Source organism: Pteronotus mesoamericanus, unplaced genomic scaffold, assembly GCF_021234165.1.
Source record: "Pteronotus mesoamericanus isolate MK-2021 breed Mesoamerican mustached bat unplaced genomic scaffold, CSHL_Meso_final contig_100, whole genome shotgun sequence".
In the NCBI taxonomy this organism is placed as follows: Eukaryota; Metazoa; Chordata; class Mammalia; order Chiroptera; family Mormoopidae; genus Pteronotus; species Pteronotus mesoamericanus.
In genome coordinates this window covers 18297485-18369307 of record NW_026554999.1, presented here as the reverse complement: position 1 = coordinate 18369307, position 71823 = coordinate 18297485, and the positions used below count along the sequence as shown (strand labels likewise).

The 71823-nt window shown below is 44.8% G+C and overlaps 1 protein-coding gene across 2 annotated transcripts; it reads right to left on the bottom strand.

Annotated features, from left to right (window-relative positions):
• Positions 1–29907: 29907 nt before the first annotated feature.
• On the bottom strand, positions 29908–51645 carry TBC1D21 (TBC1 domain family member 21). Of its 2 annotated transcripts, XM_054584559.1 has the most exons (11): positions 51586–51645; positions 36251–36358; positions 36009–36112; positions 34694–34788; positions 34125–34235; positions 33897–33997; positions 32839–32935; positions 32394–32494; positions 31256–31372; positions 30313–30396; positions 29908–29940 (listed from the first exon to the last, which is right to left on the bottom strand). In XM_054584559.1, exons 1-11 carry the CDS (start codon positions 51643–51645, stop codon positions 29908–29910), a joined length of 1011 nt encoding a protein of 336 aa, XP_054440534.1. The 2 variants fall into 2 exon arrangements, with proteins under 2 accessions (XP_054440534.1, XP_054440617.1); XM_054584642.1 differs by lacking the exon at positions 36251–36358.
• Positions 51646–71823: the final 20178 nt, after the last annotated feature.

Genomic DNA, 71823 nt, shown 5'->3' with positions numbered 1-71823 from the left:
GGGTTGGGACTCCTCACCCCTGGGATATCCACCCCAAATTTTTATCCACCATATGTGGGTATGGGACCAGCCCATTCTGTGTCTGCTACCCTCCTACCAGTCTGGATGAATGTGGTTTCTTTAATTTCATTAAACTTACAATCAACTCTATTTCTGATGGTTCTGAGTGATGGTTATTTATATTTTAGCTGTAATTTTGATATGGTTGTGTGAAGAGGCAAGCTGTGTCTGTCTACACTGCCATCTTGACTGGAAGTTATTTCTTTTGTTATTAGATTCCACATGTAAGTGAAGTCATGTGGTATTTGACTTTCTTATCCTTATTTCACTTAGCATAATACTCTCTAGGTCCTTCCCTGTTGTTGCAAATGGCAAGACTTTATTCTCTTTTATGGCCAAATAGTATTTTACTGTATATGGGTATGTGTTCCACTTCTTTAATTCATTTATTGATTGACATTAGGTTGTCTCTATATCTTGGCTACTGTAAATAATGCTGCAGTGAAAATAGGGGTGCATATATCTTTTTGAGTTAGTGTTCTGGATTTCTTTGCATAAATACTCAGAAGAGCGATTACTGGGTTAAATGGTAGTTCTATTTTTATTTTTTTGAGGAACGTTCATATTATTTTCCATAGCGGCTGCCCCAATCTGCATTCCCGCGAGCAGTGCAAAAGGGTTTTTTTTCTTTTCTCCACATCCTTGTGAACACTTACTGTTTGTTGATTTATTGGTGTTAACCATCTGAAAGGTGTTTTTTTATGCCAGTTCCATACTGTTTTAATTACTATAGCCTTGTAGTATAGTTTGCTATCAGATAGAGTGACACCTCCAATTTTGTTCTTCTTTCTCAAAATTGCTTTGGCTATTCAGGATCTTTTGTGGTTCCATATAAATTTTAAGATTATTTGTTCTAGTTCTGTGGAAAATGCCATTGGTATTTTGAAAGGGATTGCATTAAATCTATAGATTGCTTTGAGTAGTATGGATATTTTAACAATAGTACTTCTTTCCATCCATGAGCATGGTATATGCTTTCATTTATTTGTATCTTCTCCAAACTCTTTCTTCACTGTCTTATAATTTTTTAAATACAAGTCTTTTACCTCCTTGGTTATATTTATTACTAGGTTTTTATTTATTTACTTTTTATTTTTTAAGTATATTTTATTGGTTATGCTATTTAGTTGTCCCAATTTTTGCCCCCTTTGCCCCCCTCCATCCAGTATCCCCCTCCCCTTCAGCATTCCCCTCCCCCTTAGTTTATGTCCATGGGTCATGCATGTAAGTTCTTTGGTTTCTCTTTTTCCTATGCTATTCTTAACTTCCCCTGTCTCTTTTGTACCTTCCAATACCCTGTACCTTTTCCCCCATCCTCCCCTCCCCCATCCCTGCTGATACCCCTCTGTGTGATCTCCATTTCTATGATTCTGTTTCTCTTCTAGTTGTTTCCTTAGTTTGTTTTTGTTTTTTTAGATTCAGTTGTTGATAGTTGTGAATTTGTTGTCATTTTACTGTTCATGGTTTTGATCTTTTTTTTTAGGTAAGTCCCTCTAACATTTCATATAGTAGAGGCTTGATGCTAACTTCTTTAGCTTTACCTTGTCTTGGAAGCACTTTATCTGCCCTTCCATTCTAAATGATAGCTTTGCTGGATAGAGTAACCTTGGATGAAGGTCCTTGCTTTTAATCACTTTGAATACTTCTTTCCAGCCCCTTCTTGCCTTCAAGGCTTTTTTTGAGATATCAGCTGATAGTCTTATGGGAACTCCTTTGTAGGTAACTCTCTGCTTTTCTGTTGCTGCTTTTAAGATTCTCTTTTTATGTTTAATCTTTGGAATTTTAATTATGGTGTGTCTTGATGTGGCCCTCTTTGGGTCCAACTTGTTTGGGACTCTCTGAGCTTCCTGGACTTGTATGTTTATTTCCTTCACTAAATTGGGAAAGTTTTCTGTCATTATTTTTTTCAGATAAGTTTTAAATTTCTTGCTCTTCCTTTTCTCCTTCTGGCACCCCTATGATTCAGATGTTGAAACATTTGAAGGTGTCCCAGAGGTTCTTAAGTCTGTCTTCATTTCTTTGAATTCTTGTTTCTTCTTTCTGTTCTAGGTGAATGTTTATTTCTTCCTTTTGTTCCAAATCATTGATTTGAATCTCAGGTTCCTTCTCTTCACTGTTGGTTCCCTCTATATTTTTCTTTATTTAACTTTGTATAGCCTTAATTTCTTCCTTTATGTTATGGCTGTACTCAATCATTTCTCTGAGTATCCTGATCACCAGTGTTTTGAACTCTGTGTCTGATAGGTTGGGTATCTACTTGTCGCTTAGTTCTTTTTCTGGAGTTTTGATCTATTTTTTCATTTGGGCCATGTTTCTTTGTCTCCTCAATTTGGCAGCCTCCCTGCATTTCTGTGTATTAGGTAGAGCTGCTTTGACTCCCCGTGTTGGTGCACCTGCTATGTTGCAAGGGGTGGAGCGTTAGGTAATTGCTAGGGTGGGGCAATCTGCTTTCCTGCTTTGTGGCCTGTATGTGAGGGAGGGGTCAGAGAGGGAATGACAGCACTCGCTTGGCTCTTGCCCCATTTCCAGTCCCTTCCCCTGTTCCCCTAAGTGACTGACATCCTTCTAGCTGCTGCCCTGGTGCTGATTTCCAGAGTGGGTGGGTTTGTGTATGTTCTAGGACCCTGTGGGCCCTTTAAACAGACTTTCCTGAGAGACCAGCAGTTTCTCCCACTGCTCCAATTGCCACTGGTTTTTACAGCCAAAGATTATGAGGCTGTGTTTGCCCACCACTGGAATCCTGGGTTGGGTAGTTTGGCCCGGGGCTGGGATCACTCGCTCCCCAGTTGTTCCTCCTGGTTTTTATCTGCTGCATGTGTATGTGGGACCACTGGTTCCACCAGCCACTGCTGCCTCACCACCACCACTTCACCATGCCACACCATGTCCTCTCTGCCCTGGTTGCCTATCTCCGCCTGTCCTACCCATCTGGATGAATGTTCATTCTTTAAATCTTTGGTTGTTGGACTTCCATACCGTACAATTTTCTGGCAGTTCTGTTTTTTTAAACTGTTTGTTATCCTTCTTACGGTTGCGTGAGGATGCAAAGCGTGTCTGCCTATGCCTCCATCTTGGTCAGAAGTCCTTTTTCTTGGGTTTTGTTCTGTTCTTTCATTTTGTCCATTTTTCTTTGTCTCCTCACTTTAGCAGCCTCCTTGTGTTTGTTTCTGTGTATTAGGTAGAGATGCTTTTACTCCCTGTGTTAGTAGCATGGCCTGTGTAGAAAATGCACCTGTAAATTGTGTGTGGCAGAGCCTTGGGTAATTGCCAGGGCAGAGCAGCCCACTTTACCACATGTGACTGTGTGGGAAGGACTCTGAGAGGGGACAGTGCTTCTGCCTGGCTTTTGGCTGTTTGCCTGGCATTCTCCCTGTTTCCAGTCACTTTACCCACTTCTTGGGTGGGACTGGTGCCCTTCCAGCTGCTGCTCTGGTGGTGAATCCTGGAGTGGGTGGATTTGCGCAGGTTCTAAGACTGTGCTGGCCCTTTAAGTGGCAAAAATCTGGCAGTTTATTTTTGGAAGCCCCAACCCCCACAGGGTTTTACAGCCAGAGGTAATGTGGACTCATCTTCCCAGTGCTGGAACCCTGGGTTGTGCAGTCTGGCCTGGGGCTGGGATAGCTCGCTTCTAAGGTATCCCTCCTGTGTGTTCCACCGCTGCTTCTGCCATTTTTTTCATGCCACACTGCCTCTCTGCCTGTCTCTGTGAGTCTTCCCCTTCTACCTGTCTGGATGAATATGTCTTCTTTAAATCCTTCATTGTTAGACTTCCATATAGTTCGATTTTCTGACGGCTCTGGCTGTTATTAGTTTTGAGATCTGGTTGTAATTCTTCTATGGTTGTGCAAGGAGGCAAAGAGTGTCTACCTATGCCTCCATCTTGACTGGAAATCCTCCCTAGGTGTTTTTTAAATAAAATTATAAGTGGAATTGTTTTTTTAATTTCTCTTTCTGACAGTTCTTTATTGGTGTGTAAAAATGCAGCTGTGCCCTGACCAGTGTGGCTCAGTTTGTTAGGCATCATTCTGCAAAACAAAAGGTTGCAAATTCAATTCCTGGTCAGGCACATGCCTAGGTTGCAAGTTTGGTCCCCAGTGGGGCTATGTGCAAGAGGCAACTGATTGATGTTACTCTCACACTGATATTTCTCTCCCTCTCATTCTCCCTCCTTTCCTCCTCTCTAAAAATAAATAAATAAAATCTTTAAAATGTGCAACTGGTTTCTGAATATTAATTTTGTATCTTGCTACTTTACTGAATTCATTTAATTTTTTTGGTGGACTTTTTAGAGTTCCTTCTATATAGTATCATGTCCTCTGCAAATGACAATTTTACTTCTTCCTTTTCAATTTCTATGCCTTATATTTCTTTTATTTGTCTGATTGCTGTGGCTAGAACTTCCAATATTATGTTGAATAAAAGTGGTGAAAGTGGCCTTGACTAGCATGACTCAGTTGGTTGGGCATTGTACCGCAAAGCAAAAAGTCTCAGGCTAGATTCCTGGTCAGGGCACAGGCTTGGGTTGGTTGCAGGCTCAGTCACCAATTGAGGGTGTGTGAGAGGCAACCAACTGATGTTTCTCTCTCACACCAATATTTTTCTCCCTCCCTTCCTGTGCCTCTAAAGAATAAATATAAAATATTTTAAAAAATGGTTTCCTTATTTTAAAAAAGGTTGTGAAAGTGGAAAACTCTGTCTTGTTCCTGATTTTAAGAAAAACCCTTTTAGCTTTTCCTCGTTGAGTATGATGTTAGTTGTGGGTTTGTCATATATGGGCCTTTATTATGTTGAAGCATGTTCCCTCTATTGCCACTTTGCTGAGAGTTTTTATCATAAATGGATACTGGATTTTGTCAGATGCTTTTCTGCATTGGTTGATATAATCATTTGGTTTTATCTTTCATTTTGTTTATGTGGTGTATCATGTTAATTGATTTGCAGATATTGAACCAACCTTGCATTCCAGGAATGATTTCACTTGATCTTTTTGTATGATCTTTTTAATGTATTGTTGAATTCTGTTTGCTAGTATTTTGTTGAGCATTTTTGCATCTATTTCCATCAGGAATAATGGCCTATAATTTTCTTCATTTGTGCGATTAATTTTTAAAGTTTCCTATTTGCATCAATATTTTATGCTTCTGTGATGTACCAAAAATACTTTATTTTTAAGCTTTCAAATTGTTGATTTTTAAATAATCTCAAACTTTATTGTTGTGTGACCTTTGCCTTCACCAAGAATATATGCATTTTCACTTCAAATTTCTCCCATGTTTTATTATTTAATTTCACTTTTTAATTTAACTCTTTATTTTATCTTTATGTGTGAGGAGAGATAAGAACATAACTTTGAAACAAGTTAAGCTGCTATCCCAACATGAATCAAAAAGGAACTCATTATTTCTGAAAGTCCATTTTACCATATACTGAATATTTTTGATTGTCAGGGCTTTCAATTCTGTTCCATTGGCCTGCAGATAATCTTATACTGGTATTGTTCTATTTTAATTATTTCAACAAGTCCCCTACATTAAAAAAATTCTTTGCTGTTGTCATGTAGATGAACTCTAGCATTTTTTTTTCTAAATTAAAGAAAAACAAAACAAAAGCCCTGAGAAGTGTGGCTCCTTTGGTTGGGTGTCACCCACAAAGCAAAAGGTTGCCATTTCCATTTCTGGTCACGGCACATGCATGGGTTGCAGGTTTGGTCCCCAGTTGGTGTATACAAGGCAACCAATCAATGTTTCTCTGCATTTCTTTCTCCCTCCCTAACCCTATTTCTAAAAAAATAAATAATTAATTAATTAAAAAAACTAAAATAAAAGGAAACAAATCCCTCTGAGAATTGAAATTTGACACATTTATAGATTAATGTTGTGCTGACCAACTTTGCAACATTGAATATTTTCATCTAGGAACATGGTGTGTCTTTGTATTATTAAGGTTTTTTTTTTTAAATCCTCACCCAAGGACATTTTTTCCATTGCTTCTAGAGAGAGTAGAAGGGAGAGATGAAGGGAGAGAAACCATTGATTGTTTGCTTCCTGCATGTGACTGAGCTGGGGATCATCTGCATCCTGACCAGGGTTGGAACCCGCAACCTAGGTATGTGCCCTGACCAGAAATTGAACCCACAACCTTTCAGTTACAGGATGATGCTCCAACCAAATGAACCGCATTGTCCAGGACTCTATTTTTAAGGTCTTTTTTATCCTTGTTCTTCAGTGAAGTTTTAATTCGTAGATGAATATATATATTTGGAGCTTTTTTGCATGAAATAGAGCAATGGCAGCTGTGGTGGGCCACCTCTGAGTGGCTCCCAAGGATCCCTGGTAGTCACTACCTAGTGTAAGTCCCTCCCCTGTTGTGTGGGCTGGATCTAGAGACCTGCTTCTCCTGAACAGAAATGTGGCAAAAAGTGATGAGATGTTACTTCTGAGATTAGGCGATAAGAGACTATGACTTCTTTCTTGCTAGAACTCTTCCTCTCTCTGTCCCTCTCACTTGCTGCCATGTTGGGAGCTGCCTTATGGGAAGCCACCAAGACCAGCAGTTAGCAAGCAACTGAAGCCCTCAGCCCAACAACCTGAGGAGTGAAATCCTGTCAACAACCCCATAAGTGAGCCTCCTATTTGGACCTTCAGCTGAGACCACAGTCTTGGCGAACAACTCGATTATACCTTATGAGAGATCCTGAGACAGAGAACCCGGGTAAATCACACCCAGATTCCTGACCACAGAAACTGAGATAAGAAATGTTGTTTTAAACTGATGGGGGAACTGAAGAGTTGGAAAATTTTAGTTTTAGGTAATAGTTAATAAGCTTAGTAGTTAATGAATGTAAAAGGCTATTGTTTCAGAACTGAAGGTATGGCCCACCCTGGTTCCAGGAGACCACAAGCAAGTCAACCTTTGTGCTCCAGAAGAGACCATAAGCAATCAAGGTGGTATCTGAGCCGTTGCGTTCCAGGGAGAGAACATCCTGCCATCCAGGACGCAGATAAAGAAAATCACCTAGGACACAGGACACAGGACACAGGAAAAAAAAATCACTGCTCAATGGATGAAATTGCTGGACTGCATCTTTTATCTGATTAACCTCTTTCTGGAATACCAAGTCACGTATCTACACTTTTTTCCCTTCTATTCCAAATCTCTTAACTACACTTTTTTCTCCATATAAAAGAGGCTGGATTGAAAGGAAGTGTAAGATGGTCTGTTAAGGCACATAACCTGCCATCTCCTCAGATCTGTGGCCATCTGAATAGGGCACCCATAAAGGTTCGATCCCTGTCTCTGCTTATGGGGTCTGTCAGTGACAGGTAACATGAACACAGACTTTTCTGCTTTCAAAACCACTGAAATTTTGGGTTAATTTGCCATATAGCAGTGGATAATTATACATCACCTTTGTAAAAAAAAAATCATGTTTTATAATAGGTTATTAGGAATGGAAAAGATAATTTTCTGTAATCATTTTATATATTCTGATAATTTTATATTTCTTTTCCTAGTTTTTCTAAGAAGCTAGTTATATTCCAAATAATTACAGTTTTGTTCTCCTCTTTTTATATTTTTTTCTGTGTAATTTCCTTAGCTAAGATCTTTAGAACAATGTCAAATAACAAGATAGTAGAAGTCTTTGTCTTGTTCCCATATTTAATGGGGATGCCTCTTGCATTTCACTCTTTTGGTGTTAGATGTGGGTTTGAGAGTTAGTTGTTTTTAATCATGTGAAATTCAGTATACTTACATTTACAGTTCACTAGAGCTTTTTAAAAGAAAATCAGCCATGGTCATTGACATTTACCAAACATTGATTCAGATTGTAAAATGCTCTTTTTCTCCTTTGACCTGTTGCGATGGTTAGCCAGTTTGCTACAGCTATGATATAGTGTCATCCGTGCATTCCAGGAATGTTTACTCATGGTGTGTTCTTTTAATACATTGTTGGGCTTACTTTGGATTTGTTCTGATTTAATTTGTATTAGGACGTAACATCTATATAAATGAGACTAGTGTGTGGCTCATTCATTCATTCTGTCTTTCTTTGTGCCTTTTGTCAGATTTAGGTATCAGTGTTATTCCAGCTTCACAAAAAGAATTGAGAAGTGTGTGAGCCATAGGCCCGGCAAGAAACACTCACCCAAGATGGTTTAAATAAAGAAGCTTTAATGGGGTCTACTAATAGAAGTGCGGGTAAGGTGAAGGGTGATGGTGTGTCATAGGGACCAGCAGTAACCGGGAACCATTCCCATTCCCAGAGCTGCGGGGACAAGGGACGCACCAGTGTGCCTGGAGCCCGGAGAGAGCTGGAACCTTGGAGAAGAGGTCCAGGTGAGAGTTGAGGTTGGGGACCCTGCCACTGCCAGAGAGAGGGCACTAAAATAGGGAGGGAGCAGGAAGAATACACCAACTTTTCCCTCCTCCCAGCCTCCAGTGTCTTCTCAGAATTCCACCAGGGAGCCTGGGGACTGGAGAGTGTGGTCTGTGGGGGCAGCCTCCTGGGGCAGGGGGTAGGCAGGGAAGGATGTGAGACTCTAGCGTCATGTCTAACAGGTTTTTAACATTCACTTGCAGGTCTTTTATCACAACAACTTCCCCATACTGATTTTTTTGTTTACTATGATTTTGCTTGTTTTGATTCTTTCCTGCCTGCTGAGAGTACATCTCTGAGCATTTTTTCCCCATGAAAGGGAGAGCCACTCAGGGCATGTATCCTAAGTTCTGGCATCAGGAAAGTCTTTCTGCTGTCTTTATGCCTGAATGCCCCTGCAAAGTGTTGACATTTTAGGTCAAACTGTGGTCTCTCAGAATTCTGCAGAAGTATGGCTTCCAAAGTGCTTTCCACTGAGCACCCTAAGAAGAGAGCCGCACAGATGGAAAAGGGTTTCATCATCAAATACATTTGGTAAACTATGCTTGCTAATATCACTAATTTAACAATATGTGTGAACACTTTTAAAGCCCTGAAAAAACCTCAGTATAAGATTGTGTCCTTTTTTGTTTTTTGCTTCATTCAGCATTTCGCAAGTTTGTTTTATGACAGAAGCTTTTTTTCCTCCAGCATAAGCACTTCCCAACATTCCATGGAATCTCTCTTCCAATTATATATTTTCAGAAATGCAGATTTTTCCCTTCTGCATGGGAGCTTAGAGAATTATTTCTTTACCCTTAAAATGGACAAAATCATGCATAGTATTTCTAAGTCTCCCTCCCTTCCCTCCCTCCCTCCTTCTCTCCCTCCCTCCCTTCCTTCCTAAGGATTTTGAATGATTTATTTTTAGACAGAGGGGAAGGGAGGGAGAAAGAGAGAGAGAGAAACAACAATGTCTGGTTGCCTCTCACGGGCCCCATACTGGGGACCTGGCCTACAACCCAGGCATATGTCCTGACTAGGAATCAAACCAGGGACCGTTTCGTTCGCAGGCCGGCGCTCAATCCACTGTGCCACACCAGCTAGGGCTAAATATTTATTTCTTTTTTATTTGACTTAGATAAAAAGGAAACTATTAACTTCATAGGCTCAGGGTTATATCAGCTCAGAAGTACTGTGTCCTCTGTTCTTTGAGTCTTGTTTGGTTTCATCGGTTTGGTTCTTAGTTGGGCCTTGATGTCTGCTATGCTCCCTCCCTCAGCTTTTTCCTTTGGGTCCCTTGCATTCTCAGAGATCTCCTTCTGTCCTTCAGATTTACAGTTCAGTTTTCTCTGGTTTCCACTCTGTTCTTTACCATCATAAAGCAGTTTAAAATTTGCAGCTTCATTTTTAGTTTCTTGACAGCCTTTCTTTCTTTTACATGGTTTGCTTTTGATTTCTACCTGCTGCTTAGCCAACAACCCCATTTCATTCTTTCCATCTTGTTTTTCAACTCTCCTTTCTTAGAGTTTACATTTTAATTAAATGAAGTGAGCATAAAGCAGATGTGGTCTGAAAGTTATTTGTGTTGCCGTGATAACTCTTTTTCAAAGGGGTTCTCTTCCTCTTCCCTTTCAGGGACACATTCTTCTCCCTTTATGATACAATCTGTTCAAAGACCCCATGTATTTGCGAATGTATGTGTGAGCATGTGTGTTTTTTGTTACTCTTCTTTAAAAAAAATGAATGTTTTAAACTCTTACTATTTTCCCCAAGTGGATTCTCTTTAGCTCACCTCTACCTGGATGTTTTTCCAATTATTTGGTCATATTTTAGGCTGAAGGACTGGTTAATGCAAACTCAGGTCACCAATTGGCTGTAAACGCAAATTGTCTATGACATATCGCGCCACTCCCCACTCATCTACCGAGTTGACTTGTGAGCCTAGCTGGCTGAAGTGTGTGTGTGTGTGTGTGTGTGTGTTTGCATGTGCATGCATATGTGTGTGTGCTGTTTCTTCTCCACTCAAGTAGAGCCCTCCAGTGCCATGACCAACTCAAGAATCTAGTTGGGGGATCTAGTTGGCAGTTGGCTGGGGGCAGACCCAGTGGGGACACTTGTCTCTGCACCTGGGGCCAGCTATATGCCAGGCCGACTCTCTAGGTAACAGATGTAGCCATGACAAGACTTGTGCCCACCATGTGAAGAAAGGAGAAAGGCAGAGTCAGGGAGCAGCTGATTCAGAGACAGGTTTTCCCCAATTGTGTACTTGGCTTAGTGACCACGTGCACCCCAAGTCCTCCCCATCAGCTCCTTCCACATGCTGCTGATCCACAGCACTGACAGGACCGCCAAATGGCAATTCCTCTGCAAGCGCGTATCCCACCCAATGCCCTCCAAATTTGGGGGCAGTGGCAAACACTGCCAGGGTTTTGTCCACTTGCTTTCCCTGGCACAGTGTTGGTTTCTCAGAAATTGGAGTTGTGAGTCAGCCCTGGGGTCTCCTTCCAATCTGGATCCTGCATATTTCCCACAGACCCCAACACGCCCTTCATTTTGGTCAGATCCACTGGGTTCTGGGAGGGGGAGAGCCCAGGCTACATTACAAGATGTTGGTGATACTTTTCCTCCTGTTCTGCAAAGCAGCTCACCCCCAACACTGAGTACAAAGACATCAGGGACCCTGTGTCCCTCAGTTCAGAGAGCCTACAGCTCCCTTCTGCAGGGCTTGCAGAGGGCTGCACTGGCTCTCCCCTCACAGTGAGCCATAGGGACACGGGATGAGGGAGTGGTGCAGTGCTTGTGGCAGAGGCTACGCCCCCCTCTATGTGGGAGGAAGGGGCTGCTTTTCCTCCCTGAAGCCACAGGGAACTTCTCACAAAGCAAGACAAACATGGTGGGTCTTCTTCACCTGTGGACTCGGCGACAGAACTTGAGCTGCCTGAGTAGGGCAAAGGGAGGTAGGACGTAGGTGGCAGCGGAAGGAGCGCTGCGTGAGGGAGCTGGGCTCAGCTGCGATGCTGGCGCCCACCCGGGATGGCCTCACTCCAGGCTTCAGAGAACGTACAGGCCCTCCAGGGGGACTCAGCTTTTGAACAGAGGACAGTCAGGGTAGCCAGACAAGCAGTGACAAGCCACCCAGGAGAGGACAGTCTCATGAGACTCCGACTGTCTCCATCTCTAGTCCCAGAGATCCACAGAAGAGAGCAGGGGAGGAGGGTCACAGCTCCGGGCAGAGGTGGGGCAGGGGTGGGAGTGACTGAAGGAGGGGAAGAGGAAGAGTCTTTTCTTTAAAGAGATTTTCAGGTTTTTACTTATTTATTTATTTTTAGAGAGAGCGAGGAAGGGAGGGGAGAAAGAGCGGGAGAGAGACATTAAATTGCCTCTCACATGCCTCCAGGCATGTGCCCTGACTGGGAATCAAACCAATGACCTTTTGGTTTGCAGGGCAGCGCTCAGTCCACTGAGCCACACCAGCCAGGGAGAGGCAGAGTCTTAATTATTGACACTAACAGGTGGGAATGCTAGGGGACTTTTCCAGTGCAGACATGATGTCCTGAAGAACGCTGCCACCCAGTTGGGTGAGAGGGGTAGCTGTTAGAAAACAATTTCACGATTACACCCTAACTAATTGAGGCTACAATAAACATGTTACTTTTAAGAAAACATTTCTTAAAAACAAAAGGAAAAAACCCATTTTGGAACTTTTCAGGGATGAGAAATGTACAAAAGTGTGGAATGGGAACATCTGTGAGTGAAGATGAAGAGAGGAGGCAGGGGGCCAAGGAATCAAGGAGCCTGTTCTTGTCCCTTTGCATGTAAGTGACAGAATCCCAGCTCATGTGAATGTCAGCAGAAGGGAGGGCATATTGGGAGGATCCTGGAGCATCTCACAGAATCTAAGTAGAAGTCTTCTAGTAGCTCGGCCAGAGGAGACACAGGCAGGCACGAGTGACATCCCAAACCAGGGGCCTGTGGACCGTGAAAACCTCTTCAAGCCCTCATTTTCCATTCCTGCTGCGGGTCAGCCTCATTCTTTTCTTTCACTGCGGGCTGGTTTGGTCCACAAGACAGAATATATGGCCACAGAGAGCTTCCAAGTGTTGTAACGTGGAGGTTTTGCCACGAGACAGAACTGACAAAGTTCAGTGACTCTCAGTCTAAATATCCCAGGGAAGGGCCTCGCTGTCCACCCCAGGCCAGATGCACACTCTGCACACTCTGCCTGGTCTGAGAGGGCAGCTCCTCAGAGGAGCAGGGAGGAAAAATCCCAGGAGAAAGAGGGTCAGTGCCCGTCAGGCAGTTTCGACCCTTGTTCCTGACAGGAATCTGACTGACTGACCCTGTGGCCTTCTGCCAAGACAGGACTCTGATGACCCCACCATCCTTCCACCTGCCAGGGTGCCATGCAAGCTTCAGAGGTTCTGATCACACTGTGCCCTTCACCCCTCGTGATGTCCATGGCAAGGGAGACAACAGCAGTAATAATAGCTGCATTTGTTGTACACCTGTTGTGTGCTACGCCCTGGACTGTACCCTGTGCAGATTTTTATTTAATCCTCATAGCAACTGTATTATTTCCACCAGTTCTGAGGAGAAGAATGCAGGGGCTTGGAGAGATTTGACACCCAAGGTCACATGGCTCCTGAGGGGCAGTACTGGCATTCTTCCCAGGCCTGTCTGGCTTCCATGTTCATGTTTTTTACCATCAAGTTCTCTTGCCTCTACCTCTGGCCTTGGCGTTTCCAGCAAAGGTAGAAAGATCTCCCCGGCTCAGGGTATAGTTCTATTGTGTGAACTTACTGGCATCACAGTCAGAGCGTAGGGACCCCCTGGGGCCTGGCTGTGTCACTGTGAGGTCTTCAGAGAGTTGATAGGAACATCTGAGGAGGTGATTCCTCTGTAAGCAGCTACTGGGCTCCGAGGGGACAAAGGGCTGGATCCTCCATCCTGGTGGCTTTGAAGACAGAAGGGGATCTTTGACCCCCCCCTTCATTTCTCTTCCTCCTTTCTGGTTTTCTTTCTTCCCACAGTAGAAGGAGGGGAGGCCCCCCCCCTCCCGGCGCTCAGGTCTTGCTCCACAGGCTCTAGGGAGTCGAATGTGGGCTGTAGGCAGTGCTGTTGGCAGCAGAGGGCGCCAAAACCTCTTCATTCTCCCAGGGCCCTTGCCTGGCCCAGGAGGGCAGAGCAAAGAGGCAGGCAGGCTGGTGGAGACGGGGTGGGGGTGGGGGTGGCGGGGCAGGGGTGGGGTGGGCAGGGGGACTGCATGCTCCCTGCCTGTTCATCCTGCCCCAGTTAGCCTCTGGCCCATAACACCTGTGCCCTATGATGTGCACATACCCTCATGTGTGCGTGTGTGTGTGTCTGGTTCCGCAGGAGGCTCGTCAGGTAGCCCCACCGTGTCAAAAAGAAAAGTCAGGGTCAGGGCATAGGGACAGATACTCTGTCCATAACAAACCACTGATTTTACAGTCTCAGTAAAACCATTTTCTGGGCAGGCATTACAATTTTCCCAGTTCTGCTGTGGGACAAGCGAAGAATGTGTGAAAGGAGGGGACAAACAGTTACCCAGCTCTCCCGCTGTGCCATGTCGTGGCCAGAAGCTTCTATCTATTATTCTGGTTGACCATGCCAGTAGTTCTGTGAGCCACGCAGTGTTAGCCCCACTGTGCAGATGAGGACGATGAGGCTCAAGGAGGTCAGGTAACTTGCCTGACATCATACAGCTGGGAAGTACTGAAGCTAAGATTTGCACCCTAGTCCCTCTGATTCCAAAGTCCATTCTGGTTTCATTCCAAGGCCCATGCTGGTTTCACATCTTCTAAACTGGTCCTCTCAAACAATGCAGACCCCAACAAAAATGGGCCGGGGAGCGGCCCGGTGAGGTTCCAGGAGCAGCAGACAGCTCATGGCTGGAACAACACAGCTGAGAAATGAAAGTGGTTGGACAGCTTGTGGCTGGTTGGTAGGTGTCAATGAATAAGATACTATATGAGGGGGACCCAAACCACCCTGCCCCGGAATTTGTTTATAAAAAATTGTGTATTTGTTCTTACGTGTTTAACCTTCAGTCACCTTCAGGGTACTCTCCATTTGCTGCAGTACACCTATGGAGATGTTTTTTCCACTGCTCAAAACAGTTTTTGAACCCATTGATTTTGATGTCTTTTAGTGCTTCTGCTGTTTTTTTTGTTGTTGTTGTTTCACATCTTCCACAGCTGCAAAACGTTTCTCTTTGAGGACTTTTGTCATCCAGGGAAACAAAAAAAGTCGCTCGACATGAGATTGGGTGAATAGGGAGGGTGGGGCATGGGGGTCATGCCATTTTTGGTCAAAAACTGCTGAATGCTCAGTGAGGTGTGGGCAGGTGCGCTCATAAATCACCCATCTTGAAATGCGCAAATGAGTTGAGTCTTCAAAAAAAAATTCACTGAAGCCAAACTCAGTCTCTCACAACAACACCAGTTGGTACACTGACACAGATGGGTTCCTAGAACCCTTGCCTAGTGGGGGAAGCCTATACTACAAGGGTCTACCCTCCAGAAGATAATCCTATTTTAGGAGTCCTCCTCATATTTAGCTGTTTGCTGTGGGCTAGTAGGTGGATATGGAATGAGTATCCAGATTTGGGAGAAGTGAGAGAGAAAGAGAGAGATCGATGGAGAAGATGAGGTGCCCAGCTGCCTGGCCAGGGTCTTTGCCCTCAGAGTTGGGTCTTTGTCACCTGCTTTGCGTGGAACTATGGCTGGTTGGGGTATCTTTACGAAGGGAAGGCCTGACTATATCACCAGGCTGGTGGGGAAGAGAACAAAGCTTGCAGACTACTTATCGTCAAAGCCTGAGTGTGTCCTCTCCACATATATGACATGGGTTCATAAGCCATTCCAGCTTGGGGGTGCTGGGGTTTTGTAGACCAGCAGTTGGCACAGCTCAGGTCCAAGGAACAGACTCTCAGAAAATACACCTTGGGAGGGGGCAGGTGCCAGATCTGTCCTTTGATTTGCTTGACCTCAGTCACCCCTCCTCGTGGGCCAGGACATAAATCTTCCTCCCCATAGGAGGAGATGGAAGCACTTGCTCTGGACGTGCCCTGGCCTTGGTTTGCCCCAGCGACATCCCTCCAGAGAGCAGAGGTGACCCCTGCCTTCCCCTCACATGGAGGCCTGCCCGTAGCAATGCTTGAAATGCTTTTGTGATGTGTCTCTCCAGCCTGTCCCTACCTTCTCCCCACTTAGGTCTCCCACCTACCAATCCCCCCACCCCCCAATTTTCCTACTCAAACCCTTCAAGGTGGGCAACACGAAGGGTCACTAGGCACAAGGACTCAGCTTCTGGAGAAGGCAGCACAGTAAATTTTCTGGGACTCTAAGTCAGAGCAGCCTAGGCTAGCAGAGAGGCCACCAACTCAGCTGGAGACCTGCCTGACCTGTCCTATCCGTGTTGCCTGCAGTTGAGAGCCAGCCACTTTCCTTGCTGGGCCTGGGTGTCCTTGTGTGACATTCAGGCCAGTACCCTTCCCTCCAGACCAAAATGCCTAGAGGGAAGGGCACAAGAACTCCTGGGCAGAGCCAGGGATGGGCTGCAGCTTGTTCATCCAGGCACCATGCTGCCCACTTGACTACCCCCTAGGGGATTTGGCTCTGTCCCCTGAGGGAGGCTCGCAGCTGGGACATGGTGCAAATGCTGTAAACCCACAAACATGCTCAGGGGTCAGCACCTTTGGAAGCCACCGATTGGTGAGGGTGGGGGAGGTGGGTGAAGGCACTCACCCTGGTTTGTCGCAGTTGCCAATTTCCATGATGTAAATACTACCCCCATGGCCGATTTCAAGCAACCAACATGATGCCACTGATTGCAGACTTGGGGGGAAAAAGTGCAAACACAGTTTTTTCCCCACTAGTACAAGCTGACTTCAGTAAGTGTCCAGGCAAGGGGAAGGGTGCGAATTTGGAAGCCTAACCCAAATGTGCTGAATCCAGCCAGGAGAGCCACCAAGCAGACTCTAAATCTGCGTGTCCCTTCCACTGTTGATTAAGAAGGAAGAATAAAAAACTCAAGGGAGTGTTAGAAGGGAATTTCTTTCAGAGACAATCAAATTACTTAGCAATTTAATTGCCTAAATATTTTTTATCTAATTTTAAATTGCTCTTCATGTGAATAATTGGGCAACACATTATTGAATTACTGAGGGATTTAGTGACAAAATTGTAGAAGCAATCACACATTTGCATCTTTGAATCTGGTAGACGAGTGACACCTACAGAGGTATTCCCACTGTGGCTGGTGCCTGTGGGGTGCCTGGTGCCTGGCTCTCAGGCCTCTTGCAGGCTGCCCCCATGTGCAGTGCGCCTGAATGCTGTCAGCTGGGCATGGGCCTGGTCACCTCCTGGGCCCTCTCATGCTGATAACTGTCTTTGCTCATCCCTCCCCAGGTTTCACTTTTGTCACTGAATTCTTTTCATTTTGCCCTTCGCTTTTGCTGTTCCTGCATTTCTCTCTCTTTCTCAAGCTGTCTTTCTCTTTGTTTCTGCCTCTGTTTCTATTTGCCTTGTCTCACTCTGTCTTCTTCCCTCTGTGTTTTTTGTTTGTTTTGTCTGCGTTTGCTTTGTTTCTCCATGTTTTTCTATCTTTCTCTTCTCTTCTTGTATCTCCCTTGCTGTTTCTCTCTTTTCTACACACACACCGCTCTGCTCTTCCAGTTCCTTCTGCTATGGCTTCCACCTCACCCAATTGCACTCTGGTCTCTGGTTCTGGTTCACATCCATCTTGGCACCATGCTGCCCAATTGATACCCCTCTCCCACGCTGATTCTGCCCTGATTCCTGAGGGAAGCTTGGAGCTGGGACCTGTGCTAGCAACCCACAAACACCGTGTGGATTTCATCACACCCAGAGCCACAGGTTGTAGAGGAGAGGGATGAGGACAAAGGCAGTAGGCCCTCTGAAGAGAGCTCAATCCCTTACTTGTAACAGTTGCCAATTTCCATGGTGTAGATATTCTCACTATGGCTGATTTCAAGCTACCAACATGATGTCAGTGAAGGTAGAACTGGGGAGAGATGCAGGTTTCATTCTTTCCAGCCAGTTGTAAACAATGATATAAATGGAGCCACTTTAAAATGAAGCAGATACCTCAAACCTTGGAATGTTAGAACAGGGCAAAACAACCTTTCAGCTGGGTCTAGAGAAATATTGTGTCCAAAAACCTTTGCAAAAATACCCCAGTTATTAGGACTATCTGACTAATGACTACTGGACCAAAGTTCAACAACATTGTTAAGAATTAACATCACTGTGTACGTTTTCTGCACCTGGAAAATGTCTTCCTCCTACTGATGTAATTGCCCCCCTTCCCCTCTCCTAAATACCCATCCCCTCAGCAGAGCACTATTTGGGCTTCTGCTGATTCAGTGCATTTTGAAACAGCCATTCTTACTGATCTCAGATAAACACTTGTTTACCTCTCACTTTGAAAGACTTTTTGTTTTTTAGGTTAACACAGTGCAAGCTGTTCTCTGGGCAAGGGGAAGGGGCTTCCTTCCTACCTGCAGGGCCTGAAGGGATGGGGGCTGCCAGCCGGGCTGGCCGCAGGGGGCCCACAGCAGCTTCCCTAGGGCAACCTCTCACTGGCCTGATGGGGCCTGGCTCTGGGTCGACAGCCTGCTCCACCCTGGCTACTTCTTCCTTGTAGCTGACTTCACAGTATGCTCACTTCAGGCTGGGCAGGAAGCCTGAGGATTGCCCTTCCTAGTCACAAAGGAAGGCTGCCAAGATGAAATGCCTGGTTGAGCATAAAACAGAAAGGTACCAGGGGGCAGCAGGGTGTTCTAGGCGCAGGGCAGGAGCCAGAATGTGTATGGGGGACATAGTTGCTGTTGGTGGTGCTGGTGACCACTAGGCTGCAAAGCGGGAGAGAAGGTACAGAGCGGCAGACTTGGGTGAGGAGGACCTTGGAAACTGAGCGAAGGAGCCTGGTCTCTTCTGCTTGGCAATGATGAGAGGAATGTGATATGTCACCTCAATTTGGTTTCCACAAAAACAGGTGTTTTGACAAGGATTTGGGTGAAGTCATTTGTTCCAGGAGGCAGGTGAGGGAGCAGGGAAGTGAGACAGGATGGAGAGGCAAGTTAATAAAAGGTGTGTTGGTGAGCACGCCACAGCTGTGGGCAACTGCTGGCCCAGTCCCAGTGGGGACCCCCTGATGTACAAAACACACCTCAGAACTGCCCCGCATTTGGCAAGGAATCGGCATTTATCCACCAGCTCTTGTCCCTGGTTGATTGTGGGTTCCTGTGATGTTCATACCTCTCATTCCAGTCTGATCCATGGCGGGGGCCCCAAGTTCAGTCCAGCACCACAGAATGGCCTTATGAAAAGAGACCGAGAAGCTGAGAGCACTGGGAGGGTGGGGAGCAGCGGTGAGGTCGGCTCTGGCCAGAGCCTTTGGACCGGGCAACACCAAGGCTGTTGGTGACTCTGGGGAGGGCAGTGCTGTGGGAGAAAGGGGCAGAAGCCTGGGGAGGCAGAGAGGCCTGACTCCTGGGGGGGGGGGGGGTGAGTGGTGATGCGCAGGGTGTAAATGACCCTGCAAAACACGGAAAATGAGAAAGCTCTTGGAAGGGACCTGGGCTGGGGAAAGGGAAGCTATGAGCAGACTGGGCAGTCGCTCAGAGCCAAGGAGAGCTGTCGGGCGGGCCACTCCTTCACCTGCCACACCTAGGTGGAAGTATAGGCAGGCCCCCGGGAGCGCCCCAGCCAGCGCCCACTCAGACTGAAGTGCCAGGGTACTAGGCTGACACCTTGCACTTCTGCCTTTCTCCCTGGGAGTCAGGGACTGGCTCAGCATGACCCAGTTCTGAGAGCATTTGATTGGCTGGAAGCAGACAAGTCCTCTGCTCTACAGGGGCGCAGGCCCCACGGTGGGCATCAAAGAGGGTGAGAAAATGAGACATCCTCCTCATCTAGGGAAGTTGCAGACAGATGCATATGCAGCAGGCTGGAGGTGGGCACCAGTGGAGGCACCAGGGAGCGTCGTGGGGGCCAGAGAGCAGGATGTTGTTTCGTGTGGGCCGGAGTAGCCAACCCTTTCAAAATGAACATTTAGGGGTAGAGAAAGAGGCCACAGACGTTCCTGGATTTCAAAGACTTCTTGGTCTGCTTAAGCCTTCTTGATAGCTGGATATCACACAACCTAGATCCTCCCATAGCCAGATCCCTCCCTCTGTTCTTTGATGGAATCAGACTGCTCTTGATGGGGAGTGCCAAAAAGAGGATGCTCGGAAGGAGATGAGCACTGTCACCCAGGCCTCCAGCTTAAGGGATAAGGCTACTTTCTTTGGTTTAGTTCCTTGGTGTGGTAAACTGAAAAGTGCCCCCCTGCACCCCTCCCTCGCTAAAAAATGCCCATATTCTAATCTCCAGAACCCAGGATGTTATCTTATGTGGCAAAAGGGACTTTGCATATGTGATTAGGGATTTTGAGATCGAGAGATTATCTTGGATTATTCGGGTGAGCCCTAAATGTAGCCACAGGGCCCTTATAAGAGAGGATATAGTGATGCAAGAAAGGGGCCATGAGCCAAGGGATGCAGGAGGCCCCCAGAGGCTAGAAAAGGTGAGGAAACAGATGGTCCCTGAGAGCGTCCCTAAGGAACCAGCCCTGCTGATGCCTTGATTTCAGCCCACTACTGGCTGAGACTGCTTCCAGACTTCTGGCCTCCAGAACTAGAAGACAATAAACGAGAGCAGTTTTAAGCCATGAAGTGTGTGCTGATTTGTTACAGCAGCCGGAGGAAAAGAGTACACCTGTGAAGCACTCAGGGATGGACGTTTACCTGCGGGGATGTGGGTGGGCACTGTCCCTCACCTTTGGGCAGTGAAGGAGGCAGAAGGGGCAGAGGAGCAGCTGCACTGCCGTGGAGGCACAGATGACTCCGCATGACCCCGTAGAGCTGCCCCAAGGGAGACAAGAGATCCTGGCCCACAACCTGCACTGAATCATCGGGCGGAGCTGCCCTGGGCAGCGCAGGTGGACTTGTCGGGGAGCCCTCAGCACCCTGTGCTCACTATGGTTGTGTGGGGGGCTGGGGCACAGCTCGGCCTCCCCCACATCTGTGGAGGGCACAGCTTTCTTCTTTTGGTCTGCAGGCCCGGTACTTTGATAACTCTCTAACATCCTAGACTTCCTCATCTATTGTGGACCTTTTACAGTATGTCCACATCTCTTCCTGAGCAAGAAATTGGGGTCTTAGTCCGTTTCTGTAACTGTCACTAAGCACTTCCCGTGCAATGCTGTCTTTAATCTGGGAAGATTCCTAGTTACCTCCATTCTAAGATGAGCACATTGATACTCAGAAAGGTGAAATGAATGCCCAAGTTCAGGGCCAGGACCCTCCCTAGGTCTGCCTGGTGCCTCTTCACTGCCCTGGGACTCAGCTTCTCATTACCCACCATTTTGTTATTAGCCATTCCATCTTGAGGTCACTTAAACTCCTTTAGCTTTTTTTTTTTCCTTAAATGGGACTCTACTCTCTGTCCTGCCTCTCTCCTAGAGTTGTATTCACTTGGCTCCAAGGAGATAAGATGTAGCAGGCTTTGTACCTGGCTATATCGTGGGATCCCTCGTAGCTCTGGGTCCCTGATCTGGGGAAGCTGGGGAAGGTCTCATTGTGCTTTTCAGCTGTGACTTGCCACCTTTGCACAGTTTTCCCTCCATACTGGGAATCACATAGGATTGCTCTATGCAGTCCTGTGGTTTATGTGCTGGCTCTCAGCCACAGGAGAGGTAGGGGTGAAATCAGCTTATACTGGGCACGTTTTGGCACAAGGCACCACCTGCCAAGGAGCCGCATCTTTCCAGCGGTGCAGCCTTCTGACATTCTCACAAAAGCTGTGCACAGGTCTGTAATGGCTGGGAATATGTTGGCTTTGCAGGAATCCAGGGCTCACAGCTTCACTCTCAGACCCTGGAGTCCAGAGCGTAGGAGGACCGAGGAGCAAAACCCCACCCAACCGACAGTCTCAGTAGCTGCTGGAATCCCTCAGTGGGAGCTGCCAGACCCTCCCAGACTCACAGAGGGAGCCCGGAAACCTTAGGCCTTTGGCCCACCCTTTCTCTGCAGACCTCAGCACAGAAGCCCCAACCTGGGCTGAGTTCCCTAGAGCCAACCACAGAAGGTCACAAGTGCTCTTCATTCTTGTTCACATGTATAATCACCCCAGAGTGGGTTTCTTTCTTACTCAGCCACTCCTTTCTTGTCCTTTCTGTAGGGCTCCAGTTAACATGCCTCCAACTCAGACTTCATTGCACTCCTCCCCTGGCTCAGAAACTTCCATGGTCCCACCTTGCCCAGATGGGCATTTAGCGTACATCACACACATGCACACACCCCGTGCGCACACATGCACACATGTATCACGCACATGCACGCACATACACACTTCTCCAAGACCAACAGCTCTTCCTTTCTCTTTCTCCCCTAATTTTCCTTTGGCTCCCTGTCATCTCCTGTCTTAGATTCCACCTCCAGACCTTTGCCGAGACTGTTGCCTTCCTGGACCTCTTTCCTTACTCTCTCCTGTACACTCTGCACTGTTAACTTCCCGTAGGCGTTGCGCAAAGTCCCTCCCCTGACACAGGGTGGAGGGCCATCCCCAGCCTGAGGACAGGGAGCTCTGTGAGTGCGGCCTGGTGCCTTGAGTGCCCTGAGGACTGGTTTGGAAAGGCCCGAGGTATTCCGTGGGGCGGGCAGCAGCGGGCAGCCTCCTGTGGCATGGGAGCGCCCTGGCAGGACTCCATGGCCCGTCTAGCTACGAGCAGGTTCCAGGAAGCTCCCTGGGCTCCCCTCTGGAGGAGAACTAAAGGGTGAAAAACTGAAGCTCACCAGACTCCTCAGCCACTGCTGCCGCAGGATCCTTGGACACCACCAGGCTGTGAGCCAGACAGTCACCATAAATTTACTGGGGCCCAGAGGTAACAAGGGTGAATGACTGTCTCACATGTGCTGTCCCATACGGGAGCCACTAGCTGCATGAAGTTACTGAGCACTTGAAATATGGCTTGTCTCAACTAAGATATCCTGAAAGTATAAAAAACAGACTGGATTTTAAAGACTTAGTACCAAAAAAGATCTGAAAATCTCACTAATCATCTTTATTCTGATTACATGTTGAAACAATATTATGGATATATTGATAAAGTCAATCTTTTCACCTGTTTCTTTTTACTTTTTACATGTGGTTATTAAAATATTTAAAAATACATTTGTGACACACAGTATATTTCTATTGGCTAGCGAAAACAGGTGGCCTCGACTGCCAGCCCCACCGGAGCCCAGACCGCACTGCCCCAACGCTGTCCCTGTGGCAGGCGGGCCCTGCTCGGGTAGTTGCTGCTCCGCGCCCACATGCGTGCGAGCAAGCCTCTGCTGATGGGAACGGCAGCATCCTGCTGTGTGAGCATGTGGCGTGTGCAGGTGAAGACCTGTGGGCCCAGGGAGGAGGTGACAGATCCGAGAGTTGACTCTGCCCGTGTCCCGCTCTCTTCAGGTCACCGTGGGTAAACACGGGCCATCGCCACTCGCAGTGAATCACGCTGGTATGTGTCGGGGAGGGAGTCCAAGCAAAGAAAGAGGGTGTGGAATTGTCCCAAGATGCTTCCAGAGGGACCCTGATACCTCCTGCCTCCTAAGCTAATGGCCCGTTCCTAGCAAATCTGCAGCCGGATTGGAAGGACCTTTGAGACCCACAAAGAACAGATTCCATCCCTCTGCACTTTTTCCAGCCTCCCAAAGCAGCTTTGGACAGCAATATGGGCTTCCTCCTCTCTTACCCCTCCTCCCCCAGCCAGAGCACAGGGGATGCAAATTGCCTCTCACAACCGGGGGCAGGTTGTCTCCTCCGTGGAGCAGCCTGGCCTTCCGTGGAGTCCTGGCCCGTGGAGGAGGCGCGCCCTCTGCAGGACATTATGTGCAAGTGTAGGTTCTGCTAGCAGGAGCAGGTGGCTCACTCTAGAGGCTCTGCCTTGCGGCTGTGGGAAGCCACAGGTCTTGGAGAGGCTGTCTCCTCTGTGGCTACTGCTGCTTAGGTTAAAGAATAAATGATATTGGTGCACCTGACTCCTGTAGTGTCTGCCTGACAGCTATCAGTTCTCTGAGTTGAAGGTTGCTGAGCAAAACACATTATAGACATCCACACAACAAACTGTATGGCAGATATTTTTGTTCCTAACTTATAGATGAGAAAGCAGAGCCTCAAAGAGGTCAAGCACATTGTCCAGGGTCACACAGCTATCACCGGCGTCTGACTCCAGAGCCTGTGGACTAAACCAGTTCACTCTGTAGCGTGCTTAGAGTGTGGCTTCCCTGGAGGGGACTTGAGCTATGAGGACAGTGTTGGGCAGACAGCTGCCTGACCTTCACTGTAGTGACCAAGATGAGGTGAGGGTGACAGAAAAGTGGAGAGGACCTGGGCCATGGGCGAGGGGGGAGTAACAGCAGTCCATTGCCAAGTTCTCTCTTTTTTATTTTTTTGTCTTTTTATTTAATCTTCATTGTATTTTTTCCATTACCATTTAATCTCCTTTTACCCCACTCCCCACCAGCAACCACCACACTGTTGTCCATGTCGATGCATCCTTTCTCCTTTTTGTTCAAGCTGAGTTCTCTTGAGAAGACATTTGTCAATGTCTTTCAAGCCCCATTTACCAGGTGTCTCTGCTTTCTGACACTCATCCCTTCCCCCGCACTCCCCCCAGGCAGCTTCGTCCCACTGCACGTGCGCAGCTGGTCATCCACGGGGACCTCTGTGGATAAGGGTCCTGCGGCCCCAGAAGGAGAGACAAACTCACCCAGTCACTGGGCTTTCATACTGCCTCCTCTTTCACAGCGGGAAAAACGGAGGCCCCGTGGCTCTGATTTCTCCAACCTCAGATCACCTCACTGGTCACTTGCAGACCTCAGGCCTGCCACCTTCACTCAGTGAAGCTGGGGTGTGTAGCTGAGACATTGCTGAGGAGAAGCCAGAAGCTGTCTCTGAGCTTCCTTTTCGTCTATGATTGGGGGCCTCATCCTCCTTCTCCCCGTCACAGCAGACCTTGTGTCTCCTCTTCAGATTCCTTCCCCTTTTCTCCCTGCTTTTATTATGATAGTCCTCTAACATCCTCCCCTAATGAGCTTAAGAATTTGAGATCCCATCTTTACCAGCTCGCCCCCATTGTCTTTACTTCCTTGTCACTTCTCCATCACCCTCGCCTCTTACCGGTCACCACCATGACTTTCATACCCCTACATCTCTGCCACTGCCCATTCTCTTCCTTCTTCTAACTCCCACCTCCTCACCTCCTTGTCATTCCTTCCACCATGACTGTCGTTAGCAGTACCTCCGTCATCTCCACTTCATCCATGGCATCACATCCAATGTCACCTCCACCGTGACTGCCACCACCGCCACCGCTACCATGACCTCCATTTTCCTTACCTTCTTCACCACCATGCTACCATCTCCCCCGAGTCCACTTTCACCCCTGTGGTCACCGCCGTTACCAGGGACTTTCCTACTCTCACCTCCACCTCCGCCTTATTCTCAGCTCTTTCCACCCCTGTGACTTCCACATCCTCCTCCCCAGAGCTCAGTGCCTGCCATTGAACCTGGGACTTGGGCAAGGAGCCGAGTCAGAGAACATTCCCTTGCTGGACAGACATGCCTCCTAGGTTTCTCAGAGACCATCAGCAAGCCAGGTGTCAGAAAAACCCCTCCTCTTGACCTTTCCTCAAGATACGTTTGACAGGGGACAGCTCAGTCCTCCTTATTAGCCATGCCTATACCTAAAATGACAGCTGCTGTCTGATTGAGGATCGAGGCCATTAATCCAGGGCTGCCCTTGTTTGCATAATGATTGCATATATTTGCATGCTATTTGCTCCCAGCTTCTGAGTGCTGCACTGTGGATGTTCAGGTGCCATTTGCATGTCACTTCAGGTGCGGGCCTGGCCTTTGAGACTTGAGCACTTATTAATTCCCTCAAGACATTCTTTTTTGTGCTGGTTCAGAAAAGAGCTTGGAACGTTTAGTTCTAGAGTCATTCAGATAAAAACTCAAGGTGGGGAGGTCCAGTTAAGAGCCAGTGGGGAGAGAGCAGCCTGAAGCTTTGGTATGGTCCAGGGTGGAACCAGCGGTGGGAGGTTGGTTGCAATGATGAGCTCTAATCCTCAGTATCCGTTCAGAATAGTGCTCTGCACAGCCCCTTCTGTCCTCTCCAGCCCATAGTCCTTTTGCTGTGTGACCCTGGGCAAGACCTGCCCATCCTGAACCACTAATCCCCCTCCATCAGGTGCCTGCTTTGGGTGCAAAGGTTCTCATCCCTGACTGCACGTTGGAATCACCTGGGGAGGCTTTTTTCCTTTTTCTTTTTTAAAGACTTTATTTATTTTTAGAGAGAGAGGAAAGGAGAGAGAAAGAGAGGAAGAGAAACATTAGTGTATGGTTGCTTCTCATGCGCCCCCCTACTGAGGACCTGGCACTCAATCCACTAAGCCACACTGGCCAGGATACCTGGGGAACTTTTAAAAGTACCAGTGCCCTGCCCTGACCAATGTGGCTCAGTTAGTTGGGCCTCCTCCTGCAAAGCGAAAGGTCACTGGTTCCATTCCCAGTCAGGGAACATACCTTGGTTGCAGGTTTGGTTGCCCACTGGGGCACGTGTGAGAGGCAACCGATGGATGTTTCTTTCTCTCTCTTTCTCCCTCCCTTCTCCTCTCTCTAAAAAATATAAATAAGTAAAATCTTAAAAAATAGTTAAAAATAAAAGTGCCAGTACCCTGGCCCACCCAGAGATTATTTCATTGGTGGGCCTTGGGCCTAGGTTATTTTCTAAAAGCTCTGAGGTGATTCTAATGTGCATCTGAGATTAAAAAGCTACTGCTGTGGCTCTGTCCTCCCACCCTGATGCCACCTCCCTCATCTTCTCAGCCCGGTAGGTTCACCGAGCCCCAGGGGCTGGCAGGATAGTTTGGACACTAGTGCTTTTGGTGAGGTCTGAGAAAGAAATCCTTTCTTCTCTTGGGCCTTGTGGCTGATGGCCCACGTGTGGAGGCACAGCACTTGCCATTAATGGGGAGTTTCCCTGTCTCTGCCTTGATCTCACGCCGTCCCACCCCCCTGCCTGGCTGCCTGAGGATGAGTGCAGGGCCTGCCGCCTTTGTCCCTCTCTGAGTCTAGAATGTAGACTCTGGGGCCCGGAGGTCTTTGATCTTTATTCGTGCCACCTCTGTGAAGCTGTTAGTGGATAGAAGGTCACTACCCTGGGCCCAGGAACAAAGAGTGAGCCTGGTGTCATTCAAGGTGGCCAGAGAAGAGGGAATAAGTGACCTCCAGGGAAGAGGCTTGGAACAAGAGTGAAAGTGGGGTGAGGTCATGGAAGGGATACCGCCTACCCGAGCTTTTATATCAGGCTCAGGACCAAGATTTGGAAAGCTTGGATAAGGCCTGGGTGCTTACCCTGGGTGCATTTTCTTTACTTCTACTCTCACATCCATGATGACTCATTTAAAAATATTATATTGGAAGTGTATTAGGTACTTGTTTTTCCAGAATGAATTTATCACTGTTTTCATCTCCACCGTGACTGCCATCACCACCAACACCATCATCAATATCAATTGATGTTGATACAGAGATGGCCAGTGTGGACACTCAGTACGTTTTTGATGACTGAACAAAGCACCTGCACCATCTTCATTGCCAATATTGCCAGAATCGATACCACATCTCTGCCCCTGGCACTACCCCTGCCATCACCTTCATCGCTACCTCCACTGTCAGCACGCACATCACACCTCTGCCGCAACCCTGTGGCACCACTGACCACACCGCCCGCGGACACCATCATCACTGCCGCCCCAGTTGCTTCTAAAACCATCACATCGCATCTCACCTCTGCCGCCAGCCCTACCATGTCATCGACACTAACGTCACCGATAACCCCTGACCTCACTGATGTCCCCAGTGTCACCACCAAAACTTCCATTGCCATCTCTGCTGCCAGCGCTACGCCATTGCTGCCGTCCCTATTATTATTGCTGCCACCACCAGCACCGCCATTGACATTGCTGCTATTGTCCTCCTCGATGTCGCTACCACAGTCATCCACTGCCGTCCTTATTGACATCACAGCACCTCCCGTCCACCATCGTCATCACCGCTGCCACCACCAATGTCACTGCCACCACCACCAATTGCTATCTTCTTTCCTGGAGCCACGTTTCTGTCCTTCGGAGCACACGTGCTTCAAGGGGATTACCTGGTCCCTGCTCAACTCTAAGTGTCATGGGAACAGGGACCGTGTCTCTTTTCCCCACTGGTGAGTTCTCAGTGCCTGGAGGGCAGGCAGTTCACAGTAAGGACTCAATCATGTGCGCTGAATTAACACGTTACTTATACCAACATAGCCCCTACATTAAAGGGAACTTAGGCTCTAGGATTTCAGTGCTCCCATAATTCTATCTCTTGACTGGACCTAGAGACATAGCACTGGGTAGTTCAAGTAATAAACAAACAAGGAGAAGCCTGTGCTGGCTCTGTAATGTGCTCAGCAGCACGGTGGGCAGGTTGTGACCTACAGTCCTTGGCTAAGAGTGCTGCAGATGAGCTCAGAGAAGTCTGGCTCTTCTAAGATCGTTATGTTCATCACTACATCACCTGGAATTTATCTGAATCTGGATCATTTCTGTGTCAAGACTAATCTAGTTCATTTACAGACCAACAGAGGTTTTCAAATGTGCTTCTAGTAGGACATAGGTTCCTTGGAGCTACCATAGGGGATGATGTGAGGTTTGAGGAGGCATCTGATGCGGATCCCAGAGAAGAAGGCTCTAGGATCTCCACCCCAGCTTCAACCACTGGGCTTCTGGGAAAGATTGTGTTACAATTGGGCACCAGTGACTTTAGTTCACAGGCCAAAGCTCAGTCCACTTAGCCACACAAGCCACCGGGTGCACCAGTGATTTTAAAAACAGGTTTGAAAACCATTGACCTAGTAGGCAAGTGCTTGCCCTTTTTAGTTTTGGAAGAGATGTTCAGCACTGTGTGTATGTCCCAACCAAAAACCACAGGCCAACTAATGCCACCAAGCCAAAAGAAGCACTAGAAAATGGATATCTTTGTTTTTGGAGCACTGTATTCCATGTAGGAATCCTTATTTAAGTCAACTGTCTTGGAAACATCAACCTAAGTGGAAGTGTAGTACATGAATCTGTCCAGTGAATGCTGGCTCTTTAGCCAGGCAGAAAAAACCCAGGTTGGGGGACAGGCCCTACTCTTCAGCAGAGGCACAACATCCAAAAGACTCAGAGCCAGTCATGGATGGGAGATTTTCACCTGACGGGAACGAGACCAGACATAACTGACGACATTGTGCCTTTTGAGTGATGGTCACTCAGTGACCTCTGGTCACAGTGACAGGATGGGAATAGAAGGGTTGGGGCTGTTGGCTGAAAAGTGGGAGGGATGATTATGCCTCAGCCCCCAAGGGCCAGGGTTCACAACAAAACCAACAGGTCCCTCCTGCTTATCTATCAGCCCCTCTGTGTGTGTGTGTGTGTGTGTGTGTGTGTGTGTGTGTGTGTATGGACCGGTGCACACACTTGCTGAACAGGTGTCGGGGCACTGGCCAGCCCAGCCCCTTCTGGCCAATCTTTGTGTCTGCCCTCAGGTACGCCTCAGAGCATGGACAGGCTGGGCAGGGGCTCGGGGCTGCCGCCTAGCCTGGGAAGAGCGCTGGCCTGAGCCTCCGCCCCAGGGAGAGACTGAACTGCCCTAACCAGGGAAAGGATGGCATTCTCTGGACAGACTGAGCAAGGCTGAAAAAGATAGCTCAGTTTGAGATGACATGTGCAGCCTGAGCAATGAAGGGGCAATAGTGAGGGAGGCTTTGAAACCAGGAGTGGAATTACCTGCTACCCAGAGATGTGGGCTGTAGCCTTCCTCAGGCTGCGGGGCACGCTCTGGAGAAAAAACTTAATGTGTGATGGCTGTGTTGGGGGTAAAGGGAGGAACAGGTGTACCAACCCCTGGGGTCAGACCCTCTCTCAGGACTGAGTCTAGTGGATTGAGCAAGCCTGTCAGACCATTCAATTCTGTCTTCCACAAGAGCTGGGAAGGCTGCCAGGGTAGGTTATACCCTTAACTATTTGCTTCGTGGTGCAGAAGCACCACTGCCTTGGAACCCTCAGTGACAGAACAGATGCGCACACCCTCTTCCCAGCATTTATTCCTCTCCCCCACCGGACCTTTCTTCTTATTGGACAATCCTGTCTCTGCCTTCAGTGCCCCTGGGACACACTGCCGCCACAAACTATGACTCCAGAAGGCTGTTTGTATTGCAGCTGTATTCGTTATGCCCTCACCCTAATGCCCCAGTGGGCTTGATCCTGACCTCACAGCTGAAGCACCACCTTTGTCTTGTCAACCGAGGGCATCTGTCCATTGTGAATGTCCTCAGAGAAAGAAATCCTTTAATGGCTGAGGAACCTGGGAAGATGAGGGCCCGGCTGGTTAAGGGAGACAGACATTTGTCCGCTGCTCTCATTCCTCAGTTCATCCAGCCAGTGACATTCTTCCGAGTCCATGGGTGTTCAGCTCTGTGCCCAGACCCACTGGGATGGACACAGGGAATGGCGGATGAGGGCTGAGTGTTCAGGAAGTGCAGTCTGCTTGAGGAGGTGTGAGTTACATGTGCAAATAGCAGAGAGACCACAGAGAGAGCCCCTGTGGGGTGGTGGCAGAGAATGTGGCACACTTGTCTCTGAAGCTGGACAAGCCTGCCATGTGCTGGGCTTGGGAGATCAGGGAAGTCTTCTTGGAATGGGAAGAGGAGAAGGACAAATAATTGGGGCAACTTACATCCTTCTGAATGAGCTCCGCATAAACCAAGCAGGCGGAGGAGATCAGCTCGTCAGCATCAAGGTCAATCAGGTTGTTGCAGGCCTGTTGCAGGCAGAAGGCAGAGGAGGCAGGGCACAGGCTGAGCAAACAGAACCATGGCTCAAGGCTGTCGCGGGGATCCTTGGTCTTTTCCCAACCCCCTGGTACAGTGCCTGAAATGCCCACACTGGAATTTTATATTTTGGGGAGATGGTAAGTTTTTTCTTTTTTTAAGAGGATTATTTTATTCTCATTTGAGGACATGGTCATTGATTTTTAGAGAGAAGGGAAGGGGGGAGACAGAAACACCAATGTGAGAGAGAAACATTGATCAATTGCCTCCCATATGTACCCTGTCTGGGGACCAGGAATGGAACTGGCGACTTCCAATGTATGGGATGCTGCTGCAACCAGCTGAACTACACAGCCAAGGTGGTAACTAGTTTTTATGCTGGGCTCTAAGGGAGTTCTGGGGTTCCACTGAGGGTCTCAGGGGCTTCCAATGAGGACTTGTTTTTATAATTGTGGTGTCACCTGAGACGTTTTTGAATAATGGCTTCAACTGCTGTTTAGAAATTTTTGAAAACTTTAGGTCTTTTGCCAGAGGAGGACACTAGGGCCAAGGGATTAGCTGTGAGACAGTCAAGCCTGGTGGTTAAGAATCATTCAAGGCCTCAGTTTCCTCATATGCTAATAGCTGTGAAGATGGTGATGGTCATTGCTGGCTTGAGTCAGGCTTGTTTTGAAGCTTAAATGAGCTCATCTACAAAGTACTCTGCATGGTGCTCATGCTTCCTGCCCAGGGGCAACGATGGTCCCAAAGTCCAGGAACCCACAAGCCTGGGGCCTTCAGCTGGGATGTTGTGGGGGGTTGTGATCCCCAGGAGCCATGGGACTGGGGTTGGCCAAAGGGTGCTCTCACCAGGAGGATGTCATCGCCGGCCATGCCCTCCCGCAGGACCTGCTCACGCACCATCTGCAGCAAGCTGTAGGCCACTAGCACCTGGAAGTTTCTGCAGGGCTTCCCAGTCAGTAGAACCTGCATGGTGGGTGAGTCTTGGCGTGCGCCTTGTGGCCTGAGGCTGCAATGCCCTTAAAATGGCGAGGTACCCACCAACCATGTGCCCTGGGTCAGACATTCCTGGGCTTCGCTGCTGACTCGCTCAATCACTCACTCAGGCAAGAGCTCATAGCTATGTCTGGGATTCTAGGCATTGTGCTAGCTACTGGGGGAGTCAGGGGAAAAGCCTTCAGGAATTCATTAGACAGAGGGAAGAGGAAGAGGGAGAATGAGAGAGGTGAAAGAGAGAAGGAGGGAGGGAAGAAGGAGAGTGGGGAGAGGGAGGAGGAGGGGAGAGGGAGGGAAGGAGAGGTCAGAGAACAACCAGGTAACCATGCATAACATCTGAGTGGAGCTTCAGCAAAGCAACCATTGATGTCAACAATATAGGGGAGTCACCAAAGTCCTGGGGGTCATCGTGGACTTGGGCATGGAGACCCACAGGTCAGGAGGGAGGGGTAAGGCTGGAGTGACTCATAGGGCTGAACATTCCAGGCTGAATGCTGGGCTGGGTCCTACATGCAGTGGAGGTCCCTGGACAGGGCAGAGATGAGTGGTGGGTGTGTTCATAGGGAGGTTCATCTGCTGATGGCCCTGGGAGCTGGGGTCAAAGGACTGCAGGGGCAACCTGTCTGTGGGAGCCCCACCTTCTCCAGGAGTGAGGGCTCAGCAGAGCACCCAGGTGGAGGGGAAGGCCAAGGACAGGGGAGCTGAGGAAATGAAACAGAGTGAGGACACTGGGTGTGGGGCAGGGAAGCTGAACTACAGGCCAAGTGTCCATGGCCCAGGCCACAAGGCCCCTTCCTCTGCCCTGATGGCCCTGAGAAGACGAGGATGGTGGGACTGCAAGAACAGATGGGTGACTGGTGCTCCAGCTCCTCCATCAAGGCAGGCTCGCTGGTCTGAGTCACACTGAGCATCTGGACTCCAACCAAAGGGCTCTCCTGCTGCCTGCCCAAGGGCTAGGACCTATCCCTTCGGTCCCCAGCAGAGCACCTACCTCCCAAAGCCTCCAGACATCGTCGAAGGACTTGAAAGCACGCTGGAAGCAGAGGCAGAACCAGGGGAAGAGGGACTGCACAGCCCCCGCGCCCTTTCCTTCTATGGGGAAAGAATCAGGGTGCCAGCCCCAAGGCCATGGTCAGGGAAAACAGGGGACAACACATACAACAAAGCAAAAGCAGATGGACAAACAGCAGAGCACACAGACACACTTGAGCAATACAGAATGCCCAGCTATCACGTTTCCAGCTGCCCTTGGAGATGGTTTGTGGTGGTTTGTGGCACAGACTCCAACCCCAGGGTCTGGAGAGAAGACCAAATGACCCTGCTCCCTCCCCTGTGATTGGACACAGTGTGCTTCCTGGGGTGGGGTCTGGGTCCTGGTCCCCTCCCATGTCTGTCCTGGGCAGAAGTGTGTATGGTGGCAGGAGGTGTCCACTCACTTAGGTGCTCAGCAAACACAGGGTCCAGGAAGTTGATCAGGTTGTTGAGCATGTCTAGGTTCTTGCCCACCCCGATGTTGATGACACAGCTGTGCTCCTGCAAAAGATGGGTGGGAGCAGGGGAAACTGAATCTTCTGGGCTTCTAGGCACCAGAAAAGCCAGCTGCTTTGCCAGCTCCCCAGTCCTGGAGACCCTCTGTGTGTCTAGCTCCAGGCTGGGACCATGTGTCCGTGTAAGTTTGGGTGTCTGTGTATGTGTGCGCACCCACGCACACATCATGTCTGTATCTGTTGTGATGTGTATGCAAGTGCATTCACTTGTATATATGTGCGCACCTGTGTGTGCCTGTGATGGGGATGCTGAGGTGTTTCAGGTATGGCTCACAATGCAGTGAGCCCAGTTATTCCTCCATACACATGTGGGTCAGAATCAGAACAAGGAAAGCACAGTGAGCACACTGTTGCCCAGATGGAGAAAGGGGTGAGGGTGCATTCTGGGAAGCCTCTCACAGATCATGAGGAAAGTCTTTCCAGGGAGGGTGTTCCAGGGAGCAGCAATTTCAAAAGCTTTTGGCCTGGACAGTGTGGTGTGCATCTGGGTGTCCGACTCCGCCCGTGTGCCTGGAGTGCTGGTCATGCGAAGGAGGCAGTGAGAGAGCAGACTGGTGATGGGGGGCTTGAAGGCCTGCCTGAGGTCAGTGGATTTCATTCTGAAGGTGTGGGGAACCATAGAGTATTTGTGGGAGCAGAGCATGTTTTGGGAGAGGAATGCCAGAAGTGGGTGTCATCACTGGGCCTGGTCAGTCACACTCTTTCAAGGTTTGGTAAGAGCTGTACCCAGAGCATCACTCCACCTCCCCCTCAACTCCAGTGCTTGCCACTCCCACCCTAGAACACACCGCACTTGCTCTCCCAGGCTCCTCTGGGACCCAAAGAGCTGTTTCAGGGTAAGAGGAAGTGCTGGGGTTGCCAATGCTGCTTAACCCTAAAGGGTTGTTTAGAGAGCTGGCTGCGGGGTTGGGGGGTAGTTGTTCCTTGAGTTCAGACCCAAATCTCACCATCTTCTGCAGGAAGAACTGGAAAAGCCAGAAGGTCTCATGGTCATGTTCCACCATCAACTGGAATAGCATCACCATCTCGTGGAAGCCTTGTTGGTACTCTGGGGTGGAGAGGGGCCAGTGAGGAAAGGCTGGGTTGGAGGGGTGGAGCCTGCGCTTGGGCAAGGAAAGAATTCCAGAATGGAATTGAGGAGGGGAGCTAAGGGGAATCTTGGCGCTGTGGCGTACCTGCCTGGGTGTTGCAGACATAACTCAAGAGCAGGATCTTCTCCAGTCTCTTCTTGTCAATAAGGATGTTACCCAGGGGGTCTTTGTCATAGAGTTTCTGGACGTCATATGCTAGGTTGGGAGCAAGGGACAGGTGGGTAGCACCAGATCACCTCCAGCAGAAGGTCCATGGATGAGTTTATTTCCCCCAACCAACCCAGAGCATCCTGGGGAGGAAGCTGTAAAGGGAACATCACCTCCCACCCCAGGCTCTATCTCTCACCACACCCTGAGCTGCTTGGGTTTCTTTTCAATTCCAAATCTTTGACCAGGTTGTACCCTCATCCAATTGAAATGCAGCCTAGTTCAAGACCACTAGGATACTGGGTGGTGGCGGGGGAAGTGATGAAGACTAATCAATAGGAATAGCATGCACCCACAGGAACATGATGCTGGGCATTGAGGAACACCCAGGTCCATGTCAAGGCAGCACCCAGGAACTGGAAACCACCTCCACAAGACTGAGGAGGGGTCAAGGATGGCTTCCAGCCATACCCTCTGGGCAGCCCTGCCCACCCTACTCTGCTCACTGATGTTATTCCGAGTCTCTATGAAGTTCCGGTGCAGGTTTTCCAGAAGAGGCTGAATCTTCTCATACATCTGGCATAAGGCCTCGTAGTTCTTCCTATGAGAACAGGACTGAGGCTAAACGAGGCAGCCTCTCCTCCCAGCAAGTCCAGGGTCCCTGTCTGGGCTCTGCCCACTGTCTGGGGTCCTCCTGCCCCGCACCCCACCCCTCTGCCCGTGCCAGCTCCTGAACATCTTCTACTGTGCACCCAGAGATTAACTATGTGGTTCTGCACTTCCACGGCCACACCTGGATCTGGTTTCACAATCTAATAACTGGGGGTCTGCAACTAGGGTCAAGCTTTGGTGACCTCATTTTCCATAAGCCTCAGTTTCCTCATCTGTAGAACAGGATAGCACTAGCACCTCTGCCTCAGAATGACAAGCATTGGATGAAGGGTGTTTTGTGCTCATCAGTACAATGAGCTGGTGGTGCAGTAGGCCGAAAGACCCCCAAAAGATATGTCTATGTCCTAACCTTTATAAAGTGTAAATGTAACCTTACTTGGAAAAAGGGTCTTTGTAGGTAAAATTCAGTTATATCTTAATATAATTAAGTTCTATCTTAATGATGAGATCATTCCTGATTATCTAGTTGGGCCCTAAATCTGATGACAAGTGTCCTTACAAGAGACCCACAGAGGAGAGAGATACAGGGAGAAGAGGAGAAGGCCATGTGACAGTGGAGACAGAGACTGCAGTGATGCAGCCATACACCAAGGACAGGTGGAGCCCCCAGAACCTCCAAGAGGCAAGGAAGAGTTCTCCTGTAGAGCCGTTGGAGAAGGAGCGGCCCTTCCAACTGCTTGGTTTTGGGCTTCTGGCCTCCAGAACTGAGAGAATACACTTCTACTGCGGTCCCGCCCCTGCTTTGTGGTGCCTTGTTAAAGCAGCCTCAGGAAACCAACACAGGTAGGCTCCTGTTGGACTCTCAGGACTCCCCAGCTGGCCCTCAGTTCCCCTACTGCCCTGGGTGTTTCTCTGGCTCACCCTGTGTGTCAATGCTGTGCGCCTCCAGGAGGCTGCACAGGTCCCGGGGAAGGAGGAGACAGGTCTTGGGAGATAAGGAGATTTGCTGGGGTCAAGCCTGTGTTACAGCCTGTGGGTTGGTCAGTGGAGCTGGGTTTGGGGTGGGAAGGCCCCTCCTGTGTGTGGGGATTTGGATGCTCAGAATGAGAAGTGCTTTTGAAGTATGACTGAAACTGCCAGGCTGGGGTGAGCACCACTCTCCTCTGCACAGCTACCCACCCTCTCCTGACAGAATCTGGAATGTTCTACCTCCTTGTGCTGTCCACTGTGAGCCGCTCATCCAGGGAGCTCTGCCAGGAGTAGTAGCCTGTGAGGAACTTCCAGGCTTCCATCCTCACGAAGGGGTGTAAGCCCTGGGGTCCGGTGGGAGGTGATAAGTCATGGATTCTCTCAAGTTGCTTGACAAAAGGGTCCCTCCCAATGTCACCACCCCCTGCCTACCCATGCCCCCTAATTCCAGGGGAAGGCCAATGGTAGCTTGGGGACCATACCCTTTCCAGGATGTCAACACAAATGAAGTCTCGTGACTTGGCCAACTGACCATTCTCATCAAAGAAGCCATCCCACTCTGTCTTGTCAATGGGTGGTTTCCTCTTCACCTGGTGAGGGAAAACAAGCATGTCAGCCCTCTGTGACGGACCATGGCTTTTCTTTTCGGTGTTATTTTTAAACCACGTACTCTGGATTTTGCGATGTGAATCTAAACTCACAGTCTCTGACTCACTTGTGGAAATTTATCCCGAGAAAATTACTGAAAATATACAGAAAAAGGCTGTATGCACAATAATTTTCATTGCATACTACTTAACAAAATGAAAAGTGCAAGTGCTCTAAATGTTAGGCAATGAAGGAATAGTTAGGTTAAGCATGGTTTATATACTCAATGAAGTATTATGAGGTCATATAAAATGATGCTTATGAGGAGTGAATAATAATCTGGAAGAATATAAATGTTAACAGAAAAAAGCAGAAAATAAAATTGCACATTCAGTATCTATTCTCTTTATGTACTATCTTCCATAAAGTTCTGTTATATATTCTAAAACTACACCTCATATACTTGAATACATAGTGAATTAACCGCTATAAAAATTCTGTTAGAAAGACAACTAGAAAATACTAAAAAACTTACCTAAAAACAACAGTGATGATTTCTGAATGATAGGATTGTTATTTTTCCCTTTTTTATTATACTTTCAAACTTCTATAATGATGTATGCTGCTTGGATAATAAAAAAATACATAAAATAAGCACTAATTAAACACACTCATGAGCTTCGTTTTACCTTTCCTGGAAGAGTGGCACTGGTCATCAAGAGGAATGGCCTCTGGTTTCCATAAGGTGAGTGTGTGTGTCTGGTGGGAGGTGAGCACTCTGCATACAAAGTAATTAAAAATGCTCATAAAACAATAACACCAAGTTTGAGTTCTTATTGAAACAACCTCCCATTAATATGCACCTGAATATGCACATTTAATGTGTGACTCAAATTTAAATTTGTAAATGAGTCACCTGAGAATCTGCTTAAAATGCAGACTATGACTCAGAAGGTCTAGGGTGGGCCCATGATGATGCATTTCTAACATGCTCCCAGGTGACTGCTGAGCTGCTAGCCCACTGCCAGCGAGTAGCAAGGTATTAAATGGTACAAGAGTACTGGAAAGGAAAAACAAGAGCCTACAGGCTCAAATTTGGGATAATTTCCACTGACTCCATGTTTGATAGGGATAAATGCGCAATACATATTAAAGTGTATTTTCTAAAACCTTTCATGTTTTAAGAAAACCGTGTTTCACCTTTCATTTTGCAACACGGAACCAACTTCTCTTACATTCCTAATGAATGGTCAACGCAGTCATCTCAAAGAAACACTGGTGGTAAACTGTAGAATCCATGATCCTTCAGAATAGTACAAGTCAAGTCACCAAACAGGACAGCCTCCAAATTTCCCTTGAGTGGCTCTTCCTGAAAGCCCCAGTCGAAATCTCCCTTCCTGTGGTCACCATGGCCCGGCACCTTGAGCTTGCCCTTCCTTCTGCCTTCTGTCTCATGTTCCACAGTGCTTGGAAGATGATGCAGAGAGGGGTTTAGAACTTGTTTCTGCTACTGAGCGCACTAGACCGAGAAGCCCTCCTCAGCCCCCATGCCGGCAGCATCCAGCTCTGGTACCTGTGCTCTTTAGAGCTGCGGCAGTGACCCCCACAGTGATGGTTTATTTGCTCTATTTCCCATTCGTCCTTTGGAAACTTTCCCTTTGGTGATCAGTTCCCCCGGGGCTGGCCTACTCTCTCTTCTCTGCGAATTTTTTATATTCTGAACCAAAATAGAATATATGGGCCCAAGAAGATAGAAAAAAATCTCAGTGTTGGCTTAACCTTGGGAAGCAGGATCTGCCCTGATGCCACGCCCCTCTGGTACAGACACTGTCACCTGAGCCAGTCAGAGCCAGGCTCCTGCCCCTCTGACAGCTGTCATGTTCTCACAACCTGTACTCAGAGACTGCAACTGCACGTGCACTGCAGCAGGGCTGGACAGAGGAGGCCATAGACTAGGGTGGGCTGTGCCCGGGTTCCTAACCATAAAAGGAGCTTTTTTAGTCAGTTAATTTGTATAACAAAGACAGCTGTGTTTTGATGGGGATTGATTGAATCTATAGATTGACGTATGGAGAATTGATAACACTGTTGAGTCTTCTGACCCATGAACACCGAATATTTCTCCATTTATTTAGGTCTTCTTTATGCTTCCCTCAGCAATGTCTTGCAGTTTTCAGTGTATAGGTTATTTATATATTTGGTTAGATTTATCCCCAAATAGTTCTTTTTGGGGGATGCTCTTGTAAAAGTTATTTTAAAAATTTCAACCTTGAATTCTTCATTGCTAGTGTATAGAAATACAATAGATTTTTGTATATTGATCTCGTATCCTGAAATCTTGCTAACTTTACTTACTAGTTTTAGTAGGTTTTTATTTGCTAGGTTCTGTGGGACTTATTATATAGGCCAAGGATACAGCCTCATGGGCCAAATCTGCCTCCAACTTGCTTTTAGATTAAGTTTTACTGACACATAGCCATGCCCACGCATTATCTAAGGCTGCTTTCATGCTGCAATGGCAGAGTTAAGTAGTTGCAACAAAAAACATAAACATTAAAATATTTACTACTTGACATTGAAAAAGTTTGCCAACACTGACATAGATGATCATGTTGTCTGTGAACAAAGGCAGTTTAACTTCTTACTTTCCAGGCTGGGTGCCTTTATTTCTTTTTCTTGCCTTATGCACTGGCTAAAACCTCAACTGCAATGTTTAATAAAAATGGTGAAAGCTGACATTTTTGTTCTGTTCCCAATCTTAGCAAAAAAGCATCAAGCTTTTGTGATCCATTATGATGTTAACTGTAAGCTTTTTGTAGTTGCCCTTTATCAGACTGAGAAAGTTCCCTTCTACCTAGTTTGCTGAGAATATTTTTCAGGAATGTGTTTTATTTTTTCAAAGGATGTTCTGCTTTTATGGAGATGGGATAAATTCCATTTGTTGATCATATATTATTTTTCTTTTATGCCATTGGATACTCTATGCTAAAATTTTATTTAGAATTTTTACATTCATGTTCATGAACAACATTGGCCTATAATTTTCTTGTAATGTCTTGGATTGTAGTGTTAGGGTAATGTTGACCTCATAGAATGAGTAGGATTGCATTTGTGCTTTTCAATTTTTTGAAGAGTTTTTGTAGACTTGTTAATATTTGTTCCTCAGTGTTTGATACCATTCACCAGTAAAGCTATATAGGCCTGAAGTTTTCTTTGTGGGAATTTTTTTTTTCTCTTCTAGATAGTGATTTTATTTTTTTCAGATATATACCCAGAGGAGAGATTGCTGGATAATGTGGTAGTTCTGGTTTTAATTTTCTTAAATTCTATTGTATTGATTATACTATTACAGTTGTTCTGACTTTCTCCCCTTTGCCCCCTCTAACCAGCACCCCGGATTCCCTCAAGCAATCAATCCCCCCACCATTGTTCATGTCCATGGATTTTGCATGTAAGTTAATTGGCTACTCCATTTCCTATACTGTAGTTTACATACCTATGGCTTTTCTGTAACTACCTATTTGTACTTATTAATCCACTCATCTCTTCACACATTCCCCCACACACTGTTCCCATCTGGCAACCATCAAAATGCTCTCTGTATCCATGATTCTGTCTCTCTTCTTGTTTGCATAGTTTGTTTTTTAGATTCAATTGTTGATAGATATGTATTTTTTTGCCATTTTACTGGTCATAGTTTTGATCTTCTTTTTCTTATATAAGTGCCTTTGACATTTCATATAATACTGGCTTGGTGATGATGGATTCCTTTAGTTTTTTCTTGTCTGGGAAGCACTTTACCTGCCCTTCCATTCTAAATGATAGCTTTGCTGGGTAGAGCAATCTTGGCTATAGGTCCTTGCTTTTCATGACTTTGAATATTTCTTGCCAGCCCCTTCTAGCCTACAAAGTTTCTTTTGAGAAATGAGCTGACAGTCTTATGGGAACTCCCCTGTAGGTAACTAACTGCTTTTCTCTTGCTGCTTTTAAGATTCTCCCTTTATCTTTAACCACTGGCATTTTAATTATGATGTGTCTTGGATTGGGCCTCTTTGCACCCATAATAGTTGGGACTCTTTGTGCTTCCTGGACTTGCATGTCTGTTTCCTTCACCAAAGTAGGGAAATTTTCTTTCATTATCTTTTTCAAATAGATTTCCAATTTCTTGCTCTTTCTCTTCTCCTTCTGGCACCCCCATGATGTGAATGGTGGGTCTCTTGAAGTTGTCCCAGAGGCTGCTTATATTATCCTCATTTTTTTTGGATTTTTTTTTCTTCATGTTCTAATTTTTGTTTTTTGCTTCCTTATGGTCTAATTCATTGATCTGATTTTCTACTTCATCCACTCTACTGTTGTTTCGCTGTAAATTGTTCCTTGTTTCAATTAGTGTGTCCTTCATTTCTGACTAGGTCTTTTTATGCTGTTGAGGTCCTCACTAAGTTCCTTGAGCATCTTTATAACCAGTGTTTTGAACTCAGCATCAGATAGATTGCTTATCTCCATTTTGTTTAGCTCTTTTTCTGGAGTTCTGATCTGTTTTTTCATGTGGGCCATGTATCTACGTGTCTTCATATTGGCAGCCTCCCTGTGTTGGTTTCTATGTATTAGTTAGAGCTGCTTTGATTCCCTGTCTTGGCCTAATGTAGTAGGTGTCTTGTAAGGCCCAGTGTCACAAGCTGGGCACTCAAGGTGCATCCTTTGTGTGGGCTGAGTACACTCTCCTCTTGTAGTTGAGCCTTGGTTGCTATTGGCAGATCAATGGGAGGGATTTACCCAGGCCAGTCAGCTGCAAGGACTGGTTGTAACCACTGGCAACCTACCTTCACCATCCATGGATGATCATCTGTGCGGGGACAGGGTGGTGCTCCAATGTGGCCTGTAACTGTCCACTGGATGCACTGGCTCTGGGGTGGTGCAGACCAAGGTCAGCCTCTACTTGAATTTTTCCTGGGGCCACCCTTCCTGAGCTATACAGCAATCTGAGATGGCTGCTACTTGTGCTGGGTTTGGAGATTCCTAGGTGAAGCCAACCTGTGAATCTAGGTTGGCTGCTGCTAGTGCCGGGCCTAGGGCTCACTGAGGCCAGCTGTTGCTTGTTTGAGAGGATTTAGGAAATTGTGAAGCATGAGCCAAACCAGCCATTCATATGGAAAAGCATTTTGGGTGGGTTGGTAATTTGGGTGGGGCGGAGTCACTGGGGATCTCCAAGGCAAATCAAACAGTGTTCGCCAGGTTGATGGAGTCTCAGATAAGTCACCAATTTGCTGGCTCTGTGGGGGGAGAGTTTAGAAAAGGGTCAATGGCCTACGCTTGCCTTGATGTCAGACACTTCAGTTTCTCTGCGTATACCACATGTGCCTTTCAACCTGCTATCCCAGTGCTGGAGCTCAGAGGAAGTGAATTTGAGTAGGTGAGTCCATGCGTGGGTTCTTTAAGAGGAACTGCTTAGCGTTCCAGAAGTTTCTTCCACTGACTCAATCCTTGCTGGTTTTTGCAGCCAGAGTTGTGTGGACTTTTCCTGGTACTGGAACCCTGGGCTGGAGGCCTTGGTGTGGGGCTGGGACTCTTTGCTCCCGAGATATTCCTCCCAAATTTTTATCCACCACGTGTGGGTGAGGGACCAGCTCATTCCCTGTCTGTGCCCTTCCTACCAGTCTGGATGGATGTGTTTTTTTTTTAATTCCATAGTTGACAGACTTCCGTTCAACTCAATTTCTGCTGGTTCTGACTGATGGCTGTTCTATATTTTAGTTGTAATTTTGATGTGGTTGTGCAAAGAGGTGAGCCATGCCTGCCTATGCTGCTGTCTTGACCAGAAGTCTGGGAAAAATTTTTAAAGGTTTTATTTATTTATTTTTAGAGATAAGGGAAGGGAGGCAGAAAGAGTGGGAGAGAAACATCTATTGGTTGTTTTTTGCATACCTTCAACCAGGAACTGGCCAGTAACCCAGGCATATGTCCTGACTGGGGAATCGAACCAGTGACCTTTTGGTTTGTGTGATGATGCTCCAACACACTGAGCTATACCAGTCAGGGCTGTGGGAAGATTTTTAACTGAACAGTCCATTTCTTCACTAGATTTGATATGGAGTCAGAAGAAATTGTTTTAGTTTTGACTTTAAACATTCTATTTTTATAGGAATGAGACATTATCCTAACTCACTATAAAATAAAGGAAAATAATCCAAAACCTCAAGGAATTAATATAATCATAAAGCATAAAAATAATAGAATTCCAAAGTAATTGATTTTTGAAAACAAATCCATGAAATTCTCCTATTACTTCAAACACTTAAAAATAATGATGTTGTGTCAGGCACTGTTCTAAGCACTTTGAATATATCAACTCATTTACTCTTCACAGCCATCTATGAAGTAGGTATGGTTATTACAGTATTTTATAGGTCAGGGAATGGAGACTGTAGGGGGGTTAATTAGCATATCTGAAGTCACATAACAAGTATCAGAGTTGATCTCTGAACCCAGGCCTGTTTGGTGCTGAACCTCAATGCCATGCCATCAGGAAGATCAAAAGGCAAGGATTTTCAGTTTGAATAAAAAGCACATCCACACAAGCTGTTAGCAAAAGACATATGTTAAAATCAAAAGCCTTATAAAGATGGGGGGGAAAGATGAACAAAATATATGAAAAAAGTCAAACAATGTAGGAGTGGAAAAGCAATCAAAGTAATATGTGCAGCACACTATGATAAAAGCTATGACATTAACACAATAAGGCAAGATCATTAGGGACATCACAAGAAGTCATCAGCTGCATGCTCCAAGAATTTGCATTACTGAACCTCTACCTGCAACAATGGTCCAGCTGCCTGCTTTGCCAGTACTGAATTTGCTTATAAAAAGTCACTGCCTTCTCCTTCCAGGAAATTCCTTTTCTCTATGCCCTCCACTTTCTTGTACCTTCTCAAACCCAAGATACCAATAGGCCACCCTCAAGAAATTTGATACATTTGCTAGCAAGCCAAGGACAAACAACAGAGGCTTGTTGACACGCAGAAGGCTAAAGGTGAAAATTGCCTCAAGAAAGTCCCCCCCTCCCCTTCTCCTAGTACATCCACAGCGCCTCTCTGTGCTAGAACTCATTGAGTCTGTATCTAGCATTTTCCAAAATGATAGGGATTGTCAGCTCCATGGCCTCTAAAATCCAACTCCATTCTCCCACATGCCCCCATACCTTGTTCCACCAGCCTGTGAACATCTGCACACATATGGGTACAATGGCCTGGTAACCAGGGAGGGGGAACTATATAGTATTTGAGGTGCTGGATACCTTTCAACAACATGATAGGTGTTTTACTGTCTCCCGGAAAGAACACTGCTAGGTAGAACAATTGTGGTAAGCTCCTACCTTGATGGTATGCACAAGCAGGTTAATATCTCTCCACCAACAAACCTGGGGAAACCTTGGCCATGCTTCCTTAGAGAAAGAGGCTTACAGTGGGAACCCGAAGTGGTTCAGCCTCTCAAATAGCTTCCTGCTGCCAGGGGCTGCAGGTACACAACTTCCCACCCTCCTTCCTCTTCTGCACTGGGTTAAGGATTTACACTAATATTTTTAGTAAAACAGAAAACCCACTGGAAGATAAAAAACAAACATCCTATTAAAGCTTTTGATGCCACATTGCTCTGAATACTCATAATCGCAGAGCTCCCAAGAAAGCCTGGGAAGGGTGATGGACTCTGCTTGAGGTTCTCAACCTCTTTTTCACTTCAGTTTCCCTGAGGAACAAGACACATTCCCAAGAGTAACTGTGATTTACCATGTTGGTGATTCTCACCAGGGTAGAGGGGATGCCCAAGGACAGCAGGCACACTGAAACTGGGAGGGCGGCATAAGTGCACTTGAAAGTTACTTGGGTAATTAGCAAGAACCCAGTAGAGCATACTGATTAAAAGAATGGTTTAAAACAGTCATTCTCAAAGTTAGCAGCATATCAGAATCAGCCGGAGGGTTTGTCAAAATGCTGATTGCTGGGCACTAATCCCAGGGTTTCTGATTCAAAAGATCTGGGGCCCAAGAATCTGCATTTCTTATGAGTTCCCAATTGATGCTGATGTTGCAGGTTTGGGCACCACACTTTGAGAGGCACTGAATTAGAAGGTGGACTCCATAGCCGGCCTGTCTGGGTCTGAATACCAGCTCTGCCACTTAGTAGCTGTGTGACTGCAGGTCTGTTACTTAATCTCTGTGCATTAACATTTTCATTTATAAAATGAAAATAATAGGACTTTGAGATAGTGGAGGAGTGAGTGGAAGGCAGGACCAGTCTGGAATTACTCACTGATCTCCTCCCAGGACCAGTCTGGAATTACAACTAAATTGTGGAGAAATCACCTGGAAAACAACTGAACAATTGTGAGAAAGGAGCCTTAAAAACTCGGACAGACAGAGGAATCAGCTTTGGTACAACCTAACTGGTAAGAAGTGAGGTAGAGGCTCAAGCAGGTGGATGGGTGCCCACGGGTGGCAGTGCCAGAGGGATATTGAAACGGCCAGTTGGATCCCCCTGAGAAGAGCAGGGTCTAAACTATAAGCGGGGATCTCCAGCCCACAGCAACAGAGCCCAACAAGTACACAGAAAACAGCCAGCTGTGAAAAGCAGCAGTGTGCTCTGCCTGAGACAGGTGGCTGGAGATGCAAAGAGCCATTTAAAGGGCCAATGCAAAAATTTGGAGTGGTAGCCACTTTCCCTGGGGTCTGGTGGAGGTGGGGCACAGTGGGCTGGAGCTGCCTGAGGAGAGACTGGAGAAGGAGGCTTGGGGAAAAGAACTGAGAAAGTGGATGGGGGGTCCAGGTGCTGACTCTGCCCCATTCTGCAGCTGCCGTCTTGCTCAGGCAAACCATGCCACTGAGTGGCAACAGTGTGAAAGGACACGATAGCCACACCTGCAGTAGGTTCGGGCCCAGCCCAGTGCAGCGCAGGTCCAGTTGATGAGTACAGAGCTGCAGTCACAGATAGTAGGTCCCTGGCTAAAGGGGATGCAAAGTGGTCTAGAGACGCTTGAGGAAAGTCTGATGACAGAGGTGTTGGAGAGAGAACTGAAAGAGCAACCAGGGGTACCCCGGTGCTGACTCCTCCCCCATATGGCAGCAGCCATATTGCTCAGGCAGACAACTCCCCTGAGTGGCAGCAGTGTGAAAGGACACAATAGCCCCACCCACAGGAGGGACTCTGTTCCACCCTGACTGCTGAGGGCAGAGTGACTAGATTAACAACTGGAAGAGACAGACACAGACAGTAGATTCCTGGAAGCCTCTTAAAGACTGCCTAAGTTCAGACTGGGTCAACAGCAGACATCATCAGAGGCAGTTCCAGAAAGGAAAGAAAAAAAAAAGTGGTCTTCTACCAGAGAAGTTCAAACCACAAAGTCAGGAAGTGAAGACAGTTCAATTTAAGAAGCAGAAGCAAGAAAGAAGAGTCTCACAAATAATGGGAAGACAAAGAAACACCCCTCAATCGAAGGGAAAGGAGGAATCCCCACAAAGAGAACTAAATGAAATATAGGCAAGTAAACTATCAGATTCTGAGGTAAAAACAATGGTTTTGAGGAAGCTCAGTGAGCTCAGTGAGCTCAAAGTGAACTACCAAAAACTACAGGGAAACTATGAGGTACTTATTGCAAACTATATCTCCATGAAAAAAGACAAAGAAACTACCAATAAGAGGCAAGAGGAAATGAAGAATACAATTTCTGAATGGAAGAACACAGTAGAAGGGATCAAAGCAGGCTCGATGAAGCAGAGGATCGAATCAGTGAGTTAAAGGACAAGATAGAAAAAAGATCCCAGATGGAGCAAGAAAATAAAAAAAGACTAAAAAAAAAAAAATGAAGAAGCATTCAGGGAAATACAGAACAACCTGAAATGTAATAACATCCATATAATAGGGATACCAGAAGGAGAAGAAGAGGAGCAAGGGATAGAGAACCTGTTTGAAAAAAGTAATGATGGAAAACTTCCCTACTTGGAGGAGAGAAAAAGTGACACAAGTCCAGGAAGCACAGAGGGTCCCATTCAAGAGGAACCCAATGAGGCCCACTCCAAGACACGTCATCATTAAAATGACAAATATCAAAGACAACGAGAGAACCCTAAAGGCAGCAAGGGAGAAACAGGTAGTGACATACAAGGGAGCCCCGATATGGCTAACAGCTGACTTCTCAGAAGAAACACTACAAGCCAGAAGGGAATGGCAAGAAATATTCCAAGTCATGAAAAGCAAGGGCCTGCAGCCAAGACTACTCTACCCAGAAAAGCTCTCAATTAAAATGGAAGGCAAAATAAGGAGTTTCCCAAACAAAAGAAGGCTAAAAGAATACGCCTCCACCAAACCAGCACTACAAGATATGTTAAAGGGACTGCTTTAAGAAGATGAAGAAAAAGAGTGAGAAAGAGAGGATCACAGGTACAAAGGGAGAAAATGAATAAATACCTATCAATAATAACTTTAAATGTAAATGGATGAAATGCCCCAATCAAAAGACATAGAATAGCTGAATGGATAAGAAAACATGAGACACAAATATGCTGCCTAGAAGAGACCCACCTCAGAACAAAGGACCCACACAGACTAAAGTGAAGGGATGGGAAAAAATGTTCCAAGCAAATGGACAGGGAAAAAAAGCAGGGGTACTTATATGACAAAATAGATTTCCAAACAGAGGCCATAAAAAGAGACCCAGAAGGACACTTTATAATACTCAAAGGAAGAATCCATCAAGAGGACATAAACATTGTTAACATATATGCACCCAACATAGTAGCACCCAAATATATAAGGAAAATCTTGGAGGACTTCAAGAAAGATAGAGACTGTAACACACTGATAGTAGGGGATTTTAACACCTTGATGTTAAAAATGGATAGATCTTTCTAATAAAACATCAACAAGGATACTGGGGAACTGTATGAAGCATTACATCAAATGGATTTAGGTGACATGTATAGTACCTTTCATCCCAAAGAAGCAAAATACACATTCTTTTCAAATGCACATGGAACATTTTCAAAGATAGACCACATGATAGAACACAAAACAAGCCTCAACAAATTCAGAATAATCGAAATAACAAGCATTTTCTCAGACCACAAGGGCTTGACACTAGAAACGAACCTCAAGGAAAAAATTCAGAAAAATTCAAACTTATGGACACTGAAGAGCACAGTATTAAACAATGAATGGGTCAGTAATGAGATCAAAGAAGAAATCAAAAAGTTTCTGGAAACAAGTGAAAATGAACACACAACAGTCCTTACCCTATGGGACATAGCGAAAGCAGTCCTGAGAGGGAAGGTGATAGCAATACAGGCCTACCTAAAAACGATAGAAACATTTCAAGTAAACAAGCTAATGCCACATCTTCAAGAACTGGAGAAACAACAACAAACAGAGCCCAGAGCAAGTAGAAAAAAGGAAATAATCAAGATCAGAGCAGAATTGAATGATATAGAGACTAAAAGGACAATTCAAAGGATCAGCCAATCCAGGACCTGGTTCTTTGAAAAGATTGACAAATCGATAAGCCTTTAGGCAGACTCATCAAGAAAAAAAGGGAGACGACCCAAATAAATAATAACAGAAATGAAAGAGGAGAAATAACAACTGATACCACAGAAATGCAAAGGATTGTAAGAAATTACTATGAACAACTATATGCCAAGAAATTTGAAAACCTCAATAAAATGGACAAATTTCGAGAAAAATATAACCTTCCAACACTGAATGAAGAAGAAGCAGAATGCCTAAACAGACAGAGAAGAGCGGGTCAAATTGAAGCAGTAATCAAAAAACTCCCAGCACACAAAAACCCTCCTTCGGACGGTTTCACAGGAGAATTTTACAAAACATTTAAGGAAGAGCTAACCCCTGTCCTTCTCAGACTATTCCAAGAAATCCAAGAAGAGTGAAGGCTCCCAAACTCTTTTCATGACGCCAACATCATCCTAATCTCAAAACCAGATAAAGACACAACCAAGAAAGAAAACTACAGGCCAATATGCTGATGCTAAAATCCTCAACAAAATATTGGCAAACCGCATCCAGCAATACATTAAAAAGATGATCCACCATGATCAAGTGGTATTCATACCAGGGATGGAAGGATGGTTCAATATTCACAAATCAATAAACATAATACATCAGATAAACAAAAGGAAAGCCAAAACCTCATGATCATATCAACAGATGCAGAAAAAGCATTTGATAAGGTACAGCACCCATTTATGATAAAAACATTTAGCAAAGTGGGAATAAAGGGGGCATACCTCAACATCATAAAGGCCATATATGAAAAACCTACAGCCAAAGTCATTGTCAACAGGCAAAAACTAAAAGCTTTCCCACTAAGATCAGGAACAGGACAAGGATGTTCACTTTCAACACATGTAGTCAACATAGTATTAGAAGCCCTGGCCACAGCGATCAGACAAGAAAAAGAAATAAAAGGCATCTAAATTGGAAAGGAGGAAGTAAAACTATCATTGTTTGCAGATAACATCATAGTACGTGGAAAACCCCAAAAGACTCCTCCAAAAACTACTGGACCTAATGAGTGAATTTGGCAAAAGAGCAGGATACAAAGTCAATATTCAGAAATCGAAGGCATTTTTGTACATTACAAATGAAATATCAGAAACAGAAATCAGGAAAAAAAAATCCCCTTTGCTATAGCAACAAGAAAAATAAAGTACCTAGGAACAAACTTAACCAAGGAAGTAAAAGACCTGTATGCAGAAAACTACACAGCACTGAAGAAAGAAACTAAGGAAGACACTAATAAATGGAAGCATGTACTGTGTTCATGGATTGGAAGAATTAACATCATCAAAATGTCCATACTGCCCAAAGCAATTTATAGATTCAACGCAATCCCTATTAAAATTTCAATGGCGTATTTCACAGACATAGAACTAACATTCCAAAAATTTATATGGAACCATAAATGACCCCGAATAACTGCAGCAATTTTGAGAAAGAAAAACAAAGTAGGAGGGATCACAATACCTGACATCAAACTATATTACAAGGCGATTGTGATCAGAACAATCTGGTACTGGCATAAGAACAGACACACAGATCAATGAAACAGAACAGAGAGCCCGGAAATAAACCCATGCCTCTATGGTCAATTAATATTCGATAATGGGTGCAGAAGCATAAAATGGAGTAAAAATAGTCTCTTCAACAAATGGAGTTGGGAGAGCTGGACAGCTACATGCCAAAGATTGAAATTCGACCACCAACTCACACCATACACAAAGATAAACTCGAGATGGATAAAAGACTTAAATATAAATCTCAACACCATAAAAGTCCTAGAGGAGAACATAGACAGGAAACTCTCAGATATCCCACACAGCAATATTTTCACCGATATGTCCCTTAGAGCAAGGGACATAAAGGAAAAAAATAAACAAATGGGACTTCATCAAAATAAGAAGCTTCTGCATGGCTAAAGAACATCAGCAAAATGAAAAGGGAGCCAATTGTATGGGAAAATATATTTGCCAATGATACCTCAATCAGAGGTTTGATATCCAAAATACATGAAGAACTTACATGACCCCACTCCAGGAAGACAAACAACCCAATTAAAAAAGGGGCAAAGGACCTGAACAGACACTTCTCCAAGGAGGACCTACACAGGGCCCAGAGACCTATGAGAGGATGCTCAGCATCACTAGCCATCAGAGAAATGCAAATTCAAACCACAATGAGATACTATTTCACACTGGCCAGAATGGCCATCATAAACAAATCAACAAGCAATGGGTGCTGGCGAGGCTGTGGAGAAAAGGGAACCCTAGTGCACTGTTGGTGGGAATGCAGACTGTGGAGCCATTGTGGAAAACAGTGTGGAATTTCCTCAAAAAGCTAAAAATGGAACTGCCTTTTTACCCAGCGATTCCACTGCTGGGATTATACCCTAGAAATCCCAAAACACCAATTCAAAAGAACCTATGCACCCCAATGTTCATAGCAGCACAATTTACAATAGCCAAGTGCTGGAAGCAACCTAAGTGCCCATCAGTAAATGAGTGGATCAAAAGACTATGGCACATTTTACACAATGGAATACTATGTGACAGAAAGAAAGAAAGAACTACTACTCTTTGCATGGATGGGACTAGAGAGCATTATGCTAAGTGAAATAAGCCAGGTGGTGAAAAACAAATACCATATGATCTCACCTATAAGTGGAACCTAACCAGCAAAGCACGCAGGCAGCAGAAAATATGACCAGCAACATTGAAAGAAAAGAAGAAACCAATGGGAATGGGAGGGAGGGAGGGAAGGGGTTAGTGGGGAGGGGAAGGGAAAGGGTCAGATCAAGGAACAGGTGTGAAGGACACATGGAGGAAGCCAGGGTGGGGAAGGATTGAGGTGGGGAGGTGGGGATGGATGAAGCAGGAAAGAGTGGTGGCAGATAAATGGAGACAAATGTATGTGAAAAATTAAAAAGAAAAAATAAGTAAATAAATTTAAAAAAATGAAGAACGATAATAGCATCATGCATCTTACTGGGTTATGATTAGAATAAGCGACTATAAATTATAACTTTACTATAGTCATTATACATAATAAATTCTCTATGACAACTTATTTTATTATCATCTTTCTCTTAGTTTAGAGGAATGAGGAGATCCAAATCAAGTCCTGGTAATAATCTGCAATAAAGCAATAACATTTAAAATTCAGGGAGAGAGGTGCCCATTTAGGATTTCTGCTTTTTTATGTATCACTGTCTTAATCGCTATGATTAATGAGACTTGAAATTATAATTAGTTACTATAATATTGAAAAATACACTGTGTGGAAAATTTTTATGACTGAGGGTGATTTCTGATGAATAAATCTTACTAACTCAGCTTGGAACCACCACTAACAAAAGCATTATTGCCGCCTGGCGGCAGCATACCGAAATTGTTGGCAAAAACACCAAGGAAAGTTAATCAGCACCTTCAAGACTGAACTTGCAAAACTAAAGCTCGTTAGTTAGAATGCCACATACAGGGAAAAGGTGACATTAGCTTAGAGAGAAGAGTGAAAGGGGTTCTGTATTTCTCAGCTCGACTGTGGGTGCTGATGGTGATACCGGCCTTGCTCCCCCTTCTAGGCCAGCTCATGGTTCCAGTATTTCTGACCCAGCAGGGGAAATAGCCTAATACAAACCAGAGGCTGGGGAGGGAGGGGCTAGGAACACGCACCAGGATGAAGGAGGCTGACAGCCTGGCAGAGAGGCTGTTTTCGGGAGAGAGGGTGGTCATGGCTCCTGCTGGTTGTCTTTGAAGCAGCCTCTAATCAGAGCTTACTTGGAGCTCTAAGTGATGCTTAATTAGCAGGGAAAATGATCTTCCTTTTGGGGGATGAGTTGCATTCCCAGGGGGAACTGGGCCTCTCCTGACCCCCCACACCTGAACATAGCCAGCCAGCTGTGTGTCACAAGGCCCCTGGAACCCGTATCACAATGACCTTGGAACATGAGGGCACTCAGCTTCAAAGACAAGACACACCCAGGTCCAAGGGGACTAAACCTACCAGTCATCTAGGAAAACTGCAGTAAATACAGAAGCCTGGGGTCAGGACTTGCAGACAAGTGTGCTGGAGTGTGACATGGAGGGCTTCCTGGGCAGACGTGGGCAAGAAGCCTTTCTTCCTATCTCTGGCTCTCCCTCCTCTTGGCTCCCTTCACTTGTTATCCCGCAAGACTAAGACCCAAACCTGAAGAACACCTAGAACTAGAGCTTCTGATCTCTTCGGTGCCGCTTCCAGACATTCAGAATCAGTATGTCTGGGCTAGGGCCTGAGGAACTGTGTTTTGGAAAGCTCCGTGGGTGACTCCTATTCAGAATTTAAATGGTAACTTCAGGGGATAGAGACCAGTTTCATTTATCTTTATATCAGAGGACTTAAGAGAGTGTCTGAATGACTGAATAAATGACTTAACTGAATGGAAAAATAGATGAAGTTCTCAGATCTCACCTCACTTTTCTCTCTGTGTGTATTACAGAGATTTCTACACCTGCCCACCTCTCCTCCTACCCTGAGTTCCTTCACACTGGGGCCAGTGTCTGATTCTTTTGTACTTTCCCATCCTGGTGGCAACCCAGCCACCTGGCACTTGGTAGGTGTTCAATATTTGTTGAATGAACCTAAGGAGTTGGTTCCTCTCGACTCCGACATCACCAGTTCTCCATCCTTTTTTTTTTTTTTTTTTTTTTTTTTTTTTTACTTTTTGGGTAACGTTTTATTATTATTATTTTTAAATTTATTTATTTCTTTTTTATTCTTTTTCACATATGTTTGTCTCCATTTACCTGCCATCACTTTCCACTGCTCCACCTATGCCCACCACTCACCCTCAGTCCTTCCCAACCTTGGCTTCCTCCATATGTCCTTCATATATGTTCCTTGATTGGACCCTTCCTCTTCCCTGCCCTGCTAACCCCTTCCATCCCTCCCTCCCATCCCCATCGATTTCTTCTTTATTTCAATGTTGCTGGTCATATTTACCTTGCCTGCTTGCTTTGCTGATTAGGTTCCACTTATAGATGAGATCATATGGCATTTGTCTTACACGGCCTGGTTTATTTCACTTAGCACAATGCTCTCCTGTTCCATCCATGCTGTCGCAAAGGGTAGTAGCTCTTTCTTTCTTTCTGCTGTGTAGTATTCCATTGTGTAAATGTACCATAGTTTTTTGATCCCCTCATTTACTGATGGGCACTTAGGTTGCTTCCAGCACTTGGCTATTGTCAATTGTGCGGCTATGAACATTGGGGTGCATAGGTTCTTTTGAATTGATGTTTTGGTATTCTTTTTTTAAATTTTTTTTAAAAAATTTATAAATCATCTGTGTTCTGTTACATTTGTCTCAGTGTTTACCCCTTTACCCCCCTCCAGCCCCACCTCCCACTCCCACAGTCAATTCCCACTCTTGTCCATGCCCATGGGTCATTCATACATGTTCTTTGTCTAGTCCCTTCTCCTTCTTTCCACCATTGCCCTCTTTCCCCATCCCCTCTGGTCACTTTCAGTTTGCTCCATGTCTCCGTACCTGTGGTTTATTTTGTTCATTAGTTTATTTTGTTGAATAGAGTCCACTTGTAGGTGAGATCATATGGTAATTGTCTTTCATAAACTGGCTTATTCCACTTAGCTTAATATCCTCCAGTTCCATCCATCTTGTCACAAAAGGTAGGAGTTCCATCTCTCTCTCTTTCTTTCTTCAATGCAGATTGATTTTATTTATTTTTTTAAATGTCAAAGTCAATTATAAAATATTAAAAAAATTTAAAACCATTATAAAGTCTCAGCAATTAAAACAACATGACACCAGCACAGAAACAATCAAGTAGATCAACGAAATATAATGAGAATTCTAGAGACAAATGTATATGTCTGTCTGACAATGTAATATATGATTAAGTTGATACTTCAAATCAATGGGTAAAATAAGGCTTATTCAACAAATAAGGTGCATGGACCACTATTACTTGAAATAAAACAAATATAGAGCCCTATTTCACACATTATACAAGAAATATTCAGGTGAGTTAAAACTCAATATATAGAATCTAAGGAGTTTTAGAAGAAAATAGATCTAATATTTTTCATGACCTGAAGTAAAGTATTCAAACCCAGAAGCTATAAAGTAAATATTGACAATATGACTATATTAAACATTTAACTATATAGTAATATACATATTAAAAAAGGTAAAGGACAAGGAATAGAATAGAAAAGTATTTACAACACATCTAAAACATGGTTAATAGGGTTTTTTTCTTTTTCTGGTGTTTTTTTTGGGGGAAAAGTTCTACAAACCTTTACTCAGTAAATGGATAAAGAATACCAAAAAGTCATTTAAAGAGTTTTTTTAAATAATAGAGATAGGCAAGAAATATACTAAAACAGGTTTAGTTCCAACAAATAGCAAAGGAACAATTAAAATAACATCATTGTCGCAATCAGATTAATGAGTATTACAAATATTGGTAATATCAAGTATTGGCAACTCTGAAAGGAACTGGGTATTCATAGAAACTTTTTCTTCATCTTAAAGCAGTCCCTTTAGCATATTTTGCAGCGCTGGTTGGGTGGAGTTGTATTCTTTCAGCATTCTCTTGTCTGGGAAAGTCCTTATTACGCCTTCCATTTTAATTGAGAGCCTTGCTGGGTAGAGCAGTCTTGGTTGCAGGCCTTTGCTTTTCATGACTTGGAATATTTCTTGCCATTCCCTTCTGGCTTGCAGTGTTTCTGTTGAGAAGTCAGATGCTAGCCGTATCCGGGCTCCCTTATCTGTTACTACCTCTTCCTCTCTTGCTTGCTTTAGGATTCTCTGTCTTTGATATTTGCCATTTTAATGATGACGTGTCTTGGAGTGGGCCTCATTGGGTCCCTCTTGAGTGGGACCCTCTGTGCTTCCTGGACTTGTGTCACTTTTTCTCTCCTCCAAATTAGGGAAGTTTTCCATCATTACTTTTTCAAACAGGTTCTCTATCTCTTCCTCATCCTCTTCTCCTTCCGGTATCCCTATTATATGGATATTATTACGTTTCCAGTTGTCCTGCATTTCCCTCAATGCCTCTTCATTCTTTCTGAGTCCTCTTTCATTTTCTTGCTCTTTCTGGGAGCTTTTTTCTACCTTGTCCTCCAGCTCATGGATTCGGTCCTCAGCTTCATCTAGCCTGCTTTTGATTCCTTCTACTGTGTTCTTCAATTCAGGAGTTGTATTCTTCATTTCCTCTTGTCTCTTACTGATAGTTTCTATGTCCTTTTTCATGCCGATATAGTTTGCAGTAAGTTCCTCGTAGTTTCCCTGCAGTTTTTTGTAATTCTCTCTGAGCTCACTGAGCTCATTGAGTTTCCTTAGAACCGCTGTTTTTACCTCAGTATATGATAGTTTACTTGCCTATATTTCATTTAGTTCTCTTTGTGGGGATTCCTCCTTTCCCTTCTAGCGGGATGTATTTTTTTGTCTTCCCATTATTTGTGAGACTCTTCTTTTTTGCTTCTGATTCTTAAGTTGATCTTTCTTGATTTCCTGACTTTGTGGTGTGAACTTCTATGATTGGAGACCACTGTTTTTACTTTCTGGATCTGCCTCTGATGATGTCAGATGTCGTCCCTGTCAGAACTTAGGCAGTCTGTTTGAGACTTCCAAGTAATCTACTCTCTGTGGTTGTCTCCTTTAGCTGTTAATCTATTCTCTCTGCACTCAGCAGGCTGCCTTAGACAGCACAGGGCAGGGTGGAAACCCACCTGGGTGCTGGGCTATTGGGTCCTCTGATGGTGCTGCCACCCAGGGGGAGTGGTCTCTGCCAGACCAAGATGGCTGCTGCTGCATGGGGAATGAGTCAGCACCGAGATCCTGCCAGCTACTCCCAGTTCTCTCCCCAAAGCCTCCTTCCCCTGTGTCTCCTCAGGCTTCTCTAGCCCACTCTGCCCCTGCCTTTGCCAGAAACCAGGGTAAGTGACTGCAAAGAAAAATTTATGTGTTGGCCCTTTACACAGTTCTTTGCGTCTCCAGCTGCCTGTCTCTGGCAGAGAGCAACGTTGCCGCTTTTCGCAGCTGGCTGTTTTCTGTGTACTTTTTGGACTCTGGTGCTGTGGGCTAGAGATCCCCACTTTTGGTTCAGACCCCACTCTTCGGGGGATCCAACTGGCTGTTTCAATATTCTTCCGGTGCTGCCACCTGTGGGTGCCCCGCCCACCTTCTCGAGGGTCTACCGCACTCCTTACCAGTTAGATTGCGCTAAATCCAATTCTCCTGTGTCCAAGGTTACAAGGCTCTTCTCTTGCTATTGTTTAGTTGTTTGTTCCAGGTGATTCCCCTACAATTTAGTTGTAATTCCAGGTTGGTCCTGGGAGGAGGTCAGTGTGACTTCCACTCACTCCTCCACCATCTTGATTCTCCTCTGGTTTTTCCAGTTCTCCATCTTAAGCATCACTTGCATTTCTACTCAGGTCCCAGCCGTGAAAGCCATCTGGCTCTAAAGCAGCCTTTGTCATTAGGAGATGATAGTAATTAGACCAACCAAATTGTAATCGGGAGCTTAGAGTTGGAATTTGGACTCTGACCTCAAATTTGGAAGTTTCCCCTTCCTGAGCCATGAGTCTCCCAGCCATGAAATAGGAATATGGTCAACGTCTGGTCTTCCCATTTTTATTAACATAATGAATCAGCGTCCATATGGAAGTCTTCAGTGGACACAATTCATTGTCTCCTTTACTGTTATTATCCTGCTCATGGCACTGCGGGAAGCCTTTTAAACCAAAATGCTGTGTTCCCTGCCTCCGTCCATACTCCATCCCAACCCAGGAGAGAATTTCAGCCTCTTCCTCTTAATCTGCTGCCACTAGTTCTTCGTGGAGCAGGAGGGGGTGGCTTTGAGTAGGGAGGAGGTGAAGTAAGGACAGGACTAACTTCCACACAGGGTGCCTTCATTCTAAGGTCCACAAGAAACTTCCAAAGCAAATGTCCCGCACCGGAGGTATAGAGTGGGCGTTACTATTTGGGATCATCTGTGCTGCTGCTCCTCCACATGAACCATGCCAACAACTGAGAGGTCACTGTAATTTTTCCCTAAGAAGCTGAGCATTAGTCAGGAAGCTGGAAAATCAGAATGCCAAATTTTACATGGCTTTTCTAAAATGAACATGATGGACACAGATCATCTACTGAATTTCCTTTCACCTCTGGCTCCTTCTCTGCAAATTTTAGATAATAACCCTGTCCCAAGTTAGTCAGTGCAGTTTGGTCATGTTACAAAAGCCTCATAGCAACTGTGTGGAGGCTTAATATTCAAACAGGACTGCAGGCACTGAGCTGAAGCAAGAGGGTTTCGGATCCCTTTTCTCCTTTTTCTGATTCTTATAAAGCATTTACACACATCAATCTCATTTTCTTCAGGGCTGAATGGTCCTTAACAAGTCCTTTTATTTACAAAATTGCCCTAATTCTTTAGATTGCCCTGTATTATTTTTCTTTTACGCATTTTCCCTTCCCTGGTGGGGGTCCAGAATTCTGCTTTAAATTTCTGTACCTAGGAGTTTTTCAGGGCACAAGAATCCCAGTCCAGGTTAAAAAAACATTACTCTTGGCATTAGAGTGTGGGCCAAGGTTGGAGAGGTCTAGAATTTGCACTAGAGAAGTTCTGGGAGGGAGCAAGCCCCCCAGCCTGTCTTTCAGGACTCTGGCTGTGCCTTGGCAGATGAGGTATGGTGCTGAGGCCAGAGGACTGACCTGGATGGTGCCTGGCGGAGACCCTCTCTTCCTCAGAACTGCAGTGTTCATGCAGTGAGCAAGCTTGTGGGCTTTGGTGCCAGAAAGACCCAGGTTAAAGTCCTGTTCCTGCCACCCACCAACCATGTGACCTTGGTCTCACATGTTGGGAAGAGCAGTCTGGATTTATCGCCTTGTGTGGGAATGCCTTTCTCTGTTTCGGATTCAAGGTGTGCTCCTTTATTCTGCTTAAGTGTGTGTGTCATATGCTGCCTGGCCAATGTCACTGCTGTGTCTGCTCTTGGCAGCAGGGGGAATGGCGTCCTTTACCTGTAATGTGAGTGGGGTGTGTGCAGAATACCACCCTGTATCAGCTGCTTGATGAGACCACTGGCCATGTGGGACCGATGCCCACTGTTGTAGTTTATCCTGCTCTGTCTCTCCTCTGTGTAGTAAAACACTGTGCCTGGGTGAGTCATGTCTTTCTTGGCAACTATGACACCTACTAACCATGCAGTATATTGACGTTCTGGGATGCTGTCCCTGGTAGTAGCCATTGCTGTGCTACTCGTTCTCCGCCATGCAGTGGGGTGCCTGCCTAGAAGGGTGGTAACCAGTGTTGTTTGCTTGATATCTTTCTGAGTCTCAGCATCCTCATATGTGCCCTGGAGTGAGGGGTTGATAATGCCTCATGGAACTGAAGGGTGAGTGAGGCAGTGTGTGTAAAGAGCCCAGCAGGGGCCTGGAGGACAGGGGGCAACCAATGCCTGGGAGAAATTGTGAACCTCAGTGTCACCATCAGTTTACCAAAGCCCAGGATGTATCCACAAAAATCTCCATGAACTAGACATGAATCAGTCAAGATTCTGCCTGCCTCCACAAGGCTTGTAGTAACTTCAGTGCAAAAGCTTCAAGCTCTGTGAGCTAGTTGGCTGCTCTTTCTCTGCATTTGTCCAAGAACCTAGGACCAGGATCACTACCAAAGAAGGTGAGGTTGGTATTAAAAACCGAGTCAACTGCAGTCCCCTTCCTGTTGATGCCATGTGACAAAACTCTGTGACCCTGTTACAGTTATCAGTCAGCCCGCTTCAAAGGATACCTACCCATGACTGTCTAAGCCTGGGGCACTCTAGTTCTAGGTTTAAATCCCATGCATTCTGATTTTATTTCATTGCAAAATGCCAACAATCTTTTGTCCTGAAGCTGTACTTTCTTCTTTGGCTGCAATTGTGGGGAGCCAGGAGAAGGTTAGATTCGGCAGCAGGTTTTCTGCCCTTGACCCCACGGAGCACAGTATTTCTGACAATGCTGGAGATGGCTTCACATCATGTGTTAGCAATGTGACAGGAGCAGAGACATGGGGCTGGGGACAACTTACTTCTGAGCATGAGGTCATTGGAGTTCCCCAGAGCAGTAGCCAGCCCGGCCACACTGAAGTCCCTGGAGCTCATTGGAGTGCCACAGGGTTAGATGCTGCATTTTAGACCATCTCCGTTGTCTTTGTGAGCTCTCATTTACTCCACACTTCCTTCCAGTCAACTAAAGATGACACCTCTGTCTCCTCCCATCTAGCTGTCATGGATACCAGGAATAACCCAGAGGAGAAACTGTGGGCAGAGGCCACCGTACTCAGCAAAAGAGAGGCACTCAGCCCTCAGCAGTCGAGGCTGAGCCTCCACGAGCTCTCTCCTGCTCTGAAGGGGTCTCGCTCCTTAGGAGTCCTCATCATGGTTCTCCTGACCTTTGCCCCTCAGCCAGGCTCCTGCGATTACTGAGTGAAAAGCTCTGCCTCTCATGAGCCCAGGCTGTGTCATTGCTGCTGCCACACCTACTGCTTTTTTGGCCCCCAAGAAGTCCCTCTTGTCTCTGGAATGCCAACCACAGCTACCTAGGGCACTTGGTATATACCTCAGGTGAAGTGCTTTACATATGCCCATGCCAACCTTCACCCCTTAGAAGGGGAACAGAAGGTCACAGTGGTTACATTACTTGCTTGGGGTCACCCAGCCAGTAAGTGGAGGAGCCAGGAACCTCCTAGGTCTACCGAGGTTTGCCACCAGTCAGGCTGCCTCTGTGTGTGTCATGGAGCTGCCTCCGGAGTCCTGCTGGCAGAAATGGGCATCTTCAAACCCCTCACGGGCTCAAGGGACTGTGATCCTGCAGTCCAGCAGGGAGGAGGGAGTTGGCTATAACTCTCCAGATTTTAAAAGAGTTGTTCAGTCCCAAAACAGAACATGTAGTGATGGTCAGGAGAGGGAGAGGAGAAGTGTTACAACCCAGCTGATAAAGACATGGCAAGAGTGAAATGAAGAGGAAAAAGGACAAGAAATTCCAGCAAACTCCAGGGACTGCTAATGGAGAGAAATAATGTGGCTAATTATATCTTTGAAGGCTATCCGATCCAAAATGAATTTTTAATGAAAAAATAATGCATTTTCCCTGCTACTTATGTCAGGGAAGGGAGGACTGTGCAGATCTCCCAGCACAGCAAGAGTAGCCGTGTGTGTCCAGGACTACCTCTCACCATGTCACCTGAGTTACTGTCCTGCATCCTCATCTCCAGGGTGTCCACAAAGCAGGCCTCCCACAGAAATGACAGAGCAAGCCATGGGAGCCTTGCATGCCTGGGCTCCAAGAACATCAGTGCTGTCCCCTGGGAGGACACCGACATTTCCCTGTGCCCACCACTCCCTTTCTCCCCACAGGGAGTCTTGGATCTTAAATCCAGGGGGTAAAACTCCTTCTGTGAGGTGAAGGCTCATCTCTAACAAGCTGTACAGATCTGTTTATAAGTGTGGATTTTGGGGGAAATGAGGCCCATTCTCCCCTCTTTCCAGGATGATCAGTATAAGACATGGGTTCAGATCCCAGTCTTACAAGTTCCATGTTGTATGACCCAGACCCTATTTCCTTCCCTATAAAATGGGAGTTTATTTCACAGCGTTGTTGTAAGGTTTAAATAATGTGTAAAGTCCTTATCACAGTGTTCAGCACAGTTTAAGCAGTTGTCTGCATTGTTATTTGCTCCGGAGCACATGCAGGCTAACCTCGAACCCTCAAGGAACTCTCTCTGGATCCCCCAGTATCAGTCAGCCCTCTTGCCTGTAGTAGCCTCCTGGCCAGGTACACACATGTACATGCAAAGTACACAGATGTGTGTGCATGACCATATACAAACACATTCATCCCACATGTGCCAACAGCTGGGCAGGATCCAGAAATGGCCCCTCTGGGCCCCATTGGACATGGCAACAGTTCACAGGTGTTCCCTTTCCAAAGACAGCCCTAGCTGAGGAGGCCAAGCAGAGGGGAAGGCTGACCTCGGGGACTTCCTGAGGGCAGAGTTCATGATGACAGGGCAGAGCAGGAGGACCCCAGATGCCTGGAGTGACAGGAGGGGATACACTGAGCCAGAGCTTGGGGACTGAGTGGTAAAGGAGGAGGTTGAAGATCAGCACCGATACCCTGAAATTTGGGGACAGAGAGAAGGTTCCAGACCTAGGCTGACACATGCAAACACCTGGCAGAAGCAGGAAAACCAGCAATGTTTCCTTCCCACTGCATTCCCTGTTGTTTTCCTTTTTGGAACTAGTCTATCTTCCCAACCCTGGGAGAGACTGGGAGTGCTGACTGTGGTCCATGATTGCTCTGGAGAAAAAGAAAGGAAATTTATCGCTGGGATTCTCAAAGGAGGCAGCTGGCCAGTGTCCAGAAGCAGTGCTAGTTCACCGGTCTGCCTGAAGGAGCAGGACTCCTGTGGCCTCTGCTCTTATCTCTGGGGCCTGCTTGGGAGAGCCAGGCAGGTACTTCTTCTATGTCTGCAACTCTCTTGGTTGGCCAGCTGGGGAGGGGCTGCACCTGCATCCAGGGCAGAAGAGGCTTCCTGACCCTAACATGAATACCCCATCCCGGTGTGGCCATAAGCACATGACACCCCTGAAGAAGGGCCAGGACATTCCTCCCCCACCCCTACTGCAGCCCCTAATCCTCCCCAGCCTGACCTATGCTGGGTCCCTGCTTTCTGCCATCCTTGAGGAAGCTGTTGTAGGTTCTTCATGCCCATCCTGGGCATTGTTCCCAGGCCGAGGACAATGTTCCTCTGGCAAAGCAGCCCTTTGCACTAATGGGGCCGTGCAGAAAAATGTTAGGTCAAGAGCTCAGAGCCATTCAGGGTTATGGGGGTAATTCTTCTGTGACAGGACCTGAACTTACATTGAACTCTGACACTGGCCCCAGGCTGGTCTTGATTGCAGAGTTTTAAATTAAGCCCTGAAGAATATTTACAGCAAATCTACTTCATAGATAGAGAAATTACATTCCAGAGAGGGGCAGTAACTTGTTCAAGGTCACACAGCAAATCAAAGACAGGCCTGTACCTAGAATCCAGTCTCCCACCTCCTGGCCCAGTATCTTTAAATCTCAGCAAAAGGTGATGTTTCAAAGCCAGGCTTTGAAAAAAGGAAGAGAAATGCCCAGGTGAGGGGGAATCCTTACAAAAGTGAGTCATACTCTCTGGGGCATAAGTGTTCTTTTTCCTTCACCTCCCTTCTGGGGTCTTGCCAATGAGGGTCAGAAAGTGGAGGCTCTACTCATTGTCCCCATTCTGGGATACAAGAAGCAAGGGAGACAGGCCTCCTGGGAGGGTGCCAGCAGGAGCAGCAGCAGCAACATATGGCACCAGAACAGAGAGGCTGAGATAAGAAGGCGGATTGATCTCTGCTGCTTCAAAGAGAACAGAGGCCATCCTGTCATGGCTGTTGATCAAAGTCTCTTTCATGTGTCCTTCCTGACCCCTCTTCTGGCTCCTCCTCTGGCCCCATGGTGGCAGGCGTCCCACTCCTTGTCTTGCTGATGCCTTCCTCTAAGTCTCACTGTGTACTAGAGACTCTCCCTTTCACCCAGCAGCCAAGGTCCCACAGCAGCTATCAGGAGCCAGTGCTCCCAATTCCCCACCAGCCTCTTCTCCAGACAGCTCAGTCCAAGGTCTGTAGCAACTAATATATCCCCACTATTCAGATGAGAAATGAGGCATGGAGAAGTTAAATAACTTGTCCAGAACTCTGGACAATTTCACAAGCTAGTTACTCATAGGAAACCCTCATTCTTATGGGCTTACATGGCTTTGTTCTCAGAAAGCCCTGTGTGATAGTGGAGGCATGCAGAGCTGTGAGATCACCTAGTATGTGAAGACCCCCAAAAGACTATGGAATAAATAACCTCTCTGAAAAAGGAGGGATGAGCCCTGCTTCTAAAATGTCTCAATTCAGACATCTGAAAAAATCCACATTTTTTTATTTCACCACAGAGGTGGGACAGAGTGCAGATTTTTCCTACCCCTCCCCCAACCACACCCAACTGCAGCTATCTGCAAATTTATGCCTTCCATATGAAAATTGTTAAATATTTATCCATTAAATGGATAAGAAAGCATGACCAGCATATAGTTGTCTACAAAAGACCTACCTCAGAACAAAAGATATGCACAGTTGAAAGTGAAGAGATGGAAAAAATATTCCAATAAAATGCACATGAAGAAAAGCTGGGGTAGCAACACTTATACTAGACAAAATAGATTTCAAAACAAAGGCCATAAAAAGAGACAAAGGAGGACACTGTAAAATACTTAAGAGAACAATCCACCAAGAAGATAAAACCCTTGTAAACATATATGCACCCAACATAGGAACACCAAAATATATAAGTAAAATTAGAGGACTTCAAGGAGGATATTGATAGCAACACACTCATAGTAGGGAATTGTAACACCCCACTGTCAACAATAGATAGATCTTCCAAGCAAAGAATCAACAGGGATATTGTGGCATTTAACAACACCCTAGATCAAATGGACTTAATTGATATTTACAGAGCATTTCATCCCAAAGAAACAAAATATACATTCTTTTCAAATGCACATGGAACATTTTCAGACATACCACATGGTAGGTCAGAAAACAAGCTTCAACAAACTCAAGAAAATTGAAATCACATCAAGAATCTTCTCAGATCCCAGTGGCTTGAAACTAGAAACCAACCTCAAGGGAAAAACACAAAAACATTCAAATTCATGGAGACTGAATAACATGTTACTAAATAATGAGTGTGTTAACAATGAGATCAAAGATGAAATCAAAAAGTTTCTGGAAACAAATGAAAACGAACACACAGCAACCCAAAATGTATGGGACACAGCAAAGGCAGTCCTGAGAGGGAAGTTCATAACAATACAGGCCTACCTAAAAAAGATAGAAAAGTTTCAAATAAACAACCTAATCCTACATCTACAAGAATTAGAGGAACAACAATAACAATACCCAGGAAGAATAGAAGGAAGGAAATGATCAAGACCAGAGTAGAATTAAGTGACATAGAGAGTTAAAGAACAATTCAAAGGATCAATAAATCCAGGAGCTGTTTCTTTGAAAAGATAAACAAATTGACAAGCCTTTAAGAAGATTCATCAAGAAAGAAAGGGAGAGGATCCAAATAAATAAAATTAGAAACAAAAGAGGAGAAATTACAACTGATATCACAGAAATACAAAGGATTGTAAGAAATTACTATGAAAAACTATATGCCAAGAAATTAGACAACCTAGGTGAAATGCATAGATTTCTAGAAACATACAATCTTCCAAAAATGAATCAGGAAAAAGCAGAAAACCTGAACAGAATGATAACAATTAGTGAAATTGAAGCAGTGATCGAAAAATCCCAGCACACAAAAGTCCTGGACCAGATGGTTTCACAGGCAAACTTTACCAAACATTCAAAGAAGAACTAACTCCTATCCTTCTCAAACTATTCAAAAAAAAAAATCAAGAAGAGGAAAGACTCTCAAGCTCTTTTAATGAGGTCAGTATTATCCTAATTCCAAAACAAGGTAAAGACACAACCGAGAAAGAAAACTACAGGCCAATATAGCTGATGAACATAGATGGTAAATTGCTCAACAAAATATTGGCAAACTAGATCCAGCAATACATTAAAAAGATCATACACCATAATCAAGTGGTATTCATCACAGGGATGTAAGGATGGTATAATATTCACAAATCAATAAATATAATACACCACATAAACAAAATGAAGGGCAAAAATCACGTGATCATGTCAATAGATGCTGAAAAAGCATTTGATAATGTACAGCACCTATTTATGATTAAAAAACACTGAGCAAAGTGAGAATAGAGGGAGCATACCTCAACATAATAAAGGCCATATATGAGAAACCTATAACCAACATCATACTCAATGGGCAAAAACTAAAAGCTTTCCCCTTAGATCAGGAATAAGACAAGGATATATGCTTTTACTACTTTTATTCAACATGGTATTGGAAGTTCTTGCCATAGTGATCAGACAAGAAAAAGAAATAAAAAACATCCAAACTGGAAAGGAGAAAGTAAAACTATCACTATTTGCAGATGACATGATAGTGTACATAGAAAACCCCATAGACTCTACCAAAAAACCACTCAACCTAATGACTGAATTTGGCAAAACCATGGGATACAAAGTCAATATTCAAATTGAAGTTATTTTTGTATACCAACAATGAAATATCAGAAACAGAAATTAGGGGAAAATCCCATTTACTATAGCAACAAGAAAAACAAAGTACCTAGGAATAAACCAAACCAAGGAGGTAAAAGGCCTGTACTCAGAAAACTACAGAATACTGAAAAAAGAAATTAAGGAGGATACAAATAAATGGAAGCATATATCTTCTTCATGGATTGGAAGAATTAACATCATTATAATACCAAAAGCAATCTATAGATTCAACACAATCCCTATTAAAATACCAATGACACATTTCACAGATTTAGAACAAGTATTTCAAAAATTTATATGGAGCCAAAACAACCCAAATAGCTTCAGCAATCTTAAGGAAAAAACAAAGAAGGAGGGATCACAATACTTGTTATGAAACTATACTACAAGGCCACTACAATCAAAACTGTTGGGTACTGGCATAAGAATAGACACATAGAATAATGGATCAGAATAGAGAGCCCAGAAATAAACCCAAGTCTCTATGGCCAATTAATATTTGACAAAGTGGGCAGAAGCATAAAGTGGAGTAAAAATAACCTCTTCAACAACTGATAGCCTCTCAGCATGGGAGACATGCAATGATACATGCAAAAATATAAAACTAGACCACGAACTTACACAGGAATAAACTCAAAATGCACAAAACACTTAACATAAGCTGCAACACCATTAACGTCCTAAGAGAAAACATAAGCATTAAAATTTCAGATATTCTATGCAGCAATATTTTTGCCAGTACATTCTCTAGGGGCAAGGGAAATAAAGAAAAGAATAAACAAATGGGACTTTGTCAGATTAAAAATCTTCTGCATGGCTAAGAAAACATCATCAAAATGAAAAGAGAACCAACTGTATGGGAAAACATATTGGCCAATGATACCTTGGACAAGGGTTTGATCTCCAAAATATGTAAAGAACACATATGACTCAATTCCAGGAAGACAAACAATCCAATTAAAAAATGGACAAAGGACCTGAACGGACACTTCTCCAAGGAGGACATGCAGAGGACCCATAGGCTTATGAAAGGATGCTCAACATCACTAGCCAGGAAAAATTAAGAAATTCAAATTTAAACCACAATGAGATACCGCTTCACAACAGTTAGAATGACCATCATTAACAAATCAACGAACAGCAAGTGCTGGCGAGGTTGTGGAGGAAAAGGAATCCTAGTGCACTCTTGGTGGGAATGCCAACTGGTGCAGCCACTATGGAAAACAGTATGCAATTTCCTCAAAAAGCTGAGAATGGAACCAACTGCCTTTTGACCCAGGAATTCCACTGAATGGATTATACTCTCGTATTACTGAAACACCAGTTCAAAAGAACCTACGCACCCCTGTTCATAGCAATGCTATTTACAATAGCCAAATGCTGGAACAGTCACAGTATCCATCAGTAAATGACTGGATTAGAAAACTGTGGTACATTTACTCAATGGAATACTATGCAGCAGAAAGAAAGAAGGAACTCCTACCTTTCATGACAGCATGGATGGAACTGGAGATTATTATGCTAAGTTATAGAAGCCAGGCAGCGAAAGACAAATACTATATGATCTCAGCTATAACAGAAACCTAATGAACAAAACAAACACATGAGCAAAATAGAATCAGAGGCATGGAAACAAGGAACAAACTGACAGGGACTAGAGGGGAGGTGGGAAGGGGATAAGGGAGGAAAGAAAGGGAAGATTCTAGTTAAAGAATAAGTATAAATGACCTATGAACATGGACAAAAGGATGGGGATTGACTGTGGGAGCAGGGGGTGGGCAGGGCAGGAGAGAGCAATGGGGGACAATTGGGACACTCTATTGATCCTCTTTAATGATAACCACCATACTATTGTCTGTGTCTATGAGTTTCAGTTTTGCATCCCACATATAGCGAAATCATATGGTTCTTAGCTTTTTCTGACTGACTTATTTTGCTTAGCATAATATTCTCAAGGTCTATCTATGTTGTTGCAAATAGCAGTATTTCATCTCTTCTTATGGCTGAGTAGTATTCCATTGTATACATGTACCACATCTTCTTCATCCTTTATTGAAGGACACTTTGGTTGTCTCCATGTCTTGGCAACCATGAATAATGCTACAATGAACATAAGGTGCATATATCTTTGTGAATAAAGCTTTTTGAGTTGTTTTGGTAGATACTTAGAAGAGGGGTTGCTGAGTCATATGGTAACTCTATTCTTAATTTTTTGAGGAACTACCATACTGTTTCCCATAGTGCTGTTCCAGTTTATATTCCCACTAGCAGAGAACGAGTGTTCCTTTTTCTCCAAAACTTCTCCAACACTCGTTATTGCTTTTCTTTTTGATAATAGCCATTCTAACAGGTGTGAGGTGGTATCTCATTGTAATTTTGATTTGTATTTTCCTAATAGCTAGTGAAGTTGAACATCATTTTATGTAACTGTTGGCCATTTTTTTCATACATGTTCTTTGTCTAATCCCTTTCTCTTCTTTGCACCATTGTCCTCTTCCCCCATCCTCTCTGGTCACTTTCAGTTTGCTCAATGTCTCCATACCTGCGGTTTATTTTGTTCATTAGTTTATTTTGTTGAATAGAGTCCACTTATAGGTGAGATCATATGGTAATTGTCTTTCATCAACTGGCTTATTTCACTTAGCTTAATATTTTCCAGTTCCATCCATGTTGTCACAAAAGGTAGGAGTTCCATCTCTCTCTCTTTCTTTCTTTCTAAAAGTAGATTGATTTTATTTATTTTTTTAAATGTCAAAGCAATTATAAAATATTAAAAAAATTTAAAACCATTATAAAGTCTCAGCAATTAAAACAACATGACACCAGCACAGAAATAATCAAGTAGATCAACGAAATATAATGAGCGTTCTAGAGACAAACGTATATATCTAATGATATATGATTAAGTTGATATTTCAAATCAATGGGTAAAATAAGGCTTATTCAACAAATAAGGTGCATGGACCACTATTACTTGAAATAAAACAAATATAGAGCCCTATTTCACACATTATACAAGAAATATTCAGGTGAGTTAAAACTCAATATATAGAATCTAAGGAGTTTTAGAAGAAAATAGATCTAATATTTTTCATGACCTGAAGTAAAGTATTCAAACCCAGAAGCTATAAAGTAAATATTGACAATATGACTATATTAAACATTTAACTATATAGTAATATACATATTAAAAAAGGTAAAGGACAAGGAATAGAATAGAAAAGTATTTACAACACATCTAAAACATGGTTAATAGGGTTTCTGGGGTTTTTTTGGGGGGGAGTTCTACAAACCTTTAATCAGTAAATGGATAAGACTATCAAAAAGTCATTTAAAGAGTTTTTTTTAATAATAGAAATAGGGAAGAATAATACTAAAACAGGTTTAGTTCCAACAAATAGCAAAGGAACAATTAAAATAACATCATTGTCGCAATCAGATTAATGAGTATTACAAATATTGGTAATATCAAGTATTGGCAACTCTGAAAGGAACTGGGTATTCATAGAAACTTTTTCTTCATCTTAAAGCAGTCCCTTTAGCATATTTTGCAGCGCTGGTTGGGTGGAGTTGTATTCTTTCAGCATTCTCTTGTCTGGGAAAGTCCTTATTACGCCTTCCATTTTAATTGAGAGCCTTGCTGGGTAGAGCAGTCTTGGTTGCAGGCCTTTGCTTTTCATGACTTGGAATATTTCTTGCCATTCCCTTCTGGCTTGCAGTGTTTCTGTTGAGAAGTCAGATGCTAGCCGTATCCGGGCTCCCTTATCTGTTACTACCTCTTCCTCTCTTGCTTGCTTTAGGATTCTCTGTCTTTGATATTTGCCATTTTAATGATGACGTGTCTTGGAGTGGGCCTCATTGGGTCCCTCTTGAGTGGGACCCTCTGTGCTTCCTGGACTTGTGTCACTTTTTCTCTCCTCCAAATTAGGGAAGTTTTCCATCATTACTTTTTCAAACAGGTTCTCTATCTCTTCCTCATCCTCTTCTCCTTCCGGTATCCCTATTATATGGATATTATTACGTTTCCAGTTGTCCTGCATTTCCCTCAATGCCTCTTCATTCTTTCTGAGTCCTCTTTCATTTTCTTGCTCTTTCTGGGAGCTTTTTTCTACCTTGTCCTCCAGCTCATGGATTCGGTCCTCAGCTTCATCTAGCCTGCTTTTGATTCCTTCTACTGTGTTCTTCAATTCAGGAGTTGTATTCTTCATTTCCTCTTGTCTCTTACTGATAGTTTCTATGTCCTTTTTCATGCCGATATAGTTTGCAGTAAGTTCCTCGTAGTTTCCCTGTAGTTTTTTGTAATTCTCTCTGAGCTCACTGAGCTCATTGAGTTTCCTTAGAACCGCTGTTTTTACCTCAGTATATGATAGTTTACTTGCCTATATTTCATTTAGTTCTCTTTGTGGGGATTCCTCCTTTCCCTTCTAGCGGGATGTATTTTTTTGTCTTCCCATTATTTGTGAGACTCTTCTTTTTTGCTTCTGATTCTTAAGTTGATCTTTCTTGATTTCCTGACTTTGTGATGTCTGTTGGCCCTTTTTATGTCTTCTTGGGAGAAGTATCTGTTCAGGTCTTTTGCCCATTTTTTAATTGAATTGTTTGTTTGGTGTTGAGTTCTTTATATATTTTGGGTATCAACCCCTTATGTGATGTGTTGTTTGCAAATATCTTCTCCCATTTGGTTGGTTGACATTTTGTTTTGTTGGTGATTTCTTTTGCTGTTTAGAAGCTTTTTAGCTGTATTAGGCCCATTCATTTATTTTTGCCTTTTCTGCCTTTGCTTTTGAGATTAAATTCACAAAATCTTCTCTAAGACCAAGGTCCATAAGTTTAGTACCTATGTTTTTTTCCATGTAATTTATTGTTTCAGGTCGTATATTTAGGTCTTTGATGCATGTTGAATTAGTTTTTGTATGTGGGGAAAAACTGTTTTCTTGTTTCATTCTTTTGCATATGGCTTTCAATTTTTCCAACATCATTTATTGAAGAAGCTTTCTTTTCTTCATTGTGTTTTTGGTTTCTTTGTCAAAAATTATATGTGCATATACATATAGTTTTATTTCCAGGCTCTTAATTCTGTTCTATTGGCCTGTGTGTCTGTTTCTCTGCCAATATCATGCTGTTTTGATTATCATAGCTGTGTAGTATAATTTGAAGTCAGGTAGTGTGATATCTCTGGCTTTTTTTCCCCCCTCAGGATTGCTTTGGCTATCCAAGGTCTTCTGTGGTTCCATACGAATTTGATTAAATAAAAAGTCATTGGGATTTTGGGGGGAATGGCATTAAATCTGCATATTGCTATGGGTAATATGGCCCTTTTAACTATGTTGAATCTGTCCATTTCATTGTGTTTTTTCAATCTCTCTTTAATAATGCTTTCTAGCTTTCAGTATTATAGGTCCTTCACATCCTTTGTTAAGTTTATTCCTAGGTATTTTATTCTTTTTGTTGCAATTGCAAAAGATATTATTGTTTTCATTTCTTTTTCTAAAGTTTCACGGTTAGAATATAAGAAAGCAGTGGATTTTTGCACATGATTTTGTACCATGCAACTTTACTGTATTTGTTTATTGTTTTTAATAGTTTTTTTTGTGGTGTTTTTAGGGTTTTCAATATACAGAATTATGTCATCTGCAAAGAATGACACTTTTACTCCTTCATTCTCAGTTTGAATGCTTTTCATTTCTTCTTTTTCTAAAATAGGAAGCTATGATTTTATTTTTTTAAAGATTTTATGTATTTATTTTTAAACAGAGAAGAAGAGAGGCAGAAACAGAGGGAGAGAAACACCAATGTGTAGTTGCCTCTCTTGCGCCCCATAGAATGCCTTTCATTTCTTTCCGTTGCCTGGTTGTTCTGGCTGGGACTTCCAGTACTATGCTAAATAAAATTGATGAGAGTGGACATCCTTGTCTTGTTCCTGATCTCAGAGAAAAAGCTTTAAGTTTTTCACTATTGAGCATGATATTGGTTGAGGGTTTGTCATATATAGCCTTTATTATGTTGAGGTACTTTCCTTCTATATCCATTTTATTGAGTGCTGTAGTCATAAATGGACATTGTATCATATCAAATGCCTTTTCTGCATCTATTAACAAGATCATATGATTTTATCTTTTGTTTTCTTAATGTGGTATATTACATTGATCAATTTGTGAATGGTGTACCATGTTTGTGCCCCTAGAATGAACCCCACTTGATTATGATGTATTATTATTATTATTTTCTTCATAATTAAATTTTGTTTCACATTGATGAAAACTGTGGATTTACATTTTCCACATTACAGCATATTTCAATGGAATATCTCTTGCCATGAATCATATCTTGCTGATTTGTATAACTGAAACAAATTTATATTCATCAAGGTAAATCAAAATGACTTATTAAATGACTGTTTAAAAATTTTAAATCCAGACATAAACATATGGCTTCATTATTAACATTCTATATAATCCATTACTAAATTATTTTTATTATCAATTAGCACCCATATATAAAAATGCATTCCTAACATTGTTTTAATCTGTTGGAATACAAAATAAAAATTAACAGTTCAGAAATATGAAGCATATATTTTTGCTACATATTAAACTGTGTGGTAACTGTATCACATGCATTGAGTTCTGATTAACCTTTATAGTCTATAAATTTGTTTTCAA

Bases quoted from the DNA above. Each gene is read 5' to 3' on its own strand.
- TBC1D21 (XM_054584559.1), bottom strand. From the start codon at position 51,645: ATGACCACCCTCTCTCCCGAAAACAGCCTCTCTGCCAGGCTGTCAGCC. The intron at 33,998-34,124 runs GTACGCCACAGC...TCTCCACCCCAG, and splicing joins TGTCTGCAACACCCAGGCAG to AGTACCAACAAGGCTTCCAC. The intron at 30,397-31,255 runs GTGAGAGCACCC...TGCCTGCAACAG, and splicing joins CCGGCGATGACATCCTCCTG to GCCTGCAACAACCTGATTGA.